Source organism: Prunus dulcis, chromosome 8, assembly GCF_902201215.1.
Source record: "Prunus dulcis chromosome 8, ALMONDv2, whole genome shotgun sequence".
Lineage (NCBI taxonomy): Eukaryota > Viridiplantae > Streptophyta > Magnoliopsida > Rosales > Rosaceae > Prunus > Prunus dulcis.
In genome coordinates, this window is record NC_047657.1 from 11,659,825 (window position 1) to 11,716,581 (window position 56,757).

The window sequence follows — 56,757 nt, forward strand, 5'->3', positions numbered from 1 at the left end:
GTTGCTAGTAGTGGGTCAATGACCCGTCTCTCTGAAATTTAACATGGTATCATAGTGGGTTTATTGTCTGGGTCTGAATTACTGGGCCTTTACCCTTCCTCCTTACCCAACATGTGGTGTTCACATGTTGGGCTTTAATATTTACCCTTACTCCTTACCTAATATGTGGTATTCACGTGTTAGACTTCAATGTTTGACTCTATTGTGGACTTGGCTCCACGTGTGGCACACTACGTGGTGGTCCCACGTGAGGGGAATGGTTCCACTACTAATTGCACCGATGCATTTTGTGACAAAACCTCACACATATTGGGTTTTGTAGGTGGTTTAGTTGAGGACAATATTGGTTTTGCTAGTAGTGGGCCAATGACCCGTCTTTCTGAAATTTAACATGGTATCGGAGTGGGTTTATTGTCTAGGTCTGAATTACTGGACCCTTACCCTTACTCTTTACCCAACATGTGGTGTTCACATGTTGGGCTTGAATATTTACCCTTACCCCTTACCTAATATTCAGTGTTCATGTGTTGGGCTTGAATGTTTGACTTCATTGTGGACCCTCCACGTGTGGCACACTACATGGTGGTCTCACGTGAGGGGAATGGTTCCACTACTAAATGCACCGAGGTCTTTTATGATAAAACCCCACCTACTGGGCTTTGTAGGTGGTTAAGTTGGGGACAATATTGGTGTTACTAGTAGTGGACCAATGACCCGTCTCTCTGAAATTTAACATAAAGTACTCTCTAGAAGCCGTAAGATTCAAGTAGGAGACATATTAGGTTTATTTTTCTTGTCAATTTCTTTCTTCTCAGTTAGGGTTAGAGAAGCTTCTCAATATATAATGGGTTTATTGTACAAACCAAGCTGATAAACCATTAAATTAATTAATTGCGTTTTTCTTTTTAAGAATTTATGAGCCTACATCAATGATCCCTAGCTTGTTTGTTTCAATCAACCAAATAAGTGATTAAATTGTATTTTGGCTTCTTTTTTTTTTGAATCTTGTGATAGAGCTTGTCGTTGCATTTGATAGCTATAAACACAATCTGAATCTTGCAACTTCTTTCAATCCATAAACTCAATTCATTTTCTTTGCTTTTGTCTTTTCTTAATAAAGTAAGCCTGCACTTTTGGGTTTGGGTTCATCAAGTCCAGTCATGATGCTGAGCAGCAAGCAACGCCGACCTGCAGCCAGCACTTGATTTCCTTTCTTCACTTGTGATATTTGTGGCAGTGGAATGCATGGTATATATATATATATATATATATATGTTTTGAATGAACAGTATAGATGGTTCAAATTGCTTTTCCATGCTGTTATTTGTAACGTATTCAAATATGGATGATTGGGATGACAGAGCATGGTTTGTGATCTTGATTAGAAATTTCTTTAACCAAGTCTAGTGTTTAGTTGATCTTGCTAGATTTTTGTCCACATTTTCCCGTTCCAATTTTGTGTGATGTATATAAATTTGAATGATTGGCATGTTAAAGCAGGATTTGTAATGTTTAGTAGAAATATGTTCATGTGTGCAGATAAAGGTTATAATTTGGTGAGGCTCAAATCAAGAGGGCAAACTTGAATCTCAGAGTGTGTTGGTCAACTAATGGATTTTAATTAATGATTTTTGAGGAGGACTAGCAAATTAGTTGATTTATGTTAGTTATCATTAGGTCCAAGCATTAGTATTTTGTACGATATATAATTACTAAGAGATGAAATTTTTGTACATGGTTAAATTTATGTACTATTTATTTTTGATAGTACCTTAATGTTGCAATGATTTAACAATTTCAATATGATATTTTATTTATTTTATGATTAAAAAATTTATTAGGTGTGATGGTTAAGAAACATATTTAAGTGAAAATGAAAATGCTTTTTTTTTTTTTACCAAATACTTAAATAGAAATGCCATTTCAACGTGATACCATTTTTAGTTATTATATACAACTCACAATATTTTTACACAAAAAGTTACCAGACACTTATAAACTGATTATTGTACCAACAACACTTATAACAAAAAGTTTACCAAACTGCAAATTGCTTTTTTTTTTTTCACAGCTGATTTCTCTCACAGTAAATTTAACAATGATTATTTTTGCAGGACAACAATACCAAACTAACTCTAAATAAAAACAAATATGTGACATAATAAAAAATAATATATATGGTGAAACAAAATTTTGGGGCTCTCCTAAAGGTGGGGCCCTAATATAAGGATCAAAATTATTTTAGGCTTTCTTTCAAGGCTTATTTGTATTTTCGTTTTAGTTTTATTTAGCCAATTATGATTTTTCAACATTCTAGATAGACCAAACAGTTTGAATTTGTGCATGAGAATTACTTCTCCATATAATCACTGTATAGGTCTGTTTGGGAGTGCTTCTGAAAGGACTAAAAGTGCTTTATGACAATCAAAAGCCCTTCTGGCTTATAGAAGCGCTTTTCCAAGAAGCATTGCCAAGTGCTTTTCCAAGAAACACTTCCAAGTGCTTTTCCAAAAAACACTTCCAAGTGCTTTTCCAAGAAAACTTCCAAGTGCTTTTCCAGAAAACACTTCCAAGTGCTTTTCCACGAAGCACTTGGATTTCTTATGAAGATTTCAACATCTTCATAATAAAACATTTTTGCCAGAAGCACTTATGAGTAGAAGTGCTTTCTAGAGAAGCAATCCCAAACAAGCTCAAGTGGTTATAAGTGATTTTCTAAAGAGAATCGCTTAAAATCACTAATGCTTCTCCCTAAAAATGATTTTGGCATATCTAGAATCACTTCCAAACGAACCCTTAATATATTAACGTGAAAGGAGATTTGAACTTAAAAATCCTCTGAAATTATAAAGAGAAATATCAGGAAATCAAGAGTTTGATTGCCTTATATTTTTCATAGTTTTAGTTTGAATTGTGAGAAATATAAAAAGCAGACCAAAATAACACTAGGACTGTTTGAATTCGAATCTCATAGTTATAGGGCATGTGGCATGTAGCCGTTGAAATTTGAATTTACAGTCATAATTAATATACCCCTCATATTTCCTTTTTTGACCAAAAAGCCCTCGTAATTCAAATCCCAAAACCGCGACTTCATTTGCGCGATGCGCAATTTCAAATTTAAGATTACATCTCAACCGTCCCTTCAAGTCCTTTAACCTTTTAGCTTTCAGAGCTCTGTTCAAAACTCCGAACAACTTTGAACTTCCACAGCGAGATTGAGAGAGAGAGAGAGAGAGAGAGAGAGAGAGAGAGAGAGATGCTCGAGCTCAAAACCAACAGCACAAAAAGGAAGAGATGAGCTATTGAATCAAGACCCACTTCCAGAGATTCGTCAGCAAAATCAATAATAGCAATTCGACAGCTTCATATTTTGTTTTTCAATTCTTCTTTCAGGTACGTATTTACATAATTTTCACTAATAAATCCAAAAATATGTAAATATGTTTCTCTGATATTCCCATTTCCTTGTCTTTGTTGAATTTCTGCACATCAGGATGTTGAGGGATTTCAAATTCCTCCGCTCAAATTCCCAAAAGAAAGAAGAGCCCGAGAACGTGCCGCCGATGAACCCAAAGGACTTATTGGCGATCCGAATCAGCTCCGAGTCTTCGAGAGCTCCATTTAACACGATTCAAGAGCTCGCTCAGCTTCCCAAGCCAGAACAAGAAGTGGGTATTCGGAGCAGGGTTGAAAAGACACCAACTAAGGCTTCCAAGGCTAAAACTTCTGATCCCACGTTGCCTCTTCGGACCCCCGACAAGCACGGACCTGGGTTCTCTACCCGGAAACGATTTGGCTGGGCCCAGAAGACTGAACCCAGTTGTATGACCACCAGCGATTCGCATGAAGATGGGGCTAATTGTTCGACCCAAGTGAGCAGAGGAGGTGGTGGTACTGGAAATGGGGGTTTGGCAAATGTGACTCCTCGGGTAATGAGGACAGCTGGGAGGGCTGTTTCGAGTTATTCGGAGAGTAATTCGACGCAGACAACACCGACCAAGAGTGTTTCAAAGCCTCCGAATTCGGGTTTTCGGAATAAAGTTGATGGAAGTGTTGGTCCTCGAGGAGGGAACTATGCCGCAATGTATAAAGGGATTCCCATTTCTTGTGGTCCATCTACGGTGGTTAATACAGTGGAAGTGCCTCACTTTGATCTCAAGGAAGATCCCTCTTTCTGGATGGATCACAATGTACAGGTAAAAAGCTCAGTTTGTAATCCAATTTGGACATACATTTATTGTTTCACGATTGAGCTTATTTTGTATTCAAGTAAAAGGCAAAAATATGTTACAAATGAGCAATAGTGGATTTTTCGTTTAATGGTTTCTAGAGTTTTTATGTTCATTCTATTTTTCCATTTTTATGATTGAAGGAAATGGATTGGGCCAATAAAATTTGCAAACTTTCTGTAGTATATTGCAAGTTATGCTAATGGGATTGTAAATTTGATTTAGGTTCTTATTCGGGTCCGTCCTCTCAATAGCATGGAGCGGAGTATGCACGGTTACAGCAGGTGTTTGAAGCAAGAAAGTGCTCAGACAATTTCTTGGATTGGGCAACCAGAAAGTCGGTTCACATTTGATCATGTAGCCTGTGAAACAGTTGATCAGGTGTGATTCGGGACAAGATTATATTCTGATATACTATTTTTTTTTTTCTTAAGCTTCTACTCATTTGTGGTAGTTACATGTGGTTTTTAAATTTGTGAGTTTTGCAGGAAATGCTTTTCAGGATGGCTGGTCTCCCGATGGTAGAGAATTGCTTGTCAGGGTATAATAGTTGTATGTTTGCCTACGGTCAGGTAATCTCATGGAGTTGGGTACTGTTTAACCAGGAACAGAGTGCACCGTTAGTAATGTGAAGTTAATGCAACCATGAAAGTCACACTTATGCTCTGCTGCATTTGGCCCTCATTCTTATCATCGATTTACATGAGCACTGGTTAAACTCGACTTGCTATTACCTAGCAGAGCTATGCAAAATATTGTATTAGGGAAAGTAAGATGGCTTAGATTTCTCATCTAGCGCCTTGAATTTTAGATGGAGGCCAGAGATATCTTTGATGCCTACCTAGTCCTATTTGTACAATCCAATTTCTCTATACATTTATTCTGTCTAGTATGTCATTCCTATTATTGCTTCACATCGTCAAAATAGCATGAATCATATGGCAGAAATTTGCCCACCATGAAGGCGTAGATAACATGGATGCGTATGCAATGGCATGTTGTATACTTCTCATAACTGAAAGATTCTTATTTAATTGAAACAGTTTAAGCATATGGTAGTTTTGTATTTTTCCAACGTGTTTATAATGTTTGGGATTTGGTCTTGCAGACAGGAAGTGGAAAGACATATACAATGCTTGGGGAGATTGAAGACTTAGAAACCAAGCCCAGTCCACACCGTGGAATGACGCCCCGCATTTTCGAATTTTTATTTGCAAGGATTCAAGCTGTAAGTTTTCTTAAAAACTTTTTTCTACTTTATCTCTTAGATTATACGTGAGTACATAGAAGTTTTTCACTATATGATTTTTACTTCATCTTTGTATATTCAGGAAGAGGAAATCCGGAGGGATGAGAAATTAAAATACAATTGCAAGTGCTCTTTCTTAGAGATTTACAATGAACAAATTACGGATCTCCTTGATCCATCATCTACCAATTTGCTTGTAAGTTGATTCTTTTACAAATGCATGACGTTTGATTATCTTGAAGTACTTCTCATTATGTTATCATTCACCTTTTGTTTTAAGCTGCGGGAGGATGTTAAGAAGGGTGTTTACGTAGAAAATCTCTCTGAATTTGAAGTTTGTACTGTGAGCGATATCCTGAGGCTTCTAATCCAGGTTTCCACTCATTGATCATAATCTTTCTCAGTTGTAGGCACACGATTCTCTTTCTGCATAATGCACACATGCAGGCATGTGACTGAATTAAACTGTAATTTGTTGCACATAGGGTTCTTCAAATAGGAAAGTTGCTGCAACAAACATGAATAGAGAAAGCAGTCGTTCACACAGTGTCTTTACTTGTGTAATTGAGAGTAGATGGGAAAAAGATTCCACAGCTAATCTACGTTTTGCTAGACTGAACCTAGTTGATCTGGCTGGTTCAGAAAGGTATGTTTGTCAGACCCAAGCTTGTTGTCTATATAATTATATATATATTTGCATGTCAATAACTCCTGACCCAATTGTTTTTTTGTAGGCAGAAAGATTCTGGTGCTGAGGGTGAACGGTTAAAGGAAGCTGCTAATATTAATAAATCACTATCTGCACTGGGGTATGTTTTTTTAATTCCTATCTTGGTTCTCCTATGCGTATTCATGTGTTTCTTGTTCTAGCCCTTCGTAATGTTAATGGGTGTTATTTCATTTGCAGTCATGTTATAATGGTTCTAGTGGATATGGCACATGGGAAGCTGAAACATGTACCATATAGAGACTCTAGGCTAACCTTCCTTCTACAGGTTATTTGTAATTCCATCTTCTCTTCCTTAATCAACTGTAAATTTCTTAGACAGAATGTTACTCTTGGTACCACATAAATGCAGGACTCACTCGGTGGAAACTCCAAAACAATGATCATTGCAAATGTCAGCCCTTCTATCTGGTTTGTTTTCTCTTCTATTTTATTTTAGTTTTCTAAAATCATTTGAATTTATACACTTCGTGACAAAACTTTGATGAACCTTTTTTTGGTAAATTTTACTAATATTTGGTCTATTGGTTACAGTTGTCAAGCTGAAACACTGAATACCCTTAAGTTTGCTCAGCGAGCAAAGCTTATTCAAAACAATGTAAGCATCATACTGTAACTAGTGTTTTTTAAATTATTAAGCATCACTCAATTCATTGACCAATATATTTCTTTCTTTGTCATTGCGTAGGCTGTGGTGAATGAAGATGCTACAGGCGATGTCATTGCCCTACAACACCAAATACGGCTTTTAAAGGTGGTACTGATTATCTCTGTTCTTTTATGTTCCCATATATCAAATAATTAATAGTTCAAATGGTGTGCTTTCTGGAATAGGAGGAGCTTTTCATTCTTAAGCGTCACAATGTCTCCCGATCTTTATCGTTTGGTTCGACCAATATTGAAGACACACAAGTACGAAAAATTGATTGTAATGGAAATGTATCTGAAATGGACCTCGAGTGTGATGATGATTTTCCGGAAAATGGATCAAAAGGAACTGTGAGACTTTCCACCAAACAGGTATGGTTGCTTTGCTAGCTTCTATGTTGTCTAGAAACTGATCAACTAAATACCCAAACATGTGAATAAATCTATGTGTGTGTCTATGACTGTTTCTTCTTTAGCATTATGCTAAACATGCTAAATAGCTGGTTGTTCATGTTAATGACATTACAGGGTGCACATATATTAGGAATGTCATATATAAGCATCCCAAGCAACAGAAGAAAAACACTTGATCACTGTTAGATTACACCTTTCTATTTTTAGTTGTGGGACTGCTGTACTATTCTTGGGTTTACCATGAGCCATGTAACTTGATTTTCCTTGTTTTTGGGATCCTCACATTGGCTAAATATTACGGTGAATCAGTTAAAATCTTTGGAGACAACACTTGCGGGTGCTTTGAGAAGGGAGCAGATGGCAGAAACCACCATCAAGCAACTTGAAGCTGAAAACGAGCAGTTGAACCGTTTGGTATTTTTAGGGGTCTTTGTGCATTCTTTCTTTATTATTTTTCCATATGGAGATTTGGAGATTGTGGCTTAACTCCTTAGCATTCATTACTCTCAGGTTCGTCAAAGAGAGGAAGACACCAGGTGCACTAAAATGATGCTTCGGTTTCGGGAAGACAAAATTCAGAAAATGGAGTCACTTATTAGTGGTTCTATTCCTGTGGAGACTTACTTACTGGAGGAGAACAAAACACTTTCTGAACAGATTCTGCTACTTCAAGCAAAACTTGATAAGAATCCCGAAGTAACTCGCTTTGCATTGGAGAATATAAGGCTTTTGGACCAACTTAGAAGGTAGTTTTTTTCAAAATCAATCAATTTAAGAACTCTCCTATCCATTAAACTAATCTCTTCACTGTGGCATGCACAGGTTTCAAGATTTTTATGAAGAAGGGGAGAGAGAGATACTCTTGGATGAGGTATCTAAACTGCGAGATCAGGTACTTAAAGAAATAACAAAAATATGTTTTTTAATCCCCATTTTAGCTGTTGTTTATGGCCAGTATAACAAATTAAATACAATTTTTGTTTTCAGTTGCTTCAATTTCTTGATGGACACTCTAAGAACCATAGCATTCCAAATTTTAGTATGAATCCACAGGTTGGTTACTATAATTCTATTTGGTAATTCTTTATATTTTAAGTTTCATTCATTTCGGAATATATGGTGTCAATGAAAGGAAAATGGGAGTGGATTTCTGTTTGTGGCTTCCTCAAGCATTTTCCTTACCTCAAGCTTCCCCAGGAGCCAAATCCAGGGCCGGCTAATATTAATATACTTATGTTTGTGTGTTATCTTTTTTCGCTAATTATATATCTTTTATTGAAACAGGAAACCATGTGCACGAACGAAGAGAATGATTCCCGCAATTCAGAGGTAGAACTTACTCATGTCTCTAAATAGCCGCTTCATTATTTTACTCATATTAACATATTTGGTTTCATGGTTTCAGTTAAAGAATACTCTCCATGAGTTAGAGGAATGCAGGCGGAACTTAAATAATTGCATGGAGGATAATGCAAAACTCAGCAGGTTAGAAAATTTTGTCCTCCTGTTTTATCAATACATGGGGTTATTGATACACTTAGTTTCTGCCTTTATATTGGAATCCTTAATTCTTAAAGTAATATACTCATGTGGTTTTGTTCTTTCCCATATGTTGCAGGGAAATTGATGATCTGCGCACAATGCTGAACAATCTCAAGCCCCTTGCTCAACATGGTGGTGTAGCTCTGGAGGTATTTCTGTCTTTAAAATGAATTTGTTTTATGGCTGCCAGTAAAATTGTTTTATGGTAGAATGCAATAGAGCCTTAGTGTAATGAATCCTGTGGCCTAGTTTTACAATTCTTTATGGCCGCCAGTAGATTGTCTATTCAGGCTTATGTGACACGTGTGTGTTTGCTTTGCATCTTCTGTTGTGTGCATAGGCATGCTTTAGATTCTTGTATTCTATGTACAAGGTTTACAGGGAAACAGTAGATATTACTTTCAGGATTCACTAAATCTACCTTTTGAATTCAGGTGCACAATGCAGTTCAAATTGAGAAGATGGAACGGAAGGATGACCATCTAAGAAAACATGCGGAAGAGATTTTGAATTTACAGCTAGAATTGGATATACTGAATATCATTCTTAAAGAAGAGAGGACTACTCAAGAAGAAAGGGTGTTTTTCTTAAATAGAGATCTTCAGCTGGCAAATGAAGAACTTTTTCTGATAAGCAAACAACATGATGATGCAAACAGCAAATTGCAAGAGGCTAAGTCTATTATTGAAGCTCTCGAGTCTCAGCAAATTCTGTCAATCAATGAGCTTGAGGATATGAGGAATAGTAACAATCATTATGTTCAGCTTTTGAGTGAACAGCAGCTTGAATTGAAGGCTCTGAAGGAACAACGTAATTTTAAGGAGTTTAGAGACTTATCACCTTTGAACTGCTCAAACAACCATGACTCGCCATTACAGGGAAATTTGAAAAGGATGCAAGATTCCCTTGAAAAAGCAAAGAGACTGAATACGTGGTACCAAAGTGATCGTGCATTTCAAGTGTCAAATGAAGAAGAAATGGATGAAGTCTGCAGGCAGGCTGAGGCTGAAACTGCTGAGGTGATTGTCTGTATGCAGGAAGAACTTGGCATGCTTCAGCAGCAAATTCATGATAGCCATTTGAAAGAATTGGAGATGAACAAAAATGTAATGATTCTGGAAGCTGAACTGAAGGATGTGCGAGAAAAGTTGTACATGTTGAACAAAGATAATGAAAGGTTAGGTAAAGAGCTTGAGGAGAAAGATGGGGAAGCAAGAACATTATCAGAAGAATGGGCATTATTGTCCAGTGAGATTGAAGAAGTTCTTTCTGATGGGTGTGAGGTACTAGATGGTGCCTCTGATCAACTTGACCTTATATCCCATTCCTTTCCGCAGAAAAGGATTTGGATTTTGCAACAAGTTGGAAGAATTGTACAAACCATCTGTGAAAAGGAATTTTTGATTGAAGAATTGAGGAAGTGTTTAGAGGATGCAAACAACAAGAAAAGTAATGTGGAGTGCATGCTGAAGTCTTTGAGAGGAGCTGCACTAGTTATTACTGAAGCACATGAGCAGGAAAGTCGTGAAAAGGAGACAGAAATGGTCATGATGACAACGCAGTTGAATGCAAAGACATCTACAGTGGAAAAGCTGGAGAATAGAGTAAGGCTGCTTGAAGATCAGATAAGAAAAACATCAGTTTGTGCAACAGGTGCTTTCGTTGTTGTGAACAGATTAGAAGAGATGAAACTTGATTATGAAGACGCTTTAAAGCATAAGAATATTCAGCTTAGTGAATCAGAAGACTTGATCTCAATGAAGGTTGCCGTTCTCAATGATCAGGCAACTGTGATAGCAGAAGGAGAGAAAAAAATTCAGTCTCTAAGTGGGGAAGTTGAAGAGTGGGAGAGAACCTGCACCAATCTAAGGCAGGAGCTTTCTGAGGAGCGGCAACGTGCTTGCACTATAGAACAGAAGCTTGAAGATGTTGAAGAGAAAAACATTTTGATGACAAAGGAGAAACTAGCTGAGCTAAAAACTGGTGTATCCACACTCAGGTCATGCATGAACACACATGCGGAGCATCAGACAAGTTCTGAAATGAAGAATTCACAAGTATCTTGTAAGACTTCCAAAGGAGAAGGAGGTGGATGGGTAAGTTAATGTTTTGCTTCCTGATAGCTTGATCTTGAGGTTCACGTCTATGTTGTAGAGGAATTCTTTGAAGAGTGTTCTGTTTTGTAATTGCTATGCCTAAATATTGTTGCAGATAGCTACGGGAACAATTATAGACCAGAATGGAAACAAACAGTTTGTTGAAGACCTAAGAGATGATTTATCTGAGTGTTCTCTTGAAGCTGGGAAGAGTATTAGCGCTAATATATGCACTTGGGAAAATTTGAAATCTGACAGACCTTCCAAGGAAGTGAGTGGTAGAGATGTTACCATTATTCTTCTGAAAAAGGAAATAGAAGCTGCCCTTGATAGCTTAAAAGAGGTACAGGCTGAGATGGACAAACTACGTGAAGAGAACAAAGCGATGTGCAAGTCCGAGCAACAGAGTCAGGAAAGCATGAAATATCTCAAAACTCAGGTCCTTAATCTGCAATCAACTATGAATAACTTAGAAAGGCAATCGAAAGTGAAGTTGGAAGCTCACAATCATAGACTGGAAGCATTTCAACAGATTGTGCAGGAAGCTGGCTCTCATTGGTGCCAAACGAAAGAGGTAAACCATTGTATTTTCAAATTCAATTCATTTTTGTTTCTTGGTTGAGCTACATCCTACTGTCTGACAAGACTTCCGCTTATCTGTATGTACCCAGAAAAACCAAAAGCAACCTTCTGAGATAATAATGATAATATCTGCTCATACCAGAATCCATTGTCCTTTTCCATCCTCTTATGTTTTCTTTTTTGATAAATCCTCTTATGTTTCCCTGTGTTGTACGTAATTGTAAATTTATTTCTAACTCACTTGTGCGTATATCTTGGCATTGAACAACTTTATCAACTTCTTTGGTTTTTTTCCCTCGCAGCTAATGGAAATAGAATTTGATGATGCAAAGTTAGTTGCAGATCAGAAAACCGCTGAGGTCTCTTGCATTCTTCCTAAGTTCGAAGAGGCTCAGGATATCATAAAGGAAGCAGATATTATGATCAATGAACTGATGATATCAAATGAAACAATGAAGCTTGAAATAAGAAGGCTGAAGAAAATGGAAGCCTCAGTAACGAGTGACAGGGATATGTTACTAAATGAGGTTCAAAGCTTGCAGTCCATCAATCATCTGAGCAATCAACAATTTGCAGAAGTTGAAGAGTTGCTTGCCTCAGATATAAAGGAAACAAAGGCTCTGGTTGTAGAGCTGGAGGGCATGCTTGCAGAGGTCCAGGCTAATTACAACGAAAATTTCATGCTTTTAGCCTCTGATTTCCGCAGTGTGAAGTCTCTGCTTTCAGACTCCTCAAAGTTAGTTCGTTCATCACTTGAGGACATCTGGTCTGAGATAATTGTGAAGGATTGTGCAGTTTCAGTTCTACACCTCTGTCACATGGGACTTTTGCTGGAAACAGTGACTGGGCTGAATGCAGAGAACGGTCTGCTTCAACGTGGACTTTGTGAATCAAGTTCTTGTATAGCTGATCTGAGGCAACACAACATTAGGTCAAAAAGAGAGCTCGAGATGTGTCAGATTCTAAAGGGGAAATTACTGACCGACATTAAGAACAGTTTTGATCACATCACAAGGAGAGAAGAGGAAGCTGGGAAGCTTAATATGAAGCTCAACACTTTCGAGGAACAGATATCAGAACTTAAGTTTCAAGAGGAGTTAATGCTGCAAAGGTCTAATTATATGGGATCTCAGCTTGCTATTCTAATGAAAGAGTTCGATTTGAGCAACTCAAATTTTGGTACATCCCTTCTGGATCAAGAGAAATTTCTGAAAGATAAAGAGGAGGCACTTGAATCTCAAGCGGAGTGTTTCATGATAGATTGGTGTGTGAAAGACTTTGAGTCACTTATCTTGACATCAGAATTAGAAGAGATGGCTATGCACAAAGTTGATATGGAGAGAGAGCATATCACTTGTTGTGTGATGCTTGAAGATTTGAAGAAAGAATTCATTCTTTCAAAGGTTGATGCACTGTTGAAAGAACAGTCCTTAGTGGATGAAGAAGTTGAGGGTGCACATCTGCAAAAGGAAGCCCAAAAGGAGAGGCAGGATTTGTTGTCACAGCTGAACCAAAGCACTTTAAGGATCACACAAATAAATGAAGTGAACAAGGCTCTTGAAAAAGATATTCAGTTGCTAAAGGACGTTGCTCTTTCAAATGATGCCTTGAAAGGTGAACTTGGTGAAGTTAAGCAAATAGAGGTGAAGCTGTCGAGCCACGTTCAGACACTAGAAGCTGAATACCAAAAACTACAAGAAGATTTAAAAATGAAGGAAATGAACTTAGAAATTTCTGCCCGACAGATTTCTGTCCTTGATCAGGACAACCAAAGGTTGCAGAATGATATTTGCATGTTGCAAACCTCATCATATGGACTTCAAGGTGCTGTAGAGAAGAAAGATGCCGAGCTGAGCAGATTGAGTCACTTGGAGATGGAAAATGAGTCACTTAAAACTGACATAGGGAAGTTAAATGCAGAAAACAGCACGACCCTAAAAACTTTGGCAGAGAAGAATTCTGAATTCACATCTTCATTAAACCGTATAAATGTCTTTGATAAAGAAAACTGCAGGTTGCAAGATGAAATTATCTTGTTGGAGATTCATATTACTAATCTGGAGACTAATCTAAGGGTGAAAAGTGCTGAACTGTATGAACTCAAACAATCAGAGTCTGCCATTATGGAAGAACTGTGCTCAAAAAGCCAGGAGTTGCAGATCTGTCTTAGCAAAACTAATACACTGAAGGAAGAGAATGTTCTCTTCAGGGAAGAACTTTTGTCTCTCAAGAAAAGCAAGGATGAATTCCTCACCATGTCAAATGTGAACAGTAAGAAGTGCCTTGATTCAGTGGAAACTGTGGATTCAGTGAGTAACATATTACGTAATATGTTAAAGGGCGAAGGTTTCATCATTGTGGACAAAATGTTTCAAGAAATATGTGAAACTGGAGAGAGAATATCTGAGTTCATAGAGCAGGTCGATTGCTTAGAGAGCCATGCTAAGGAGCTGGTATCGGAAAATTTGTCTCTTCAGGCTGAATTACTAAGGAAGGATGACGTTCTTAAAGGATTGTTATTTGATCTGAGCATGTTGCAGGAATCTGCATCTAAGAATAAGGATCAACAAGATGAAATTGAGGAAATATTGTCTTCTTTGGAGGCTTTAGAGGATGAGCTTTCAGCAAAATCATGCGAGCTTGGTCAGGCCATTGCTAACAGCCAAATGCTTGAAACTCAACTGCAGGAGAAAACAGACGTAATCTCCACTCTTGAGTTGGGTATATTGGAAGAGCGTGAGTCTGTAAAATTGCTGTCCAGTGAAAACCTTGAGCTGAGAGCTCATATGGAAGATGCTTTGGAAGCAAAGAATTCTGTCGAGAAGGAGTTGACAGAGAGACAGAAGATAATTGAGAGCTTGAAAATGGAACTCCTGGAAATGAGTAATGCTCTTGACCAAATGAATAACTCGAATGAATCCTTGAGGAGCAATATGCATGAACTTGCTAGTGAAAAGGATCTTCTTCACATTGAGATGCTTAAGTTGAAGGAAAAGCTCGAAAGAGAACAAGCACGAGCGGATGAAATTGAAGCAATTGCAAATGAAGCTCAAGAGGTACATGCTTGTTCAGCACAAACAGTTTACTACTTTTTCTTCAAATTTACATATACTGATTCTAGTCTGCTGTACTAATTTTCAGATAGCTGAATTAAGAAAGAACTTTGCTGACGACAAAGAGGCAGAGGTGAAGCTCTTAGAGAGGTCTGTTGAGGAGCTTGAACGTACTGTAGACGTGCTGGAAAACAAGGTATGTCTTTGATTGTGATTAAGTCACGTGAATCTTGTTCTAGTTCTGTATATTATCTATCATATCATCACCACGACCTATGGACTCCTGCCTAGGTTGATATTGTTAAGGGAGAAGCTGAACGACAACGGCTGCATGGAGAAGAGCTTGAATTGGAACTTCATGCTGTGAAACATCAGATGCAGAATGTTGAAAATGCTAATGCTGACATGAAGAGGTTTAGAGCACATCCTCCCATTAATTTGTTTCAAGTGCACAAACACACTCAACTGTTCTGATAAATAGACACTAAATAATGAATTTTCTTTTTCTTTTAAAAATAGATATTTAGATGAGAAAGAGAAAAGCCTTCAAGAAGCCCTACAGAACATACAAATACTTGAGAAGGATATAGCTGAGAAGGATGCAGAGGTGAAGTTCTTGTAGCACCTGTACTGCAATAAATTCCAACTCTGATCTGAGCTTGCAACATTGAACCATAGTTTCTGATATGACTGTGGAGTGCAGACTCAATCATATCTATTGTGATTATAGTTTTGCAATATCATGGTTTTGTTTTTACCTGACAGATTGCCCAATTTAAAGCACATATCTCTGAGCTGAATTTGCATGCAGAAGCACAGGCTTGTGAGTACAAGCAGAAGGTATGGGAAAAGATTGAATCTCATTGTCTTGATGAACTTTTTAAAAACATATTTTCGTAGTTCTTCAATTATGTAACTACAAAATCTGCAAACAGTTTAAGGCATTGGAATCCATGGCTGAACAAGTCAGACCTGAAGGCCATTCCACTCATGCCACAAGTTCATCAAACAAGTCAGAGAAACATGCCACAAAGTCTAGAGGCTCTGGTTCCCCATTTAAATGCATTGGCTTGGGCTTGGCACAACAGATAAAATCTGAGAAGGATGAAGAACGTACAACCTCAAGGGTCCGCATTGAAGAGCTTGAATCCTTAGCATTAAGTCGACAAAAAGAGGTAGGGCTTTACTGTCCTATTTGGTTCTTACAAGTACGTTCGTCTACCACAAATTAATCCTGTTTTTCCATTTTGGTGGTGCAGATATTTACTTTGAATTCCAAATTGGCTGCTGCTGAAAGCATGACCCATGATGTAATTCGGGACTTACTGGGAGTCAAGTTGGATATGACCACTTACGTGGTAAATTATTTTACACAATATAACAAATATCACAATTATATTACTGATGCACAATTATGATTTACCTTTTTAACAAAAACGAACTGCTATGATCATCTCACCTTTTCCTTTTTTGTGAATGCTAGTCACTATTGGATAATCAACAAGTGCAGAAAATAACAGAGAAGGCCCGGCTTCATAGTGTGGAATCCGAAGAAAAGGTATTCAGCTTTAATTATATTGAAACTCAGATAGATAACTTTTTGTTGTGTTTCATTGTAAATGTAATTAACTCTTTCATTCAGGAACAGGAGGTAGTTAAGCTGAAAAAACAGCTGAATGAATTCATTCAGGAAAGACAAGGGTGAGCACATAGTACTTCAAAACTTCAAAATTTTCTAGTAACTTTTCTATCTTCCATATGCCTAAGTTTCTTTAAGCCTCATATTCCAGGTGGCTCGAGGAAATTGACCGAAAACAGGCTGAACTCATAGCTGTGCAAATTGCTTTGGAAAAACTTAGGCAGCGAGATCAGTTTCTAAAAACTGAAAATGAAATGCTGAAGGTTGAGACTGTTTTTGAAACATTATTCCTTAAATAAAGTGAATCTTTTATCTTCTTTATTTCTTGGCTTATTACTTTTGATCTGTGTAGGTGGAGAACGTAAATCATAAAAAGAAGGTGATGGAACTTGAAGGGGAAGTAAATAAGCTGTCTGGTCAGCAAAACCTCCAGCAACGGATTCATCATCATGCAAAAATCAAGGCAAGATATTTCCAATTAAGATATTCTTGCTAATGAAGTCTAAGCACAGCATCTGTATTTTCTCTACTTATCATTTCTACTCCTAGCCAATCTGAGTGAGTCTTGTCTATAATGCAACAGGAAGAAAATCACAAGCTAAAAGTTCAGAATGAAGAACTAAGCACTAAGCTCCGGCGGACAGAAGTTATTCTTTCTCGTGTCAAGGAAGAGCTTGCTCGCTTTCGTGCTTCCTGTGGGAGGAATCCTTATGTTGATTTTGATGAGGAGCAACGATTGAGTGGCAAACTGAAGGTTAGTGTTGTCTTGTGTGTCTGTATGTGGGAGAGAGAGAGAGAGAGAGAGAGAGAGAGAGAGGTGCAAAATCAACCCATAGTTTGATGCCTGACAATGGAAGTGAATCTGCTACAGGAAACTGAGGAGGAGAAATTGCAACTAGCACAGAAATTGTTAGGCCTGTGTACTAGTGTCTTGAAGGTATGTTAAAAGGCCATGAGGTTACTTAATTCACTCTCAGAAGTTAGGAAACCAAACCTGGACTTATGTTTTCTTTTGAACTAACTTTCAGGCTGCTGGAATAACAAAACCATCAACCCATATAAACCCATCCATTGCTGAAGAGGCACTCGAGCAAATCAAGAACAAGGTTACTTCGATGGATAGAGAATTGCAGGATTTGAAGTACAAGGTATATAAAATTTTAGCACTGCAAAAGCATTTTGTTTATCTTTGAGCTTGTTTTGCTATACAGGAATGTACAATGTATACAAAAACTATGTTATGATCCTAATATTTTGTTTCTACAGAACAAAATAAGCAGTGAAAGAATTCGACTGTCAGAGCTCATGCCACAAGCTTCACCAATAAGCTCAAGGGCGGATGAGAATCGTCAAACTCCGAAAAGAATGTCCCAAGCTCCATATTTTTCTCCCTTAGATCGATGACTTTATTCTTTGATGTAGAGAATCAGAGTCTGGTTAGCTTTCTGCTAATATTTATATGTATACAAGTTGTCTTTCTAATGTCTAAAAGCTTTCATTCTCAGCTGTATATTATTATTTTGCGGTTGTGTAAATAAAACAGATGTGAATACACGTTAATACAAATTCAGATTTTTCCATTGTGCTCCTCTCTGTGCATATATTGGATCATACAAATTTGGTGGCCCTTCAAGAAATCTAAAGTGTTTCTAACAAATGTGAACAAAATAATGATAGCTGGATTCTTGGTCTTGGTGGTGGTGGGCTTGATGGATCTGTGCATGTCTGCGTGTGTTCAGAAATTTAGAGAGAGAGAGAGAGAGAGAGAGAGAGATATGGAAAGAAAAGAAAAGGGTGTGGTAAGTGAAAGAACAAAGCAAGAGGGATCATTAACGGTGAAAAAGTTGAAACGCGGTGTATTGGTAGGGAAAATAGGAGGGCTTTGTAGCACGCCACCGCCAACGAGTTTTACTCTCAGCAAAACGACAACAAACCCAGCTCTGAATTTCTCAACTTTACTCCCACAACTCTTCAGAATTTTACAAGTTTAATCTTCCGAATTTCATCCAGTTTTGGGATCAGACGATAATTTTTCAGAATTTTACGACGATGATGACGACGACGAAGAAGAAGATGGTGATGGCGATGATGGTTCTGGGTAGGGGGTGGCGGCAGGGAAGGTGGTGCGGTTTAAAATATTTTATTTGTAGAGTACAGCTGCTCGGCTATACCTTTAAAATATTATACTTAAACAGTATAGCCGGGCGGCTATACTTCTAAAATATTATTTTCATACAGCATAGCCGCGCGGGACTATACTGTTAAAATATTCTATTTACAGAGTATAGCCGAGCGGCTATACGTTTAAAATTTCTATTTAAAGATTACAGACCGGCGGCTATATTTTTAAAATATTATATTCATAAAGTATAGCCGGGCGGCTATACCGTTAAAATATTCTATTTAAAGCGTATAGCCGTACGGCTATACGTTTAAAATATTCTATGTAGAGAGTACAGCCGTATAAATGTCTTTGATAAAGAAAACTGCAGGTTGCAAGATTAAATTATCTGGTTGGATATTCACATTGCTAATGTGGAGACTAATCTAAGGGTGAAAAGTGCTGGACTGTATGAACTCAAACAATCAGAGTCTGCCATTATGGAAGAACTATGCTCAAAAAGCCAGGAGTTGCGGACCTGTCTTGGCAAAACTACTACACTGAAGGAAGAGAATGCTCTCTTCAGTGAAGAACTTTTGCCCCTCAAGAAAAGCAAGGATGAATTCCTCACCATGTCAAATGAGAACAGTAAGAAGTGCCTTGATTCAATGGAAACTGTGGATTCAGTGAGTAACATATTACGTAATATTTTAAAGGGCGAAGGTTTCATCATTGAGGACAAAATGTTTCAAGAAATATGTGAAACTTGAGAGAGAATATCTGAGTTGAGCAGGTCGATTGCTTAGAGAGCGGAGCTGGTATCTGAAAATTTGTATCTTCAGGCCTAATTACTAAGGAAGGATGACGTTCTTAAAGGATTGTTATTTGATCTGAGCATGTTGCAGGAATCTGCATCTAAGAATAAGGATCAACAAGATGAAATTGAGGTAATATTGTCTTCTTTGGAGGCTTTAGAGGATGAGCTTTCATCAAAATCATGCGAGCTTGGTCAGGCCATTGCTAACAGCCAAATGCTTGAAACTACTCAACTGCAGGGGAAAACAGACGTAATCTCCACTCTTGAGTTGGGTCTATCAGAAGAGCGTGAGTCCGTAAAATTGCTGTCGAGTGAAAACCTGGAGCTGAGAGCTCATATGGAAGATGCTATGGCAGCAAGGTATTCTGTTGAAAAGGAGTTGATAGAGAGACAGAAGATAAGTGAGAGAATGAAAATGGAACTCCTGGAAATGAGTAATGCTCTTGAACAAATGAATCCTTGAGGAGCAATATGAATGAACTTGCTTGTGAAAAGGATCCTCTTCACATTGAGATGCTTATAAGTTGAAGGAAAAGCTTGAAAGAGGACAAGCACGAGCCGATGAAATTGAAGCAATTATTGCAAATGAAGCTCAAGAGGTACATGCTTGTTCAGCATAAACAGTTTACTACTTTTTCTTCAAATTTTATTTACACATCCTCCCGTCAAATTTGTTTCAAGAGCACAAACACACTCAACTGTTTTGATAAATACAATAAATAATGAATTTTATTTTTCTTTTGAAAATAGATATTTAGATGAGAAAGAGAACAGCCTTCAAGAAGCCCTACAGAACATACAAATACTTGAGAAGGATGCAGAAGTGAAGTTCTTTGTTGCAACTTGATAACAGTAAGAGAATATTGAGGAAAGAAAGAAGAAGGAAGAAGAAGAAGTCTGAGAATAGAAGGCTTTTGTATTGATTATGTGTAAAACTGATTACAATGAAATAGTGCTTATATAGTAAACTAACAGACTCTCTTAACTCTTAACAAACTAATAGAATCTCTTAACACTCTAACAAACTCTCTTAACAAACTAACAGAACACATGCTATTCAATATAATATATGGATATATGGATGGTTATTATTCCCCCTCAAACCCAGCTGAGCTGCTAAGTTGCAGATTCCTGCAATGTCTCAGAAAGATAGGACCATGTAGTCCCTTTGTGAAGATGTCTGCTACCTGTTCTTCAGTGGGAATATACTGCACAAACAAATCTTTCTTTTGGACTCTTTCTCTTACAAAATGAAAGTCAATATCTAAATGTTTGATCTGAGAATGATACACAGGATTTGAACTTAAAGCAAGGGCTGAAAGATTGTCACAATGTATTGTAGGAGGCTGTGGTAAGAATATCTTTAAATCAAGTAAAACTTGTCGAACCCATGCTAGATCAGCTGCTGTATTGGCTAATGCCCTGTACTCAACCTCAGTTGAACTTCTAGAAACAGAATTTTGCTTCTTAGATTGCCAGGAAACTGGATTGTTGCCAAGATAAACCACAAAACCAGTGGTTGATCTTCGAGTATTCACATCTGAGGCCCAATCTGCATCACTATAAGCATGAAGATCCCAAGATCCACTTGTAAAATTCAGACCATGATCCAAAGTACCATGAATATACCTTAAGATGCGCTTAACCAACTGAAAATGTAAATCTGAAGGTTGAGTCATATACTGACAGACAGTATTAACAGCATAACAAAGATCAGGTCGAGTGAATGTCAAATATTGCAGTGCCCCAACAATACTCCTGTAGATGGTTGGATCAGATAAGGAGTCACCCTCCGAAGCCAAAAGCTGACAATGTGGCTTACATGGAGTAGTACAAGATCGACATGTATCCATACCAGCCTTTGCAAGTAAATCTCTAGCATATTTTGTTTGACAGACAAAGATATCTCCATTATCATGGTAAGAAATCTGCAATCCTAAGAAGTAGGTTAATCGCCCCATGTCTTTCATTTCAAACACAGCACTTAATTCATCAATAACCTCTTGAACTAAACTATCTTTAGAACCAGTCAATATAATATCATCAACATAGAGGAGAAGAATAACACTATCTGAACCAACATGCTTAACAAAAAGACTTGAATCAGAATGAGAAACAGTAAAACCAATGGCCAGAAGATGACCTGTGAATTTTGCATTCCAAGCTCTGGGTGCTTGTTTTAGCCCATAAAGAGATTTTCTCAATCGACAAACATGGGTTGGATACTTAGAGTCTTCAAAACCTTGAGGTTGGCGCATAAACACTTCTTCTTCAAGGTCACTATGAAGAAAATCGTTTTTCACATTAAGTTGTCTAAGAGACCACCTGTTCATAGTAGCAATACTCAAAACCAATCGGACTGTTGTATGCCTTACAACAGGGCTAAACGTCTCACTAAAATCTAGACCAGGAGCTTGACTGAAACCTTGCGCAACCAAGCGAGCCTTATGTCTTGCTACAGACCCATCTGAGTTCTTCTTGACTCTATAAACCCATCGGCTACCAACAATGTTTTTATCCATAGGCTACCAACAATGTTTTTATCCATAGGCATAGGAACTAAATCCCATGTACCTTGGGTGTGCAAAGCTTCAATTTCTTCTCTCATAGCCTGTATCCAAACAGATGACTGAGAAGCAGCCTTATAAGTGGCTGGTTCAGCAGCGTCATGAAGAGAAGGAATAGTAGTAAGATAGCATTGATATTCCTCAAATGGCTTAGGCTTGACAATACCACTCTTAGACCTTGTCTGCATAGGATGCATAGGAGGAGGCATAAACGGTGAAGAAGATTCTTGAGAAGGCAAAAGAACTTGTAATTGTTGAGCATTAAGAACATGTAAATTCTCTATAGAGTCTGCACTCGAACCAACCAAAACAGGATCACCACCAAAAGAGGCAGAAACACGGGAAGGGATATCAGAGGATTGTGAGGAAGCAAGATTAGGAACTGGACTAGAAGCCAAGGAAGGCACATGATGCGAAATAGAAACTACAATAGGTGGAGCCTTGAAAGAAGATGAAGGACAAGAAGAAATATTGCTAGATGGAAGTGAAGGCTTGGAGTGCCCAAAAGGAAAGACACTCTCATCATGAACCACATGCCTAGAGAGATGGAATCGGTGAGTAGTAGTGTTATAGCATATAACACCTTTATAACCCTATGAATATCCCATGAAAACACACTGTACAGTCCTAGATTGAAGTTTATGTTCATTAAATGGTCTAATATATGGATAAACAGTTGTGCCAAAGACTCTTAGATGTTGAAGAGGTGGAGGCTTGTCAAATAACTTTTGAAAAGGAGACTGATTTCCAAGAGCAATACTAGGCATAAAATTGATCAAGTAAGCAGCATGTGCCACAGCATGATACCAAAACTGACCAGGAAGATTGGCAGGAACTAACAGAGTTAAGGCAGTTTCTATAACACGGCGATTCTTTCTCTCAGCAAGACCATTTTGCTGTGGAGTAGAAGGACAAGACAACTGGTGAATGATGCCTTTTTGAGTCAAGAAAAGAGGCAAATTGTGAACTATTAAACTCACCACCCCCATCGCTTTGAAAATATTGAAGATGAGCACCAAATTGAGTACTAATAAAAGCGTAGAACTTAAGAAAGATCTCAAAAACTCCATATTTATTGAGCAGTGGATAAAGCCACAGGAAACCAGTACATTCATCAACAAATGAGACATAATAGCGATATCCATCTATGGATTTATTTCTAGAGGGACCCCATACATCACTATGGATCCTCTGAAAAGCTATTTTAGACCTAATATGCTCACTAGGAAAAGGCAACCTATGCATTTTGCCATGCAAACAAGCAGAACATAGGGCAGAAACATAATCAGTAGAAACAGACACAGCAGAGGCCTGAAGCATTAGTTTCACAACTTCATTTGTTGGGTGACCTAACCTTTTATGCCAAAGAGAGGATTTAATTTGTTGGCCAAGATAGGCAACTGGAGCAGAAGAAAAACAGGAAGCATGATTCAAGACAGAAGAAGTAGCTAGAGGAATGTGATAGAGACCTTGATTACTCTTGCCCTGAAGAACAATTTGCTTGGTGAGCTTGTCCTGTATGCAAAAACCAGAGGCATCAAAGGTGATAAGACAATTGTTATCTTTACACAATTGATGAACCGATAAAAGATTGGCTTTAAGTTTGGGAACATGAAACACAGATGGCAGAGATAAAGATCTGGTATTGGCACAAGAAATAGAAGTAGTGCCAAGATTAAGAATTTCCAAACCTTCCCCATTACCAACAGTAACATTCTCAGGCACATCACAAGAAGTGATATTATGCAGCTGAGAGGCATTTCCAACCATATGATGAGAAGCTCCTGTGTCAGCAATCCAGACCTGCTCTGGAGAATAAGAAGACTGAGCCGTCATAGCAGTTAAGGAGGATGGCGGTGCTTGCCCTTGAAAAGCATAGTTAGAACGGTGATAACAATCCAAAGCAGCATGCCCTCGTTTGCCACATATTTGGCACTCAACAACAGGTGAAGAAGCATCCGAAGAGGGAGCATGTCGAAAATAACAGTTCACCTCCGTATGACCTCGTTTGCTGCATATTTGACATTCTGGCACAACTTTGTACGAACCAGAACCACCAAAATTGGAAGAGGGAGCACCACGAAAACCAGATGAGCGAAACTGAGATTGTTGATTTCAACCGCCAGTAAACCTTCCACGACCAGAAGAAAAACCACGAGAGGGAAGAGGTAGAGAATGAGAAGGAGTAGGCAATAAGCCCTGACCAGAAGCAACAGAAGAAGGCTGAGCACTAGAAGACGAATTCGCAGCATATAGACCGGAGTGATGAACAATACGAGTCTCAGCAGTTTGCTCTGCAGCTAGGAGTTGAGCACGAAAATCCTTAAGAGTGATTGGAGAATCACGAGCAATCAAAACAGTCTTGATTATGGCATACTCAGGTGGTAAACCATTCAATGCAGCAATAACAAAATCATCATCGGAAATGAGCACAGCAGCCGCACGCAATTGGTCACGAATATGTTTAAGACGAAGCAAGAAACGTTCGATGGAGTCTCTACCTTTTTGAGCAGTCTGCAGTTTTGTTTTCAGATGATTAATTCTTGCTCGAGAAACAGAGGCATAGCGATCACAGAGATGAAGCCAGGCCTCTCTAGCTGTTTGACTCCCGATGACATACTCAAGAGCTTCATCTGACAGAGAAGCAATGAGAAGGCTCAAGAGTGCCTTGTCTGTGCGAATCCAGTCTTTATATGCAGTAGTGAGCTCAGAAGTAGCTCCTTCTTCATCGACAATGGCAAATTTGGGAGGAGAAACAGATGAACCATCAAAGTGGCCGAATAAATCGTAGCCTTGGAGTACCGACTCCAGTTGATAACTCCACTTCAAGAAGTTATCATCGTTAAGCCGAATGGTAAGCATGCCCAAAAGACCATCAATTTTGAGAAAAGAAGCCATGAAAGCAAAACTTAGGGTTTCACAGAAGAAAATTTTGGTTTGGAGAAAATTGCAGAGAAATTGAGAGATCAGGATTTGAGATTGACAGAAGAAAGAAGCAGAGAAATGAGAAAGAAGAGAATGCGGAAGTGAATAGACCTCATAATCGAACCTAAGCTCGTGATACCATGATAACAGTAAGAGAATATTGAGGAAAGAAAGAAGAAGGAAGAAGAAGAAGTCTGAGAATAGAAGGCTTTTGTATTGATTATGTGTAAAACTGATTACAATAAAATAGTGCTTATATAATAAACTAACAGACTCTCTTAACTCTTAACAAACTAATAGAATCTCTTAACACTCTAACAAACTCTCTTAACAAACTAACAGAACACATGCTATTCAATATAATATATGGATATATGGATGGTTATTAGTACTGCAATAAATTCTAACTCTGATCTGAGCTTGCAACGTTGAACCATAGTTTTCTGATATGACTGTGGAGTGCAGAACCAATCATATATATCTATTGTGATTATAGTTTTGCAATATCATGGTTTTGTTTTTACCTGACAGATTGCCCAATTTAAAGCACATATATCTCTGAGCTGAATTTGCATGCAGAAGCACAGGCTTGTGAGTACATGCAGAAAGTACGGGCAAAGATTGAATCTCAGTGTCTTGATGTAATTAGCACAAGCCGCGTAGCTATACTTATTTTGACACGTGGTGCCTAAGTGTCATCTTTTATATATAGTATAGCCGCGCGGCTATACTAGGTTTTCCCCTTTTTTTAGAATAGTAGAGCCGCACGGCGATACTCTATTTTATTAATGTTTCTTACAAAATAGTCTAGCCGTGCGGCTATACTTTATTTTTCCTAATTTAAAACAACTGGTATAGCTGCTCCGCTATACTTATTGACACGTTCGCCCGGCTAGACTCGGTTTTTTTTTTTTTTTTTAGTGTATAGCCGGCTATACTCGGTTTTTCTATTATATTTTTTTAAGTATATAGCCGCGCGGCTATACGCTGTTTTATTAATATTTCTTACTTGCTGAATTTTCAGTTTTTGTAATAACATTATTATTATTATTATTATTATTATTATTATTATTATTATTATTATAGAATTAACGATAGATACCACTGAGGTAATAACATTTTTAGAACAAGGAAAACAACCCATTAAATATTTTGGCATGCTTAAAATATGAGAATTAATTAGTAGTAATTTTTTATTTTAAAAAAAAAGTATTAATTTTCCTGCTGTAGAGTCTAGATAGTAAATTAGATTTCCAACTAGAAATTTTTTTGATTTACTTTATTCAACAATTCCTGTGTATTAGAGATATCCTTCCATTTAACTATATTAGGTATTCCTAAATATTTTCCCAAAATTCTCAAAAGTAAGCACTCATCTGCAAAATAAATATTTGAAACTTTGATCCCATGATTAGAAGATAGCAACCCAATATGAGAGGAAGTATTAAGGGTTAATTTATTTAAATGCCTCATAAAAGGTTCCACACATAAAATAAATAAATAAGAAGATAAGGGATCACCCTGTCTAAATTCCCTAGACGGGGATATATTTCCATATGGTTTACCATTAATAAGTGTTGCATAAGAAACAATAGTAACACAATCTTTGATCCAATTGATCCATGCTTGATTAAACCCAAATCTCTTTAAACAAATAAAAAGCTTTAATGTTTGATATTTGTTTGTCTTCAACCATTTCTTATATATGCAGATATACGGAAAATAAATTTTATTTTATTTGAGGCCTAAATTATTTATTACGGTTATAAAAGACTCTATTTTTTAATATTCTATACACACATGCACATCAATAAAATTAAATGATTCTTGTGTAAAGCTATACATAAGGTCTATTTTCGACTTCACTTGGGACTTAAAAATCTCAAGTCCAGCCCTGTCGAGGACCTTAGATGCAGCTAAATATTTTCTTAGCAACTGAGCTATAGGCCCTCCTTGCAACTATCTTCAAATATTATTTTGAGATATTTAGTTATATACTCATTCTTAGCATTAATGATATAGATAAACCCTACACCATTTAATTTATATAAACAAACAAAAAAAAAAACTCCAAAAATGACAGCTGGCCCTATTGAATATAATTTTAATTATTAAATTACTTTGATACCCTATTGAGTGTTTTGGATTTTTCTATGAGGTTATGGGATTGTGTTTGTTTTAAGAAATCGATGGAAATTTTGTAATTTATAGGACGTTCGAAGCGTCTTTGTTATGTTGTAAATGAATTTTGGATATATTTTTAAAGTCCATTTCATATAGAGTTTTTTTTAAAAAATTTGGACCTCTTAGTGAATCTCTCTTTTATTTTCAAGCTATCATTTCACACCTCACCCTTAATAAGTCCACTTAAATCCAGACTTTACTGGCAAACAAAAAAATAATAATATATCCCAACCCTAATGTTTTGTCCTTTTTTTCCACTGAGTTACTGTTTACTACTTTTTCACCCACGCTTGTGTCTTTTTTACCGTGTAATATATTCTATGTTTCGTCATGGATGCTCTGTCGGTTTCTGCAGCGGGGAAACTCCGTTTTCTTACTGAAAAAAAGAAACCTTTTTGTCTGCCAAAATAGAAGAAGCTATATACATGCTGTATCGTAGGTTAGGCTTGTGAGAGCTGGTATTCAATTTGAAGTTTTCTAGGTGTTGTTGCTCTGTGCAAGTTTCTGATAGAAGATGAGCTCTGCAACTTTCAGCTCCAATTTTCTTCAAACTGGGTGCCTCAGGAAGGTATGTACTCATTAAGATTTCTGTTTGTTTTCTCAGAAAATGCGGGAAAAAGAAACCCAGTTAAAGCCTGCATTGTAAATTATCAGTCAATTAGATACTTTGATTTGTTGTGTTAGTGTTTTCATCATAAAAGTTGAACTTATTATTGAGGTTTGGTAAATGCAGGACGGGTTTAACAATCCGAAGGATAAGAAGCGAAATGTAGGGAAGGTGTTTGTTAAATGTTCCGTGAATACAAAAACCCAGAAGGCAGAAAAGGAAGTTCGACTTGGTGTTCTTGGAGCCAGTGGTTACACTGGTTCTGAGGTAGTGGCTCACTGACAAACCCTTTTGTTCACCATTTCTTATTTTAACTCAGAGCAGTAATGTTAAGTATAGATGATAATTGAATTGGGTTAGATAATTATGTACTCAATATTTAAGTAGTTCCATGGTTTTATGGCTTACAATGAGCTGAGATGATCCTTCTTTCTGGAAGATTGTTCGGCTGCTGGCAAACCATCCTCACTTTGGCATTACCTTGATGACTGCTGATAGAAAAGCTGGACAGTCGATTGGATCGGTGTTTCCTCATCTGGTTTCCCAAGTAAGAATTTCTATGATTTATGTGTTTCCTCTAAGGGCCAAAGACTTGAATTTAAATATGATATGATATCTTTCTTTTTCTCTCTCTTTATATAAGCTTAAATATTGGTGCATTCCTATGGTATGGTTGTGCTCTGTTAGTTGCTGTCATGGTCAATTTGATGATGGGGTTTCAATCATTTAATGGTGGTGTTTGATCATGGCATAATTTTCAATACTTTGGAATTACATTGCTTGGCTTTCTGTGTTTGCAGTATCTGCCAAAAATGGTTGCTGTCAAGGATGCTGATTTTTCTGATGTTGATGCTGTATTTTGTTGTTTACCACACGGAACCACACAGGTTATTTTTTCTTTCCTTTGTATCAGTCAATCCTTTCTGATTTACTGAATCTCGTCCTGAATTTCTAACATGTATATGTTTGTTATTTCAATTACAGGAAATTATCAAAGGCCTTCCCAAGAGTTTAAAGATTGTTGATCTGTCTGCTGTATGCTTTGAATAGCACTACCATGCAATGCTTTTGGGATTTTTTTATTGGCACTCATCAACTATAAATTTTTCTCATTTTTAATTTTATGTGATGGTTTTTTCAGGACTTCCGTCTACGAGATATCTCTGAGTATGAAGAATGGTACGGTCACGCACATAGAGCACCAGAATTGCAGGTAAGGTAATTTCTTCTGATGCATCTAGGCTTCTATGGAATTATAAAGTCCACCAAGCATTACTGTAGAGATAGATTGAATGTTAACTTCAACTTTCAACAAAAACTCTGGCCTGTTTAATTTGTTGTCATAAAGTTCACCTTTGTTTTGGAGCAAGTGTATATGACAAATAAAACTCAGGCACCATCTTGCTCTTATTTCTTTAAATTATTGCTCTGTTATTTTAACAAGCATTGATCTTCCTGGATCCAGAAAGAAGCTGTATATGGTTTGACGGAGATTTCAAGGGAGGAGGTAAAAAGTGCACGCCTAGTTGCTAACCCTGGTTGCTATCCAACTTCTGTTCAAATTCCCCTTGTTCCACTGATTAAGGTTTGTGCCTTGTATATGAGTTCTCTACAAATTGCATGCTTTTATGAAATATGGGCTTGAGATCAATTCACTCACTGTTTGAGATGTAATAATGTAGCTGAGATACAAACCCATATACATACAGGAGGTTGTCACTCCTGGATACTCTTTAGAGAGCAACAAAAGTGGAAAAATGAAATACCATGTCTTAAAACTCCTGCACACTTATTATGCATACTGAACCACCATGCACCAGGAGGGAAACCAAGACATTAAAATTCCTTGAAATGTTACAGAAAACAATCTTAAAGTGATAAACTTGTAGGGTTTAGGCGATGCTTCAAAACTTAGTTTTATCTATGATTCTATTGGAAGTACATACGATATCACAAGTTAAAGATTTCTTCAGAGCAGAAAAAAGAATTAAAAATATTTTATCCTTGAAAATATGAAATTAAAGGTATGCAGGTGGTGTGAATTACGAACTATTTTAAAGTTTGGATATAAGCATCGCTTTCTCATGAATTATGTTTTAGGTAGCCATTATAATCGTATAAATGGCAGTTGTCTAGTCACTAGTCTCATGCCAGTTATGCTGTTCTTTAATCCCAATGGTCCTGGCACATGCCTTATGGTTCTCTTATTGCATTTTCCTTGCAGGCTAATCTTGTTCAACCTAAAAATATTATTATTGACTCAAAGTCTGGTGTTAGCGGAGCAGGTTAGGACTTGATTGTAGTTTCTAACATTTCCTTGCGAAACTTTACCATATATGTGCTCCTAGTGCTCCCATCAATTATGCCTGCGGCCTGGTTACTTTTGCAGGACGTGGTGCCAAGGAGGCAAATTTGTACACTGAAATAGCTGAAGGCATATATTCTTATGGCGTTACCCGTCATCGCCATGGTAAGATTTTGGATTTGTTGAAATTTAAATTTTACACTATATGACATGTTCAATCTTACTTCCTCACTTGAGCAAAATACACAGAATGGGTGATTAAGCTAAATACACAGAATGGGCAATTAAGCTAAATACACAGAATGGGCTATTGAGCTAAACACAAATAATGGGAAATAACTTTAAAAAGTGTGTATTTACTTCTTTACTGAGAACATATGCCTGAAAAGATGCTTAAAGAATTCTGGTTAAGTGGAGAGAAACAACAGGTAAACAGCGTCTTTGCTACACCTCTCAAACTCAAATGCTTGTGAGTTTTTTACACCATTGAACAAACATGCAGTTTGGGAACTGCAGTCTTACATAATAGATGTAGAACTTCGAAACTCAGATGTTTGTAGTAAGAATCTGGTTTAAATAAAGAGAAACAAGGGGTGAAGGGCTTCTTTGCTACACCTTTGAAATTCAGATGCTTGTAAGTTTTATACTGTTGAGGAACATGAAGGTTAGGAACTATAGTATTGCCTTTTTACTGGCGTCTTCTGAATGGAATAGATAAGCGTTGGTTGACTGTGTTCCTTCATTGACTGGATTGAGTGGTCTCTCTTAGATGACATAATTCTGGAATTTACTCGTTGATCTAGTTGATGTTCATATTGAAGGTCTAGGCTTCAGAAAATGGTGTATCTGCATATTCTGGATACTTGTACGAAGTTACATAAACAGTAGACAGCATGTGTGTTTTTTTATTTGATTTTATTACCTAAGGCAGTGACCTGGATTTTATCTTTGAAATTCAGTTCCGGAAATTGAGCAGGGACTATCTGATGCTGCAAATTCAAAAGTAACTGTTAGTTTTACTCCACATCTAATGCCAATGGTAACTATTACTCTCATATGCTAGAGATTCCGTATTTTACAATTGACTTTTTGCTAATAGACTAAGCATTATTTTACTTTTGTCTTTTAGAGCCGTGGTATGCAATCAACTATCTATGTGGAACTGGCTCCGGGGGTAGAAGTCAAGGACTTACGCCAACAGTTGAAGTTATCCTTTGAGGTATGTACTGGTTATATTTTTGTTGTGCTGGTTGTGTACTTATCTGATGCGTCTACGACTGATGTAGGATATGAGTGAATTGAGTGTTTAGGTAATTTAGCAGAAGCGAAAACAATGGAAAACAGATGTCTGCATCAATGACCAAAAAAAATTCTGATGCGTCTCTGATGCTCAGAGGGAATAAAAGCCAATACATTGAAGTTTAAATGCACACCCCACAGATACACTCATATAGTTAAAACTGTTTTGTAGTTTGGTTTAATAAATAAAAGTTATTTACATACCTGTCAAGCAAGAATTTTCTTGCATGGATTCCCATATCAGTGCACAATTATTTGCATTAGTGGAGCTAGACAATCATGGCTTAACAATCTGCCAGAATTATGTGTTACTTGGTTCACAGGATTCACAGTTCAACTAGTTTTTCTTTTGGCCGAAACAATGTGTAAACACCCAATGCTAAATGGCAAGATATTGAGTGCAGGACTCCTGCTTATGCTGCATTGATTAATAAAACATAAGTCAGTCAGATAAATTACCAGCGTCCCTTAATCTCCTTGGCAATGTGGCAGTTGCACTAGGAAGCACATTATTCGTGCAATCATATTGCTTGTATGTTTATATCATGTGTTTTTCTCTACTCTCTTGGGTGATGGGTGTAAGTATTGATTATTCTTTTCTATTTCCTTTTATCTTTTGCAGGATGAAGACTTTGTGGTTTTGTTGGATGAAGGAATTGTCCCTCGCACTCATAATACTCGAGGATCTAATTATTGTTTCATCAATGTCTTTCCTGATCGGATTCCCGGAAGAGCAATAATAATTTCTGTTGTATGTTCATGTTCCCCATCCTTGCATTTTGAAAAAAATTGTGCTTCTATGTAAGTGTGAGCTTATGTTATTATTGGCTGACAGCTAAACTTTCAATGTTGGTGCAGATTGATAATCTTGTCAAGGGAGCTTCAGGTCAAGCCTTACAGAATCTTAATGTGATGATGGGGTTCCCAGAAAGCACAGGGCTTCTTTATCAGCCCTTATTTCCTTGACATGTTAATTAATCACACATGAGTAAGCAGGCAAGTCTAGACTAAAACTTTCGTTTTGGCTATGCAAACCCCATTTTCTCATCTAGGAATTTTTCGATCCCCACCATTTTGGTGTTCTATTGTCCTAGTGGCTCTCTTTTTCATAAATGGCACCAACTTTATAATATTTGATATCGGGAGATAGGAAAGCCAAATTGTTGCTACCCAAAATGCATATCATGCCATGTTTCTAATAGCATCCAAGGTGTAAGACCACTATAAAAGACTACCTTGTATGACATCTGTATTCTATAATACCATCACAGGTTCAGCTGGGGTTGTCTTGTCCCGAAGTTATAATTTTGGCCTTGATTTTCATCTTCCGATCTCCTGCTTCTCATGCAAATTAAGCCAAGATTAAATATTTTTTCCTTTTTTATTTATTATTATTTATAATTAAGTAGTTTTAAAAACCTTGTGTTATCTGGGTTGATAACTTACATTCCGCTGATTGTGTTGCAGGTAATTAAAGAGTAGAAAAGCCGTTTGCAGGAGCTGCGTGACTATATCTGGGAGTTTACTTTGGTTATACAAGTTTAGAAATATGTTTTACCTGTTGTATTTAGAGATTTTGTATCCTCTTAAATGCTAGCCTGTTTGATTTGATGGCACTTAATCATGAAATAATTTTACACCTATGTCTCGGTCTTACTGTTATGCCACAGATAGTCCAATAAAATTTACCATACAATTTATCGTGGTAAACTTAAAAATAAATGCATACTTTTATTAATCAATTACTCATAAGCTTGAGACAACTTTATTAAATACTCAAAAATTTGTCGGATGCTTATGTTGAAATTATGAGGACCTACAAGAGGTTTGTAGCTCAAGTAGTTGATAGCATTTACTTTTGCATCCGAGGTCAGTTCCTCCTTTCCTGTATCAATTGTGTCAAAAAAAAAATTTACAAGGACTTAAAAATCGAACTTTACGCTCAAACGGCCTTGATTTGTTTTAAAGGCTATTCGAACGGTTGTGATTTTTGTTTTTCAATTATACTTTTTGTTGTTTTTTAGTGTTTTTTAGCGATTGATGTTAGTGCCTATATGCTACATGAGTGTGTTAAAGTACTTTGTAGCATGATTTGAGAGACTTATTGGTTTAGGATATAGGGTTTTTCTTAGGGCATAAATTGTGCCATCGTGATGCAAGAATAGTGCAAAAAGTATAACTCATCATACTTCCGTTCGTTCGAATGTACGATTTAATGATATATAATTTGTAGCTCAAATCGCTAATTATCCATACAACCAAAGTTATGTTTTTAAAATTAGTGTATAAGTGTAATGATATGAAAGGACAATGTGTAAGAAGCTTATCAGTAAGTAACGAGAGCTCTATTTAATTTAAATTATTCAATAATGCTTCACTTATATATAATTCTTCATTTTCTTTTGGTTGAAACTTGAACTACGTATTTATTTTTAGGGTTATTTGTAGCAATGGTCTCTTATCTATACTCGGAGTTACATTTTGGTCACTCAACTTAAATATTAGTTGCAGAGGTCACTCAATTGGGTGTTGTGTTGCACCATTAGTCCCTATATTTTTGGAGTTGAGTGATCAAAATGTAACTCCGAATATACTTGAGGGATCATTGCTACAAATAATCCTAACTGAAGAGTCACATTTGCCCATCAATAATCTAAGAGATGTTTGTCACGTCATCATTTTAAACAAAAAAAGTCACAGACTTGATGGTAGGGACTAATTGTGCAACATAACACCCAATTGAGTAACCTCTGCAACTAATATTTGAGTTGAGTGACCAAAATGTAACTTCGAGTGTAGTTAAGAGACCATTGCTATTAGGGATGGCAAAAATCCCCTAGGGGCGGGTCCCCGTCAGGTCCCCGATCCTAACTGGAGGAGATTTCGGGACTAAATGGGTATCAGGTATGGGGATCCCCAAATTTGAAAAATCCCCAACGGGTATGGGGAGGGGATGGTATTGGCCTCCTCATCCCCGAACCCGACTCGAAAATATATATGTTTATATTTAAATAAATAAATAAAATATTTATGTTTAACCCTAAGTTAACTTCCCTCTCCTAATTCTTCCTAATTTTCTATGGAATTTCATATTAATGTGATTTTGAATAGTTGAGTTGAATTTTATAGTTAATTTGGATGTGTTGAATGATAATTTCATATGAAACTTAATGTTAAAATGTATGATAAATATTTTTTTATGCAAAAAAATCAGGGATTGAGGCGGATATGGAGGATAGTCCCCCGACGGGGATGGGACCGGGGATTCCCCGAAACCTAATAAACGGGGATGGGTTTGGGGACGGGGGCGGGGATAGAGAGCGGGGATGGGGATGGTATTGTCATACCCGGCCCCTACCCGACCCGTTGCCATCCCTAATTGCTACGAATAACCCTTATTTTTATAAAATGTGTTTCTCAAACCGAAAAATAAAAAGAAAAAATTTATGGACGGCCCATTAACTGGCGGCCACGAAGGTACGCATACAATATGGCGGCAGTAGCGGATCCCAGCTCCATCCCTTAAACCCTCCTCTCTCTCATTCTCAATTTCCCACACCGAAAATACCGTCTCCGACATCGAAGAGTTCCTTCAGTATCTTATCCTCCAACAAATCCAGCCATGGCGTTTCGAATCAAAGAAATGATCACCTAATTTTTTATTTTATTTTCAATTTTACTGGAAAAGGGCTCGAGCATTGTAAGCAATGGCAACTCTTTATCCTTCTTACTTGTTATCTGCCTCCCCCCACCTCCAAGCCTCCGCTAAAATCAACCTTCGGGCTCATGCTCCTCCTTCTGTTCTTGGGCCCAAGGTGAGCTTCTAATTTATATATATTTTTATTTTTTAAAATTATGATAATATATATGGGAATCTTCTTGATTTTGAATGTTAGGAAACTTGTTTCTGGAATTGTTTTCAATCTTACGTTCATTTGTGGTAGAAATTTATATGTGCTTTCAACTTTTTATTGTATGCTGATATGTTTGGTTGATGGGCAAAACAAATGCATAAAACGGGTCTAGAATTGTCAGCACAATCATATTGTGATTTAAACGATTACGTTTTATTTTTTCTGTGGAAATAAATTTAGAACCTCACATCATCTAATTTATCTGAATTCGGAACCGCTGACTTTGGCAATGTTATGTTTTAGTGAGTAACTTTCCCCATGAATATTAAACTAGTTGGCATGTAGCTTTTGTTCAATTGGGTTGAGTAGCTTCCTCAGTTAACAAGTTTCATTTTGTTGTTGAAGGGTTTGGCACAGTGTAGTAAACTGCATGCCTTTGGTCAGAGTGTTAAGCTTTCTGGGTTGCGTCAGAATTCTCAGCACAATATCTCGTGTGCGATAAATATGACTGCAGGACAGTCGGATGAACCTGGGAAGATGAAATTCGATCACCTGATTAATAAAGCAAGAAAATTGTGGGAAAGCTCTCCACAGCCAGTCAAGATCTTCCCTTGGAAAAGGGCCGTGCAAAACTTTATTCAACTCATCTTTGACCTTATACTAGCAGTTGTCAAATATTTATCTGTACCTTTGTTGGCCGTTTCCTCCCTTAGTGAAATGTCATACTGTGCACATGCGAAGAAGTTGTTTTTAGTTCCTATTCCAGTCCTCATTGGAATGGCTATTGCGGAAGTCTTAAAACTGGCAGCCTTGGATGCTTCCCCACTTCTTAAGGTAAAATTATTTTGCTCAAACCCCTTACTTGTGGCAGAAAGATTTAAACAAGTACAGAGTTGGGGGTGGGTTTCTTCAGGAATCTGGTTCTTCTTTGTTTGCTATTATCTTGCTCAAAATATCGTTATAATTTTTTATTATTTAAAGACAATATTATGAAATAATTGATGACTGCAACATACTTTTTTCCATTTGCCTTTTGTTTTTGTTTTCTGTCTATTTGTATTCCCTCCTTTAGAATTGCTGCACTCCCTGATTTGAATTTCTCATTTTCAGTGTATCTTAGGGTGTCCTAAATCTTTTTGTAAGTTCATTCTATGGGAACAGTTCTTGCATAAGTGAAGAAATGAAAATTAAACTCAGTTATTTACTATTGAAGCTTATTGTCTGGTTTTAATTGTCAGGATGCAGAAGTTCCCTGGCATCTGATTGGCATGGCAATCTTCTTCACACTGCTCAAATTGCCAGGTCCATATTACCCATTCTGGGGGAGAATTTTAATCCCACACTTGGCTAATGGGGGGTTGTTAAGGACCTTATGGTTTGCATTTTTGTGGTATAGAAGACCCCAAAGGGTATTGAGAATGGCACCGTCACAAAATTCTGAAAGTGGCAGTCAATCCGAAGTTGAACCAAATAAGCTCTAATTCTTGCATCCAAACCCGCAACAGGTATTTGTTAACTTTTTCAGGTTTTCTTTGTTAAGTTTTACGCTGTTCATCGTAGCCTGTACCCTACCACTTTAGAGTAGGTATTATACATACATCCCTCTTGTTTCCCTGAGGCTTTCGGTTTTCATTTAGTTAATAAGATGAGCCCTTTATGTAATAAATCCATGTCTCCCTTCGGTTCGTAAGTTTTTCATGTCACAGACCTGTATGCTTCTGTTTACTTGAACCTTTTAAGTAGTAAGATTTAGGGCTTCATCAAATAATTTTAACTCTCCCTTTTGATATAGGTGATCAATGAGGTGAAATTTTATCCAGTGAGGTGATCAATGCCATTGATTGAGAAATTACTCAAGGTGGGAAGTGGCATCAATTCGGAGCTCAAGGGGTGGTTCTGAAGATGCCTTTGGTGGCTTGATAACTGCTACACTCGTTTGCCTAATTGGACAGCCTTTTTTGCGCTTTATGTTTCTTTTCTTTGTTGTGGGAGAGGGAGACTTTGCCAGTATCAGAATATTCTTGTTGTTAGGATATAGCACTCTAGGATCTTTATTACGCAGCCGGCATCGCACCATCTCAAAGAAGCGTTGACACTTCATCTGTAAATTGTTGAAGCGCTCTGTTCTGATTGAATCCACTCAAGTATTCTTCTGCTTGGGCTACCAACAGATAAATGGTATGAGAGCGATGACTTGAGGAATTCTTGGTCTTTCAAGTTGTCAATTTGAGATATTTGATCTTCAGGAATTCTTTGTAAGCTAAATGCGATGTCTATCGGCAAGGACATGTTTTCTTGGTTGAATTTTGAGAAGTAGATCAGAATATTTATAGCTGAAATTAGTTCACTTTCATGCCTAATTCAACGAGAGCATGGCATCCATCCACTATTAAGCTGCAAAAATAAATAAATAAATAAAAATAAAAGCGTTGTATTTAATTAATATTTTGCCTAAAATAAATTGCTCAATTGGGAAGCAAGCAAGACTTGATCTTTAACTTTTCTGACCCAAAAAAAAAATTCAACAATTTAGTCTAGAAACGACGTCGTCTGGACTGATTTCATATTTTCAATCAGAGCCCTATGTAATCCGTTATGCCAAGACTTTTCCTCCTTTCGCTTCCCTCATAACCTTTTCTGTCTCTCTCTCTCTCTCCCCCTCACCAATTGGTCTGCGAGTCACTCACTGAGTCAGAGAGCGATTGCACCATGAAAGAAGACCAAGACCAACACCAAGAAGCCACCGCCACCGGCGACAGTGCAAAGCGAAAGCTGGAAGACAGCAGTTTCAGCATCGAACTGGCCAAGCAGAAAGCTCAGGAAATCGCCGCCCGACTCGTCAGCGACGCCGAGTCAAAGCGCCCTCGACTCGAAGAGGAGCCTTTCCAGCCTAGCCCCGTCTTCAACCCTCCTCCCTACCCTGGTACTCCTTCATTCTTCCAATGCTTTGCTCTTTCTAGGGTTTTAGTCTTCTAGTTTTGTTAATTTATTACTATTCGCCTCTACTATTAATTGAAAATTTTAAAAAAAGGAAATAATTGTTAACTATAGCGCAAGATATGTGCAAATTTTGGATTGTGTGTGAATGGAAAAAAAAAAAAAAAAGTTCTATTTTCAGTCTAGCTCTTTGGTCGTTAAACCTAACTTTAGGTTAAGGGAATTTAGGTGATAGTGAGCACTTGGGATTAAGTAATGAACTACTCCACCCCCTGGACTGTTTGAGCTTTTGTGGAGCATCTGGTGCTCAATCATGGGTATCAGTTCCCACGAGTGCTCAATGTCCTCTTTTTTGTTTGTTTTTTTTTTTTAAAAAGAAAAAGAGTGCCTGTTGCGTGGATGTCATACAGTAGTTAAATATAAAGATTAGGGCTATTTCTTGTAGTGCGTCTGCATGTTTGAATCCAAGATCCTCTCCCATTGTTTTAGGAGTGTGGTGTTATATTTTCATACAAGCATCCCCATTTTTAGAACTGCATGAGACCTTCGTTTTCTAACTAAAAAGTTGGTTCAGTTTCTTTTACCGCGCAATCAGGCCAGTCTTATGGTTCTCCAGGCACAAGCAAGAAAATAACTATACCAAACGGGAAGGTACTTTGTTGGTTTCTTGCTGCTCCTCGGACTTTTTTCATGGCATATTGCTGATGAAATTGGATTTGTTTCGGTAATTCCGTCTTTCAGGTTGGGGTAATTATTGGAAAAGGAGGAGAAACGATAAAACAGCTGCAACTTCAGTCAGGGGCCAAAATCCAGATAACCAGGGATTCAGAAGCTGATCTTAGTTCTCTAACTAGGGATGTGGACTTGACGGGTACGTCTGAACAGATCAGTAGGGCAGAACAACTTATCAGTGATGTCATAGCAGAGGTGAAAGCTATGTTTATATTGGTTTGTGCATTGATGTTCTTGCTGTTTCATGATTCAAAAAGTACCATTCTCTCTAAAAATATTTTTGTTGTACAGGCAGATGCAGGGGGCTCTGCTCCTCCCTCTACAAATCAGGGATTCAACTCAATCCAACCTGGAACAGAACAGTTTGTCATGAAAGTTCCCAATAATAAGGTAGATCTGTTGGATATTTTTCTTTTTAGATGAAGCTAATGCTAATGTAACAGTGTCATGCTCGCACTCATTATTGTCATAGGTTGCTTTAATTATTGGCAAGGGAGGTGAGACTATCAGGAATATGCAAAGCAAGTCAGGAGCTCGTATTCAGGTGTGTATTTTAAGGAGGGTAAAAGTAATCATGGGAACTTATACTATCTCATAATTCCATTGGTTGGTCACATGTATTTTCAAATAGAAATTATAACAACCTTGTCAAAATAGTAAAATACAATTATGACACTTGGTTCATATTTGCAATCTTACTGCCTTAAAGTCAACTTGATTGGTTTGATGGTTTCAGAGCATTTAGTTTTTCGGCATGAAGAGGATTGGAAATTAATATTGTATAACTTTAGTATGGGGGCAGAAATGGCCGTTGTGTTGGGTTTGCATCCATTAGATTACTATAGTGCTTTTCTCCTTTTAACAAAAAAGGGAAAACAAAATTACTATAGTACTCACTTCTCTTGTTATAGTAACCTCTTTATTTGAACCAATCCTGGAAAACACTGTATTTATTATTCGGAAAACTAAACCTAGGTCCGATTAAAAAAAGCATGAAAACCGTAGTAAGAAATATGTTTATCCTTTATATATAAGTGCTTTAAAAAAATAAATAATTTAACCTAATGAACATGAAGTGTGCGTTAAAAAAATGTGGATGTTATGTTTACGTAATGATATTTTATGCTCAATAAGAAATACAAAATATTGGAACTAATTTTAGCAAAATAACATATTCTTTTCAAAATTTTGAGTTGTTAAAATTACATGGTATGTAACTTCTTAAATTTTTATCATATAACTTTATATGAAAAATATAATTGTTATGTTAGTATAGCAACATAGTATGTGGTTTAACCTTTAAACCTTGACCCTCTGCCACTTTTTGGTTCAATGATCAGTCTGTTATTTAGAGCATTGCTTTTTTTCTTTTTAGGTTTAAATGTTTATCTACTATTTCTTATTCTAAAGCTGTCGAGGACTCAAACCTTTTCTGTGTCATATTTGAGATTATGTTCCTGAAATAAAATTGATAGCTAGGCATTTTTATGGAATGACAATTGCCTCACCACATGGAACAAGTCTTGCATGCCATTTGTCTTGTGTGTTCCTACATCTTATCTCCATTATATTTAATACATTATTTTGGTTCAGGTTGTACCACTGCACCTTCCTCCTGGTGATATGTCAGCTGAGAGATCAGTATACATAAATGGAGTGACAGAGCAAATTGAGGCAGCCAAGGAATTGGTCAACGAAGTAATCAGTGGGGTGAGTCATCAGTGGTTTGTTGGTTACCTGTTTTTGCATTCAACCTTTTTTTATCTTCTTCCTAAAAGTTCAATTTAAAAAAAAAGTATGATCTTATTATAAAGGATTAGCATTGTTTTCTACTTACAACAGTTGACCTTTTAATCTGATGAACAAAATCTTGTTCGGGTTAGCATTATCAGATTTTCTTCCGAGTCTTTCTTTGACAAGTTGCTTGATGGTCATTCTTTATCAATTGTAATCCTATACAATGACCATCGAGCAACTTGTCAAAGAGGGAGAGGGAGAGAGACAGTGAGCAAGAAAGAGAACATTATATTTTGCTTCATTATTGGTTTCAAGTGCAACTATTGGATTATTCAGAAGTTTTCTTTTTAGGGACTGGAATAGGGGTTTTTAGGACTGGTTTTCTTCCTTGATGTGGTGTATAGTTTTCTTTAAAATTGTTCTGATAGCTAAGGTTGGAGCACTGGTCCTCTTTTCATCACTTTGTACTCTACCTCTATTTACTCTAATTTTTTCTTATAATTTTTATTGAATGTCAGAAATTTTGGCCTAAATTTGAACTCGGTTTCTGGTTAAATTCTTCTTGTACTGATCTGTCCAAATGCAGACATAATTGGCAATTGAAACATTCAGTTCCCATTACCCTTCTCATCATATTATTCCTCTGAATTACTGGATTGTTGCTTCTTGGTTAGTTCTATATATTCTGTCCTTGGTTTCACTTCTGCAGAAGCGTTTAGTAAATACCTCTGGAACCAATAGCTATATGCAGCAGTCTTACGCCCCTCCTGGTAATTGGGCCCCACCAGGACAAGCTCCAATTCAGCAACAGCAGCCTCATTATGGGTACACACAACCAGGAAGCTATGCACCTCCTGCCTCGTACTATGGTAACTATCCTCCTACCCAGGTAGCAGGTTGGGATCAGTCAAACCAAGTACCCAGCTCTCAACCACCTCAAGAGAGCAGTGCATATAATTACTATGGACAACAACCTCCGATGGGGTCAGCTCCCCCAAATCCTAGCTACAACTATAACCAGACACCCCCCGTCGCCAGCCATGGTTATGATCAGGGTTATGCTCAGCAGCCACCAAGTTATGGACAAAACATCTCTAGTCAAGCTCCAGGGTCTGATCAGCAGCAACAATATGCAACTTCAGGATATGGGCCACCTGCAGTGCCATCCAGTGTAGATGGAAGCGCTTCCTCTCAAAGTACTCAGCCATCGGCTGCTTATCCAGTTCCATACAGCCAGCCACCGGCCAACTCTCAGGCTGGGTACTGGCAACCACATACTCAAACGGGCTATTACCAAACAAGTTATGGAGGGCAGCAGGCAGTCGAAGACCCTTCTGCAGCATCTCAGTCAGCAGTATATGGACAAGGTGGGTATCCTCAGCCAGACCCTTCCCATTATGGCGAAGCAGTGAATCCTCCTGTCAATGGAGAGTCACAGCATCAGCCACAACACCAGTCACAGCCACCGACCAATGGATATGCGGATCCATCAGGTTATGCAGCTGAAAAAACTGGTGAGAGGAATTCGGAGGAAGATCGCTCAGCCTCTGCAGCGGAAACTGTTGGTTCTGAAAGCTGATATTTTAGCTGGTTAAGGATGTCCTCTCTTACTTATTTCCTTTCTGTTATCTTTTTTCATTTTTGGAATGATTTTTCATATTGCTCTCACATACCATCTGTGTGGTTGCAAAGCATTATATTTCTCGCCGTAATATCTAGGAATATCTTGTTAGACACCCGTTTATTATGTTCATATGTGATGATTAGCAGTCAACAGCTAGTCCATGAGTTATCTTGTTTTTATGTTTGTTTAACTTCATAACATTTGTAGTCCCGAGGTCCATGAAATATTTTGACTGAATGGCGCCAGATGAGCTATGAAGGTAATTTTGTTGTTTGACAATATGTTTGCAGTAAAAAATTTGCTACAAATACATCAATGGTTGATGCACAAGATGGGATGCCCACTTTTGAAGATTTTGTAAGCTGAGACATACGGTACTGTTTAAGTGCTTTGCTTTGGAAAGACTGGTCCTGCTTCTACGCACAAATGCACATACTTGTTATTTTGCTTACCCTTAAGATTTAAAATTTTGTAATTACTTTTCAGAAGGTCCAAAAACTTCTGAAAGTTTGAAACTAAAAAACGTGGGTTCCTTGTAAAACCTCTATTATCCGAAGTTACATATCATGTGATTTTGGGTTTTTTGTAATTATGGATACAAATCTGGTGGCTTGGAAAGGCTAATCACTGCTTAACCCGAAACCTTTTTTTTCGATTTGGAAATTTAAGTACAATCCTGTCGAATTAGAAACACAATAATGTCTAAATTCAAATTAACATCGGGTTGATCCACATCCTACAGGCGTTAACAATTACATAAGGTTTTTTTCTTCTTTCCTTTGACCATTAAATGACAAAACCCGGCTTATATTTCCTACAATTCTTTCAAAAACATGTTTTGTTGAGAGAGAGAGAGAGACAGAGAGAGAAGTGGGGAAACTTTCTGGAGAATGAGCACTGATACAATTTTCAGCAAACCATCTGTTACATTACTTGCGACAAGTACATAACAGTAGATAAATGCCACTAGTAATTAGTGGCAAAAACAAATGAACAGAAGCTGCCACTAGAAAAAGGAGAAAAAAAGAAACACAGGCGGAGGATGGACTCCATTGCCAGGAACTTTCAGGCACTGAACCGTCCATTGCCAGGAAAGGCTAAAAACCCTTGCTCCAATTTCACAACGGCGGACTTGTGACTGAAGATAATAATTAGTTTCATAAGCAGGTCTTCTAAATTCCTGCTTGCACGTCATCCGCACCATGACCAGGCATTCTGCCAACTATATTGCATAAACTATCTCTCCGCTGCTGTCAATGTCGATGTCGGGATCAGACTCCAGATCCTCCTCCATGTTATCAATGTCCAGGCTGCCAGCAAGATACTGGTTGAGGCTGTTCGTCCCAGCCGCAGGTATTGTAGCCTCAGCAATTATCTGCATGATCTCATCAATGCTTTGCATGGGTTGATCAGGCTCTTCAAACTGGCTGTTTGTGGTGTTTTCAACCATGAGATCTGCTGGAAGGTTCTTCAAAAACCACTCATGGTTCCTAATCTCAGGAATGGTTATCCTCTGTCGCACAGAAAAATATTCAATGGAACTCAAATTATAACATTGCTCTTTCTGTCCTTTGAACCCTAATCAGATATGGGGAGCAAGCCAATGAAAGAAACAACTTGCAAAGCATATTTCTATATGCAGGAAAGAGAGTAGGCTGCAAACCAGGAAAGAGAATAGGCTGTATTCCTGGTTTCTTTCACAAAATGCAGCCTATTCTCTTTGCATTTTGTGAAATCAGGTTCAGGGATGCCACATACATAGGAAGAGAATGAGAAGAATAAGTAAATGCAAGATCCTAATAAATTCATGTACTAGATCCAGCAATAAGCAAATAGGACATGGATCAAGGTGGAATAAGATACTGGTATAGGTGCACACGTATAATACAAAGAATATCACCCACCTTCTCTGGTTCCGCAACAAAAATCCTTGAGATTAGATGGCGGCACTCTGGAGATATGTGAACATAGTCAGGAATCGAGTACTGGACATTTGTTATACGCTGCAAAAAAAGAAAGAATCTTTCATTTTAGTTAAGTGTCATAGCTTCCCTGTTTCAGTATTGAATATGGTGCAAAAAATTACATGTATTGTCTTGCGGAAGTTTTTAGGCTCCCCAGGATCCTCAAATGGGTATGCACCCACCAACATGACATATAAGGTCACCCCACAAGACCAGACATCTGCAATCTGAAAGGCATACCAAAGTGGAGAACTATTAACATGACGTATTCAATTTATGTGAAAGCAGAGGAAAGAATAACCTTTATCCATCATGCAGAAGTACACAGCATTAAATCATGTATGCAGGGAATGGAGATCGAACATTGATTCGGAACAACCCTTTCTTTCTAAGGGGTGGTGAGTAATCAAATTGCCATATTTTAGAATGTGCATCTAACTAGTGTACTTTGGCTTTCCTGAAGTTGCGTTCGCCTCAGGTTATCATCAGTCAACACAAAAGCCCTCAAGAGTACAGTTTGTAAGGTACCAAAAACAAGGATAAGGCAAGAAGAAAAAAGAAAAGCCTCCCAACATTTATGTCTTGTGGTAATATCCAACAATCTTTTCTGGCTCATCCTTTCAGTTGCAGCTAGTTACCCATGATCAGAGTGTTTTAAATTTCTGCCAGATGAACTCAGAACTGAACTCTATATATCATGGTGGAATTGTTTTGACCTTGCGAGCTGCACTTCGGCCCTACTAGATTTGGAACTGATTTAAGGGTGGTTGGATTACTCATAAATTATTTAGTGACAATTGAGATAGAAATAGGACAGCTTTACATACTCATAACTATAAGATAATGGGAGTATAGTTGCAAGTTATAAGTTGTAAGATAAGTTTTTTTTTTTTTCCCAGAAAGTCTTAAGCTAAGTTAAATATATGCAAATACAGTGACAAATGAACTTATAAAGAATTGAATAGAGAAATAACTAAAAGTGCAACGAACATAATAAGATACCATTAATCGAGATTACTTAACATGTTAGTTAAAAGAATTATCCTCTCCAACTTTAAATAGATTGATTCGTATAGATGAAAAACATTATTACCTTGCCATCATATTCTTTCTTAAGCAACACTTCAGGAGCAATATATGCAGGGGTGCCAACGGTTGATTTTGGTTGTGAATGCAGCACCGAGGACTGAGAAAAGAGACAGAGCCTAATTAGATGGATATGAAAAAAAAAAAAAAAAACAAACAAACAAACAAGGTAATAGCACACACAGGTTAGCAATGAAAAATTAGCTTACACTTCACCAATATCACAAAAGTACAAGGGGCAGACAACTTCCTATGAAGTATCTACCAGTTAAAGGAAAACACATGTATTGCATTCAAGGAACCATACTTTTCTAGTGATTTTCTGGATACATTTTTGTTTTAAGTTTAACCACCAGAGATCTGTCATAATTTTAGCACCTGACTTCCGTAAAATGAAGGCAAGGGCACGTGCACAGAGAGAGAGAGAGAGAGAGAGAGAGAGAGAGAGAGAGAGAGTCGTGTACCTTTGAGTAGCCAAAGTCACATATTTTTAAACGAGGAGCTGGACTTCCATCTAACAATGTGTTCTCCAACTTCAAGTCCCGATGGCACACTTGCTTCATGATGAAATGCAAAAATATATATCCAGTCAGAAATTTAGTAGATATCAAAAGAATCACAATAGAGATAGACTGATTAGTCAGCACACCATGGCATGACAGTAACTGACTCCTGATATAAGTTGTTGGAAAAAGAAGCGTGCCTGCAACACAAGTACATTAGAAATTAGTCGGAATCACTATTAGAAACAAAATTAATGTATTGGATAAGAACCTCATCCTCGCTGAACCGCCCAGCATTGCATATCCGCTCAAAGAGCTCTCCTCCAGATGCATACTCCATCACAATAGCCAGATGAGTAGGGGTTAATATTACCTGCAATCAATAGTAACATTACTGAATCCCAAGGAGGATTTAATCTGTGTGATTAGATGTCAGAAATTAACAGACCTCTTTGAATCGGACAATGTTTGGGTGCCTCAATGACCTGTGGTTTATAATTTCTCTTTGTACATTTTCATCTATCTGTTAGACAAAATATAGAAGTAGGTAAATCAACAATGATAGGAGAGTATTTGAATTGAACTACCAAGCACAACAAGGCCTATTACAAGCCATACAGGACAATAGAAATTTATCTGGCATAGATAAAAAGATCTTGACCAATCAGATGACTTGTCCTACCTACATCACTAAAAAATAAGATTAACTTCAACACACTTAATAAGAAGATAACATGAAATTGTTAAAAGTCTTTTTAATAATTTAACAATTTACAAAGGAATGCCAGCATAACCCATCCAGGAAAAGTCTTACTGCTTGTGATCTACTAATGAAAACCATTAGTCAGCAGTCCTCAAATGTCATCAATTCTATCATGGTCAAATTCTATCTGACACAGTTGCATACTTATTTCCGGCTACAGATCGAAGTCAGTTACAGAGTTAAAACTCAAATTTAGTTGATAGGTCTTTACAAGTTTCTTTCTCAGACATACTATTAGTGGTTTTACTATATACATGGTTATAGAATAGAAAGCCAATGCTAATTCTGGATTCTTTAAACATCCACGGATTCTCATTTTATCCATCGGCACCTAACTGAGAGGAAAAATTCATTCCAAAAAGGGATTACAGACCAAAAAACTGGGAAAATAGAAGAAAACAAACATTTAGAAATTTGCAATCCATAACAAAGGGAACTACTGGGCCAATGTAAGGTAAAAATTTGCAGTTCAAATTCATTGCTTTTTTCTTTTCTCTGGTTTATTCAGAAGTTTAGCAGAGGGCAGATGTTTATCTTCATCCTCCATTAGATTGTCAAGTTCCAGCTTTTTTACAAACAAAATCCTGAGCATTTAAGAATTCAAATCCAAGAAAAACAACTGTTTCTGTTTTGGACACTTCAGTAGGAAACTTATTAACCCTCAAGCAACAAATAAACAATCAACTTCCAGAAACTCCCATTCAAAAGACACATAAAGACAAAAAAAATTTATGACCCAACAAAATCAATTTGAAACGATCACAAAAGGAAACTTTAATCGAGCATAAAACAAAAAACGCATCAACCTTCACCTATAAAAATAAAATAAAAAATGTCAAGAAAACAGTGAATTCCCTCACATACAGAACATCAGTCAGACCTCAAAAACTCATCTAAAAAAAAGAACAAAAAAGAGTAAAATTCAGACACTAACCTTCTCACCTCTCTCTATATATTTCACAGCAACAAGCTCATCAGTCTGCTTGTCCCTCATAAGCCTGGCAACCCCGAAATTTCCCGACCCAATATCACGAACGAGCTCGTACCGATCGCTGTCATGCATGATCGGCATGTCCATGCCTGGCCCAACTGTGAGCACAGACCGATCCATCTCTCTCCCTCTCCCTATATATACCAACACTCTTTAAAAAGAAAAAAGAAAAAAACCTAATTAAGTTCCTCCACAAGCTGAGCTTTCTTCCTCCGTTACATTATAGAGAGAGACAGAGACAGAAACAATAGCAAAATGGCCCAAAACAGTGATCAAATCAACCGAGAAGGAGGTTGTGGAGATGACGTGGCAGGACGTGGACCACTGGATTGATGAAAAGCTGGTGGGTGAAGAAAAAGACCGAGATGGGTTCGAGCCCGTGAAGCTTCACCCACCTCAGAAATGGGGGGTTTCTCAGATTTTTGGCCAAAGAAAAAAGCTTTTTCCTTTTTTCTTTTCTGGGTATTTTAGCACACTGATTGCAGAGGCGTTACGATAGAGCTCGTGAACCCAACCATCCCCTCTCTCCCTCTCTCTCTCTCTCTCTCTCTCTCTCTCTCTGTGCTGTGTATTCTGTTTGTACAACTGTGTGGTTTTTCTTTTCTTTCAGCTCTTACTCGCTCTTCTCTCTCTCTCTCTCAGTCTGAGTGAGATTGTTTTTTTGTTGGTGTGGTATTTATCTGGTACTTTTTTGGGAAATGAATTTTTATGATATTTTTATGATTTTATCCGCACCAGAGTCCAAGACTCGAGAAATCTTTAGGAGACAAGGCATACAGAGAGATCATATCTATTTATTGTCTCAAATTCAGTGAACTCAGAACATGTGCAATTATTTAAATACCCCCTAACCATGTCAGTACTGTCCACATGGGGATAAGCTTTTCTGTTTCTTCTGGTTGTTTTTTCCCACACCTGGAATGCAATCAATAGTAGCTATTGGGAAGTGTCTCTCAAACCCTGAAAATTGTTATATTGAGAAACATAAAGAAAGGGATGGCTTTGTATGGATTGGGAACACAATCCAATGATGGTAACAAATTTATATTCAAATTGAGGGTGACAAATGTAAGAGTTGTAGTTCAAGTAGTTAACAACAATTATCGTTAAATTTGGGATTTAAGATTTTGTATTCGATTTCAACTCTCTTTAAGAATATCTTGTATATATAGAAAAAAAATGAAAAATCTAGTCAAACCAAAGTTCACTTTCAATGTGAATTTCCATTATAGAAAGAGCTAGATCACATTCAATACAAATTCACATTGTGGATGTGCTCAAACTCATTTTATTTACAATGCGAATTCATATGGTTTCTGATGAAGCTATACTCTAATAAAAATGATAAATCTTTGATCTAAACGTCTTAACATCATCTATTTGTGTATGAGTGAATTAGCTTAACCACATAACTACAAACTCATTGTCTATGAAAATCATTTTGGAGTAGTATCTTTCTCAAGTGGAACAGATACAAATACTTTTATATTTGAGTGGTCCTATTTTTATGATCAATTACATTCTCATTTGCTTTCCTTTGTTGCTAACCTATACTTTTTATATGTGGAACAAATGTCTTAAGATAAATTACTTTCCCATTTACATGAATGCCAGTTCCATAATTCCATTTGCCTAGTTATCACTTACATATATGGATCCTAATGGTTCCTTAGGTTAGGAGGAAGTAATTTTTGTCATTATAAGGTTGAGAAATATACAGCATTGTGTATGTCTTAAATGATGATTAGTCAAACCCACCCCTCTCTGCAATCTGAATCTTTGACTCCCTCATCCTTAATTAAGGATGAGAGTAGTAGACCAGCTGCATATCATTAATTTTGAAGGTAAATTTCAAGGGCTTAAGAAAAGGACAACCTAAATCCTGTGCTGCTGCTCCCTGCTCTGTTCAAATCTTGGATCTCCTATATTTTTATAATGGGGTGTGAGAGACAGAGTGGGAGTGGCCAGCAAAAGAAAGGGAACAATGGTGAGTGAGATTGTTGTTGCCTGACAAGTGTCAAGAAGGTGTGGGCAATGGGAAGATAGTCATCAAATTATTATTATATTTTATTCTCTTGGTCAAGTAAGTGGCAGTTCCTCATATTAAACTGCAGCTGGATACTAATTTGATTTTAACTGAGTTACAAGTTTTTCTTCATAATAATGACTGTTGCATCATTTATTATAATTTCATTTTCCAATTTGGTTGAATATTTAAGTACTTTACTTATGCTGATCTTTACCAACCACAAACTGACCTACCAAATTGCAAGCCTAGCTAGCTGGAATTAGGTTTTTTTTTTTTTTTCTCTCCTAATGCTGGCTTTCCAATCAAATAACATGGTCACTGAACATCACCAGAAAGGATTCTCATAATAATGCTATTTCCGTTTCATGTAAATGTTTCTTCTCAATACAGGATAACACGGTATAACAAAAATATAGAGCATTAAATAACAATTTCTCAGTTGTCTTTATCATGCTTGGCTGGGCTCCTTCTTTGTGATTACAAAGTCCTGAAATTGATGCCAAACAGGATGCGTCACCTACTTCTGTATTAAGGTGGAAAGTCGTTTCCTCAAGCATAGGGAAATTGGTTAAAAGGCACATTATCCATCTTTTAACGAATAAAATATTTTTATGTGAAGAGCATGTTTTCTTGATGACTAGGAACCAAGGATTCTGATAGTCCGTTCGGCAAAGCAACTGATATCGGCACTATTTGCATTTTTGCACAACAATAACACCCTATTGTCATAAGACTTTTGTATTATATATATATATATATATATATATATATATATATATATATCAATATATCCCTAATGAAAAGCCCCGAGTTCTAATCTTAAACTCGTAAGTCTTGTTTGGAGGCTCATATTCAACTAGATTGGAATTGTCTGAGTCAATTTTTATGAGTCTTGCTCCTTTAGATGAGACTTATAAGAAACAATGTGTTGGATTATTGTCTAATTTAATAAGTATTGTTTTAACATTTATAAGTTCACTAATCAACGGTTAAGACATTAGTCCAATTTAATTAAAATAGTCCAATACATGCCAAGTCATCAAACGATGTTGTTGGGGACTAGCCAATAGGGGTTCGGTTTGACCCGATTTACCCCTCAAATTGGAATTAAAATTGAAATTTTCACACAGTTTGATTTGGTTCAATTTACATACAAAAGGGAAACTGAACCAAACCAATTTGTCAATTTGAGCTAGAAGTGAAGAAGTGAGAAGGAAAGAAAGAGATGGAGAAGAAAGAAAGGAGGTGTAACAAAGAAAATGGCTATGGTGCATCGAAAAGAAAAAGAAATAGGCGTATAGTTGGTATTTAGGCATGTTTACTAATCCGTAATCGTGTAAGGAGGAATTGAATTGAGGATGAGTTGGAATCTAGATTCCCATTGAAGTTATTTACTAAACTATCTGGAATTGGGGTATAAATTATATTGATTCCTTATAAGTTGTTAACTAATTCCCTTGATTGAAACCCGTATGATTACTAAAATGCTCTTGGTTTAAATAAATTTTTTTATAGGCAAATTCTTGTTGGGTTAAAGTGGATGGCAAATTTGGAATTTAAAAAATTATGTGAGGATATAATGGATAAAAAAGATGAATTCATGCTGAGTTAGTTCTCTAAGAATTAGAATACCACATCCCACCTAAGAATCCAATTCCTCCAAAATCAAGGGTTGAATTCCTAATTTTGTGCGGGCCCCATTTGCATTTTCATTTCTTTATGTGAAGTAAACACAATAGTAATTCATAATCGGAATTTAAATCCTTATTTTGATTCCAATTACGAATAAGTAAACATGTCGATATAAATTCGGACTATGAAATTTGGATATTAATTGGGTTAAAGGATCTAGATACTACTTGGGGCTAATAATGTGATTTGGATATTTGAATATAAATAAATAAGTAAAATAACACAACTGAATTGGTTCAATTTGGATCAAATTTTTCAAGGCAAACAAGGGGATGAGAACCCATCTAAAACAGTTTGATTCAGTTTTTGGGCGAAAATTGACTTTTTTTTTAGTCAATATGGTTTTTTTCAATTCGATTTTACTCTGTTCACCGGTTCATCGGTTTTTTCGCCTACCCCTACTAGCCAATGATAAAATAAAAGAGAAATTTATAATAAAACTCATTTCTTACTAAAAGCTATAAATTAAAGAAAAAAAATCCAAAAGAGACCAGCTGACGTTGAAATACTATTATTATCCTTTTATTATGATTTTTAGAAGAAAAAAAACTCATATGGTAATGTTGTAATTTTGATATTTTTCAAAGCATGTACGATATATTTGGTCTCTTTAAAAAGTCAATATGAATTTTTTCCTAAAATTTGAGTTATATTATGGGTTGTACTTATCAACTTACATTTGAAAAGCCCAAAAATAAAATCCACTCATGAATTGGCTTGCCTTTTAGAGCAACTCCACCCATTTGCCCTTTGCCATGGGAAGGGGGGGACTAGGCAGCCACTATTCACGTGAATAGTGGCTGCCCTTGCAAAAAACAATGCTGTGTTTCCACCCGTTGCATGGCAAAGGGCAAATACTATTCATTTTTTTGTTTCTTTCACAAATTTGTTTACTTAAACAATTAATTTGGATAATATTTTCAGATAAAATTTTTGAGTTTGTACGTGTCAATATTTATTATAAAATTTATATCTCAATCAGATAAAATTTTCGGATAAGATGATAAATAAAAATACAATTTAAAAGTGAATAAAATGTTGAGTAACAAGTGAATAATAGTAGAAGTAGAAGAAAATGTATGAGGATTTAGTGTTGAAAGTGAAGAGTATTGGTAGGCACTGGCGAATCCACAAATTTTTTAGCGGAGATGCAATATTGACTAAGTATGAAAAATGGTTTTTCAGAATAATCATTTTCTCAAGATAATTTTTAGCGGCTTTTATTCCTTACACATCAAATAAGAAAACTTGATTTTATGGGATTTTATTATGAAGTATATATTGACTTAATGAGCCATCATTTTTAGCATAAATCATATTTTGCACTAAAACCGAATTTTCATATTTTGATTTGGTGGGAATTTAATTTTCTAGTATTTTTATTTGAATCCAAATGGGGGGTACTTCCTTATTTACATTGTAAACTTAAGTAAATGAAGTAATATAAAAATAAATAAAAGTAAAAGGTATTTATAGAAAACAAATTCTAGAAATTTTTGGTATTTTTTTCATAATTTTATAACCAAAAAAAAAGAAGCTCAGCCGTTGGATTAGAGGAGAGCAGTCGATCGGAGCGCCCAGACTACGACACCTGTCTTCTAGCTGTTGGTGGAGCACAAGGCTGACGTTAGCGCATGCTGCCATCATCTCCCCCCTCGAACTCGAACTTGGGCGAGATCTGCCTTCGGGCCAGCCCGTCTTCGTGAGTCCCACCTTCAGCCCGGGCAAAAGTGGCCCACTGGAACTGGCTTTTTGACTTGGACTCCCCCCAGCCTCGGGCTTGGGCTCCTCGCTGGAGTTGCTCTTAAGTGAATCAAGCCCAAGTAGTGGGCCCCGAGCAGGCTAAATAATCTCAAGCCTTCTATTTCCAATTCAATAATTACAAAATAAAACCCACCCAAAATCAAAATCCCCAGCTGCGAAAAAACTGAGGGCTGAAGCACAGACATGCTTCCGAGTAGACCTCCAAAGCTCCCAGTCTCCACTCTCTCTCTAACCCACTCCTCCTTCACTTTCTTCTCCTCCCTCTTCTCCTCAAACCCTAAACCTAAACCCCTCCCTATGCGCTCTTCTCTTTCCCTCCTCCGCTCCCTCACACTTTCTCTCTCACACCACCACTACCACCCTACCCACCGATTCCCGAGACCCATCTCTGGTTTCCCGCTCGCCGTCGCGGCCAAATCCCGCCGAGTACTCGCCCTTCCCTCTTCCAGTACTTTCGTCGAACACCTTTCGGGCGAGGCCTCGCAGCCAGGGGAGAATTGGGATTTGAGCAATGTTGCGCAGGGCGAGGCTTTCGATTTAGATAAGTGCTTTTCTTCAGCCGACTTGAAGCACCTGGCAGTTCCGGAGCTTGAGGTTCCGGAGCTCGAGGACCTCCCGGAGCAGTGGCGAAGGTCGAAGCTGGCTTGGCTTTGTAAGGAACTGCCGGCGCATAAGGCCGGCACGTTGAGTCGGATACTCAATGCGCAGAAAAAGTGGATGAGGCAAGAAGATGCCACTTATGTTGCAGTGCATTGTATGCGAATTCGCGAAAATGATGTCGGGTTTAGGGTAAAGTAACTAAATTTTCAGTCTTTTTGAGTTTTCATTGTGTTGATATTTGCAATATGCGTATTTTGATGTGTTTATAGCTTTCTCGTTGTAGATTGCTGTCACATTAGTCTTCTGTACTGTTGATTGAGGATTGCTTATCCTCTTGTTATCAATATAACTGTTTCTTTTCCAAAAAAAAAAAAAAAAAATTGCAATTTGCATGTTTTGCTTCACTTGGACTGTGATTTTAGCTCTATGGATCCTAGTAAAATAAATGATTCATTGATTATATAAATATATATGGACTTAGTTAAGTTTTGTTAAAATGTCTGTAGGTGTACAAATGGATGATGCAACAACATTGGTATCGTTTTGATTTTGCTCTTGCTACCAAATTAGCAGATTACATGGGTAAAGAGCGAAAATTCTCAAAGTGTAGGGATATATTTGATGATATAATTAATCAGGGGCGTGTGCCTAGTGAATCTACATTTCATATATTGGTTGTTGCATATCTTAGTGCATCGGTTCAAGGTTGCTTGGAGGAAGCATGTGGCATTTACAATCGTATGATTCAGTTGGGAGGCTACCAGCCCCGGCTTAGCTTGCACAATTCTCTCTTCAAAGCCCTTGTCAGCAAACCTGGAACCTCTTCGAAACATTACCTAAAACAGGCTGAGTTTATTTTTCATAATTTGGTAACAACTGGACTCGAGATTCACAAGGATATTTATAGTGGCTTAATCTGGCTACATAGCTGTCAGGATACTATAGATAAAGAGAGGATGACATCGTTGAGGAAAGAAATGCAACAAGCTGGAATTGAGGTGGGCAGAGATGTGCTTGTGTCTATCTTGAGAGCTTGCTCAAAGCAGGGGGATGTGGAGGAAGCAGAAAGTACTTGGCTCAAACTTCTCCAGCTTGACGTTGGTCTCCCATATCAGGCACATGTTTATAAAATGGAAGCCTATTCAAAGGTTGGAGAACCTAGGAGATCCCTGGAGATATTCAGGGAGATGCAAGAACAGTTGGGTTCAGCCAATGCTGTGGCATATCATAAAGTCATAGAGGTCTTATGTAAAGCTCAAGAAGTTGAACTTGCAGAGTCCCTCATGACAGATTTCATCAACACTGGTTTGAAGACTTTCATGCCATCTTATATTGATCTAATGAACATGTACTTCAACTTAGGCTCACATGAAAAATTGGAATCAGCTTTCTTCCAGTGCCTTGAGAGGTGTCGACCCAGCCGTACGATTTATTCTATATACTTGGATTCTTTGGTGAAAGTTGGTAATCTTGATAAAGCTGAGGAGATCTTTGACCAAATGCAGAGTAATGGGCCAACTGGTATTAATGCTCGGTCCTGCAACACCATATTAAGCGGATACCTATCATCTGGAGATTATGTCAAGGCAGAAAAAATATTTGATCTGATGTGCCAGAAGAAATATGATGTTGACTCCCCATTGATGGAAAAGATTGACTATGTCTTGAGCTTGAGCAGAAAAGTAGTTAAGAGACCTGTAAGCCTGAAGCTGAGCAAAGAACAACGAGAAGTTTTAGTAGGTATGCTGTTGGGTGGTTTGCAGATTGAGTCAGATGAAGACAGGAAGAATCACATGATCCGGTTTGAGTTCAGTGAGAATTCTAGCACACATTCTCTGTTAAGGAGACATATGTATGATCAATACCACGAGTGGCTACATCCTTCTTGTAAAACCAGTGAGAGTACTGATGACATACCATATAAATTTTCAACCATCTCGCATTCTTATTTAGGTTTCTACGCGGACCAGTTTTGGCCAAAAGGTAGACAGGTGATTCCAAAGCTAATCCATAGATGGTTGACACCCTGTGCTCTTGCCTACTGGTATATGTATGGGGGCCACAGGACTTCATCAGGTGACATATTGTTGAAGATAAAGGGAAATGAAGAGGGTGTTGGGAAGATTGTCAGAGCCTTGAAGGCAAAGTCCCTGGATTGCAAGGTGAAGAGGAAGGGGAGATATTTTTGGATTGGTTTTCTGGGAAGTAATTCTACGTGGTTCTGGAAATTAGTAGAACCTTATATTCTAGATGACTTGAAGCATCTTTTAAAAGGTGGCCAAATCTCAGATAACAGCGCGGTTGAAACTGAAAACATCAACTTTGGTAGTGGCTCTGATACTGATGAGAATGCTTCTGAATCTGATCACACTGATAATGATAATAATTTGTAGCGCTCTATAAGATGGTGTATTATTGGCCATTCTCAGATTATTACTGTGTTTAGTAAGCTAGGAGACTTCTCAATCAATTCAAGGCTTTCGCTTCTAGAGTTGTACATACCTTGATGACAGAAAGTAGATGAGTCTTGATTTTTTGTAAGATATTTTTAATCTATAAACAATCTCCTGTTCCTTGTTTCCCTGGAATATCTGTTTCTGTCATCATGCAGTATATGTTTTGACAACTCTTTAGTTTTCCTTTTTCTTTTTTAATAAATAAGAATCAGTAGGAGATAAACAGAGATTTTTTTGTTTGTTTTTGTTTTCTTTCTTTGATTTGAAATTCAAGCCCAGAGAGGCACAAACAGCTACTACAAAACCCAAAACAGCAGAGACTCAGACCACAACACCAAAACTAAACCTAAGCCCTGGCTCACCCTAACTAAAAAGCTAAAAACAAAACGACAGCCTACCTGACAGAAATCAATTGAGAAATCAGAAAATCCAAACCCTAATTCCCAACTGAACTAATACAACCTGAACCTGTCTGCAGTTTCCCGCAGTAGAAAGAAAAGTGCCCAAAACCAAAATGAGACAGGGCCATTTTGATCATTTTTTTGGGTAACATTAATGAGTGACTTTGGTTTGTTATTGTATTCTTTTTTTGGTTAAAGGATCCAGTTGGATTCATATTGCTCTGTAAGTTGCAGTATTCTTTGTGGAGAAATGGATTTTGCCTCTTTAGCTTGTTTTGGCTTTGTGGCTGGGGGAACTTGGGAAGGCCTGCGCCTACCCAATTGGACATTGCCCAAAACCAAACTACAAAGGCAAAGCAGTCCAAAAATAAGAACATAGGTTCCGGTGCGATAGTTCCAAGGCCAAATTTTCTTTTTTCTTTTTAAATATTGCATTTTTTCTCAATATTGTTTAATAAAATTTTAAGTTGTAGTTTTTAGCTCTAAACAAAATTATTTAAAATAAGGGCCTTGTAGCACACTTGAGTGGTTAGCATAGTTTATTTTTGCACGAATGAATTTTGTTTCAGGCAGTTTGAATCGGGTTTTTTTCGAACCTTTAAGAATGAGTATATAACAAGCTATGAATTTGACATTT

General features: G+C 37.3%; 6 protein-coding genes across 7 annotated transcripts; 5 read left to right on the forward strand and 1 right to left on the reverse strand.

Annotated features, from left to right (window-relative positions):
* Window positions 1-3,228: 3,228 nt before the first annotated feature.
* Window positions 3,229-17,770, forward strand: LOC117636848 (kinesin-like protein KIN-12D). Its single transcript, XM_034371552.1, has 38 exons — window positions 3,229-3,396; window positions 3,497-4,199; window positions 4,458-4,613; window positions 4,721-4,804; window positions 5,341-5,460; window positions 5,564-5,677; window positions 5,762-5,854; window positions 5,967-6,127; window positions 6,216-6,290; window positions 6,389-6,476; window positions 6,561-6,619; window positions 6,743-6,806; window positions 6,897-6,962; window positions 7,043-7,228; window positions 7,580-7,684; window positions 7,781-8,016; window positions 8,093-8,162; window positions 8,258-8,323; window positions 8,555-8,599; window positions 8,676-8,755; window positions 8,889-8,961; window positions 9,247-10,908; window positions 11,024-11,482; window positions 11,793-14,546; window positions 14,632-14,739; window positions 14,835-14,956; window positions 15,063-15,150; window positions 15,309-15,383; window positions 15,479-15,718; window positions 15,803-15,901; window positions 16,027-16,101; window positions 16,186-16,244; window positions 16,334-16,445; window positions 16,535-16,645; window positions 16,766-16,936; window positions 17,054-17,119; window positions 17,211-17,330; window positions 17,449-17,770. The coding sequence occupies exons 2-38, from the start codon at window positions 3,498-3,500 to the stop codon at window positions 17,584-17,586; spliced, it is 9,102 nt and encodes a 3,033-aa protein (XP_034227443.1). The 5' UTR covers window positions 3,229-3,396; window position 3,497; the 3' UTR covers window positions 17,587-17,770.
* A 9,344-nt stretch (window positions 17,771-27,114) lies between these two features.
* LOC117637189 (probable N-acetyl-gamma-glutamyl-phosphate reductase, chloroplastic) lies at window positions 27,115-32,683 on the forward strand. The gene is made up of 14 exons (XM_034372022.1): window positions 27,115-27,344; window positions 27,510-27,650; window positions 27,823-27,930; window positions 28,184-28,270; window positions 28,368-28,418; window positions 28,525-28,596; window positions 28,849-28,968; window positions 29,608-29,668; window positions 29,773-29,853; window positions 30,648-30,727; window positions 30,818-30,907; window positions 31,610-31,738; window positions 31,846-31,983; window positions 32,455-32,683. The coding sequence occupies exons 1-13, from the start codon at window positions 27,291-27,293 to the stop codon at window positions 31,951-31,953; spliced, it is 1,182 nt and encodes a 393-aa protein (XP_034227913.1). The 5' UTR covers window positions 27,115-27,290; the 3' UTR covers window positions 31,954-31,983; window positions 32,455-32,683.
* A 1,794-nt stretch (window positions 32,684-34,477) lies between these two features.
* Window positions 34,478-37,175, forward strand: LOC117636738. The gene is made up of 4 exons (XM_034371393.1): window positions 34,478-34,802; window positions 35,247-35,675; window positions 36,080-36,346; window positions 36,634-37,175. The coding sequence occupies exons 1-3, from the start codon at window positions 34,695-34,697 to the stop codon at window positions 36,320-36,322; spliced, it is 780 nt and encodes a 259-aa protein (XP_034227284.1). The 5' UTR covers window positions 34,478-34,694; the 3' UTR covers window positions 36,323-36,346; window positions 36,634-37,175.
* A 270-nt stretch (window positions 37,176-37,445) lies between these two features.
* Window positions 37,446-42,150, forward strand: LOC117636737 (far upstream element-binding protein 1-like). Its single transcript, XM_034371392.1, has 7 exons — window positions 37,446-37,764; window positions 38,353-38,429; window positions 38,520-38,705; window positions 38,802-38,900; window positions 38,983-39,054; window positions 40,104-40,220; window positions 40,957-42,150. The coding sequence occupies exons 1-7, from the start codon at window positions 37,551-37,553 to the stop codon at window positions 41,824-41,826; spliced, it is 1,635 nt and encodes a 544-aa protein (XP_034227283.1). The 5' UTR covers window positions 37,446-37,550; the 3' UTR covers window positions 41,827-42,150.
* Window positions 42,151-42,732: 582 nt separating this feature from the next.
* LOC117636323 (serine/threonine-protein kinase SRK2E) lies at window positions 42,733-47,901 on the reverse strand. 2 transcript variants are annotated; one of them, XM_034370774.1, is made up of 9 exons: window positions 47,122-47,901; window positions 45,873-45,947; window positions 45,696-45,797; window positions 45,571-45,624; window positions 45,386-45,478; window positions 44,929-45,021; window positions 43,958-44,062; window positions 43,776-43,874; window positions 42,733-43,384 (listed from the first exon to the last, which is right to left on the reverse strand). In XM_034370774.1, the coding sequence occupies exons 1-9, from the start codon at window positions 47,296-47,298 to the stop codon at window positions 43,094-43,096; spliced, it is 1,089 nt and encodes a 362-aa protein (XP_034226665.1). In that variant the 5' UTR covers window positions 47,299-47,901; the 3' UTR covers window positions 42,733-43,093. The 2 variants fall into 2 exon arrangements, with proteins under 2 accessions (XP_034226665.1, XP_034226666.1); XM_034370775.1 differs by having other exon boundaries at window positions 47,130-47,240.
* A 4,872-nt stretch (window positions 47,902-52,773) lies between these two features.
* LOC117636324 (pentatricopeptide repeat-containing protein At2g15820, chloroplastic) lies at window positions 52,774-55,853 on the forward strand. The gene is made up of 2 exons (XM_034370776.1): window positions 52,774-53,452; window positions 53,770-55,853. The coding sequence occupies exons 1-2, from the start codon at window positions 52,847-52,849 to the stop codon at window positions 55,654-55,656; spliced, it is 2,493 nt and encodes an 830-aa protein (XP_034226667.1). The 5' UTR covers window positions 52,774-52,846; the 3' UTR covers window positions 55,657-55,853.
* The last annotated feature ends 904 nt before the right edge of the window (window positions 55,854-56,757 follow it).

Coding starts and splice junctions, on each gene's coding strand:
- LOC117636848 (XM_034371552.1), top strand. CDS start 3,498: ATGTTGAGGGATTTCAAATTCCTCCGCTCAAATTCCCAAAAGAAAGAA. Junction 4,614..4,720: donor CCTGTGAAACAGTTGATCAG/GTGTGATTCGGG, acceptor TGAGTTTTGCAG/GAAATGCTTTTCAGGATGGC. Junction 8,324..8,554: donor ATTTTAGTATGAATCCACAG/GTTGGTTACTAT, acceptor TTATTGAAACAG/GAAACCATGTGCACGAACGA.
- LOC117637189 (XM_034372022.1), top strand. CDS start 27,291: ATGAGCTCTGCAACTTTCAGCTCCAATTTTCTTCAAACTGGGTGCCTC. Junction 27,345..27,509: donor AAACTGGGTGCCTCAGGAAG/GTATGTACTCAT, acceptor TGGTAAATGCAG/GACGGGTTTAACAATCCGAA. Junction 28,271..28,367: donor TACCACACGGAACCACACAG/GTTATTTTTTCT, acceptor TTTCAATTACAG/GAAATTATCAAAGGCCTTCC.
- LOC117636738 (XM_034371393.1), top strand. CDS start 34,695: ATGGCAACTCTTTATCCTTCTTACTTGTTATCTGCCTCCCCCCACCTC. Junction 34,803..35,246: donor CTTCTGTTCTTGGGCCCAAG/GTGAGCTTCTAA, acceptor TTGTTGTTGAAG/GGTTTGGCACAGTGTAGTAA. Junction 35,676..36,079: donor ATGCTTCCCCACTTCTTAAG/GTAAAATTATTT, acceptor TTTAATTGTCAG/GATGCAGAAGTTCCCTGGCA.
- LOC117636737 (XM_034371392.1), top strand. CDS start 37,551: ATGAAAGAAGACCAAGACCAACACCAAGAAGCCACCGCCACCGGCGAC. Junction 37,765..38,352: donor CAACCCTCCTCCCTACCCTG/GTACTCCTTCAT, acceptor AAGTTGGTTCAG/TTTCTTTTACCGCGCAATCA. Junction 38,706..38,801: donor TCAGTGATGTCATAGCAGAG/GTGAAAGCTATG, acceptor TTTGTTGTACAG/GCAGATGCAGGGGGCTCTGC.
- LOC117636323 (XM_034370774.1), bottom strand. CDS start 47,298: ATGGATCGGTCTGTGCTCACAGTTGGGCCAGGCATGGACATGCCGATC. Junction 45,022..45,385: donor GTGACTTTGGCTACTCAAAG/GTACACGACTCT, acceptor CTCTTTTCTCAG/TCCTCGGTGCTGCATTCACA. Junction 43,385..43,775: donor TTGTTGCGGAACCAGAGAAG/GTGGGTGATATT, acceptor TCTGTGCGACAG/AGGATAACCATTCCTGAGAT.
- LOC117636324 (XM_034370776.1), top strand. CDS start 52,847: ATGCTTCCGAGTAGACCTCCAAAGCTCCCAGTCTCCACTCTCTCTCTA. Junction 53,453..53,769: donor AAAATGATGTCGGGTTTAGG/GTAAAGTAACTA, acceptor AAATGTCTGTAG/GTGTACAAATGGATGATGCA.